Raw genomic sequence first — 56,947 nt, 5'->3', positions numbered from 1 at the left:
TGTGGATTTTTCTAACTTGTGCAAAACTAAAATTTGAATCGAGACCATGGGTCCAGTGAGGCCCATCGAGTGGACCATTTTGAGTAAAATGCGGACGATGGGTGTATGCCAATTTTTATCAAGAAGCATAGTCTATCCACAGCAACCAATGGACTGGATTACCTAACCACGCTCCCCACAGATTCAACAAAATCATCCCATATGTTGTACAATGATGTAGGCCGACCATCTGGCCCTATAAGTATTGTTGGCTCCATATTTCTAAACGTCTATTTCTTTGTGCATGTGATGGGATATGGGAGTTTTTGGAGCTTGACGATGCATTTGTTACCTAACCAAGGATTGGAATGCCGCACTCATACCCAAGTCGTGCTGGACCCGGTGGAGATAAAATGATTTGAGAGAGAGCCCAACCTGGCCTGAAAGTTATCTAGGCCATTCATGCTAGGCGCAAGACCAGTAGATGGGCCCATTTAATAGGGCCAACCCCTCTCCAAAGCTAACCTTTCTCTCATAACAAGTAGAGGAAATATTTTATAGGGCTGTCATGCATCCAACGTGAATTCCTGACATGACCGCTCCAATGTATTCCAACATGATTTGGAATTTTAGCATCAGCACTTACTGTAATGGAAAACCAAACAAAATCTTTATTATTATTATTATTATTACTATTTATTTATTATAGATGGAGTGATCCAATGGGTGTAAGAGATTAGTCCCCAGTAGGCCATCAGTGGCCTAGAAAAACAAATGGGAAGCTCCATCTACATTACATCATTTTTTATATTGCAGTTCAAAAAACCCAACAACTCAAGTTAGATCCATGTCTTGTCAGCTGGGTTGACTCAAAGATCGACTGGGCCTTCACTCACTGGCTCCACTTGAAAACTGGTCAAGTTCACTCAACCAAGTTTCAAATGGAGTCACTGAGTTTCCAGACTTTGGTTCATACACTAGGAACTTCCAAATTTTGAATTTGATACCCGTTTGTATTTCCATACCGGCGTTGAAATCACACAAATCTCTTGCTGACCACCATTCGTTTGATTGTAGTGCAATTTGTGTGGCTGCAAAACCCAATTTCACTACCATCATTGTAACAAGTTCCCATTAAGATCAACAACTGTGGAAAGAGGAACGAGGAAAACAAAGAAGAAGAGATGAAAAGAAGAAAGAGAATAGTTTTTCTTATTAGAAAATCACATCACGCACCCCAATCTTGGTATACTTTACAACTGTCTACTCTATAGTCTTATCTAATACATTTTTCACATTAAAATCCTTGAAGCTATCTGCATATGTACTCATACATATAAGAAGAATCCTATCAAGCTAGCCTATTTAAATAGCAAATCCCACAACAGGAAATTAACAACTAATGACACCTAACAAGAGCATACTATTCACATGTTCCTAAAATAATTAGGGTCCTAAAGTTTTAAATTGTTTATTTTGTATATCGCATTAATGATAAACATTCCTTCTTTAGATATTGAACTACAATTAGAACCCTTTTTTCTTTGTGCTTGTGTTTCTCTAGAAGAAGACACTGAAACAGTAGTCACCGCATTCGTGGCAACCACTTCCACATGCCGGCCCAACCGCTCTGTTATTGTGTTAGAGTCCACGACCCTAGCACTTTGTTTCAATAGGAAATCGTTGCTTGTCATGCCGAGTCGGCCTGTGAACTTATAGTAACTTCAGAAAAAGGTATCCCCAATATCCTCGGTTTGCTATTTCGTGTGTTCATTGGTAGAAATTCACGATCGCATCTTTGTATAAAGTGCAATCCGCTTCAATACGTTTTGTAAATATTGGATTCTCCACCAACTGAATTTCACTTTCATTATCACAGCATGGCCCAATAGAGTAATCACCATGCAAACTGATCTTGCTCATTAGTTGCATAATCCATTAATAATCTATGTGGCCATAATAGCTATCCTATGTTCAGTCTGTAAACCTGATATTGTAGAATTGAAATGGATCGTGCTATGCATTGAGTATGGATATCAAATAACTAAAAATAAAAACATACTTGATTGAGAAGCTATTACAAAAGGTAATGATCCTATCTTCTGCACCTTACACCCTTTGGAGAAGCAATGGGAGGGGAGAAATAGCTTTAGATGTGTGTAGGTTTTGGTACTCAACCTATTTAAGTTGTTGCAGGATGGAGTAATTTAAAACCCATCAGAAACTCCTTGTCAAAGGCTCCACATGTTTCATGGATTCCAAGCCCATAAAAATACCACGCGTGTACCACAGTCCAAGTGCACCGCCCCTTGCAGGATTTTGAGATTGATCATAACTTTATTGAGACCTACTGATATGCTCGATCACAATATCCAACTCTTAGGTAAATCCAGATAAATAATTAATTAGGCCCACCTTATAGAACTCTTACACAATCATCAACAAAGACACAGTCAGTATCTTTCAGCAACAAGAAAGTACACCTTATCCATGATTGAAAATCCATGACTTTCTACAAAGTCATATATATATAGCCAGTAGTTGAACGTGGATTCATTAGATCACCCATGCAATCTGCATCCCAAAATATAATTTCCTCATATGCAACTCCCTTAGTGAGGGCTATCAACAGTTGGGTTTGTTGAGTGGGTTTGGGTGCGCATGGAATAAGGGTCAAGCCCATCTATTTAGATGGATTATATCATAAACATGTATGTCTTTTAACGGATGCATTGTGTAAATGGTTTCTCTTACATGTATGTGGCTTATCAAATCATGTTTCAATCTAGATTACTAAAACAACACACACACACACACAAATTATATGTGCACGCCCCATGTGCATATAGTGGGAAGCGCCCTTCGCCTCACTCGGCAGACTGAGTTGCAGAGCCTCTTCTCTCATTGTGGGTTGTTCACTCACTGCATCATATGCTTGCATCCGCATGCGTGCACACACACATAAGGTCTCAAGTCCAAGCAGTTGGATTATAAGTTATGGTCCACCCAACCAATTACTTCTAATCTTTCATGTATGTGTGACATCCAACACGTTAGCCTTTATAAGGATCATTCTGTAAAAAAATGCACTCATCGAGTGAACCACACTTTATTAATGGCTAGAAATTGTTTTATATGATATGGCCCACCTGATAAGTAGATAAGGGATGATTTTTTGCATCAGATAGTCCTCATGGTGAGCTCAACCTATTAAAAGTTTTGGATGTCACATGCACTTGATAGGTTGGATGTTATAGTACTGTCCTTACTCATGCAGCAGTGGTAGACTTACATGAGTTTCAACATGAGGTCATGGATTCGAGTACTCATTCTAGTGAAAATCCAACCATGTGTGTGTAAATCAACTGGATCTAATGCAGACACAACCCAATCTCATTTCAACTGGCTCCAAGACAGTGGACCCACCCTGAACCTGATTAGGTCTAGTTCTTAACTGGGTCGAAACTAACAAACACAACCTGGCCCAATTTCTAAATGGGCCCAAGAAATTAGATTTGGACCCTTTAAAAATCTGAGTTGAAAGCCCTACCCTTTTGGTAGAGAATCTCAAAAATCTACTATAACTATGAAACGGCCAGCAGTATATGATGGCGTCCTTTAGCTCATTCCCCATGAAACTTGCTACCCATGAAATTTGCATGGTAAGTCTGTCGCTGCTCTAGCACAAAAACACTGCTTTGTCACATCAGTTTACTTCGAATCCTAGGAAGTGTCGAAGCTCCCTAATTCCATCTCAATCTCACACCAAAACTTTCATGGATTAATCTAACTCTCTCTGTGTCGTACGATCAAATTGATTTTTTCCTGAGATAAGCTTATGGTGTCTGTTTCAACTCATATAATGACTTTTGTAACTTGTAAATATATTTTTATTTTTATTTTCATATTTTCAAACCCACGAGACTGCTTCATTGTAAAATTTTCTGTTAAAGAAATTCATTAGTTGGAGCTTCCATTCTTTATTCACTTCTAAAGCAATAGGATATATATGTATAATGGTGATCCCTGGCACAAGAATAAACATTCCATAATAACAAACCTTATATTGTTGTGAGAAACTGTACACTACCGGATCAAGATGCACCTTGCAATGGTTTATTCTACTACATTTTAGAGTATTTACAACTCTTTATAATGAACTTCTCTCCAACTTTGTTGGGTCCCTCCTTATGTGGAGGTGTGACTCACATGTGTGACTTAAGTAGTATATTTTATTGCCACATGTATATATGGGTATTTTGATCTTTTGGCCAATGGCTTTTGTATAGAGAGAGTTCTAGCAACCAAAAAGAGGTTTTTCTTTCTCAGAGAAAATGAGAAGAAAGAGAAGAAAAAATGAATTTTGTACGTGAAAAAGATCAAAAGCCTTTTACCATCAAAATTTTCGCATCCGGGTTCGAGAGAGTCCATTCACAACTCGGTTGTCTTCTCCAAGGTTGTGTTGGGAATTTTCTATAATCCTAAGTTGGTGTGAATTCCTTTCTTTATTGTTGCTTATAATCCACATCTGGGTGATGTAGTTTGGGTATCGAAGAGAGGTCTTTTTTATGATAATAATAGTGAATTTGTACTGAACTAGCTCATGTATATTTCCCTTCGCATCGGAGGGTTTTCTATGTATAAAATCTTGGTGTCTCTTGTATCATACATGTTTGATGATTTGATTGTTTGTATTAGTGATTTTCATCATTTGAATCTTTTATATTATTAATCTCATTGATTTGCACATAAAAGAGAAAGGTGTGTGGTTTCCTAATAAACTTTTCATTGTCATACAAATCTCTATATGTTTCTCATGACAATTCCAAATATTAAAAATGACAATTTTACCCCTTCCAATATACTTCTAACAAATTACAAGAATGCCCTTATAATTCAAAGATACCCCGGATGGGTGGGCCCACAAGATCAGACGGTCTACACATCTCAAACCTTCATATAAAATTGAAGATGAATGATTTACATATAGAGGTTCACCCAATTAATACTGGAGCAAAGAATATCTTATCGCCCCCCTAATTCTATGGTTGAGATAGCATTTGGATTATGATCAATGGCTTAAGTTGTCTGAAAACGGAATAAATGGACAAAATTTATAAAAAATGCTGACAAAATTTGCACGAAAATTTAATAGCATCACAGCTGGATGTGGTGCCAGCACCTTTTTTTATTTTTTTTTGGGAAACATTAGTTACATGAGGGCCTACTAATGAATATGGGTCTTTCTATTTATTATATTTGTGCCCTTGCTCATGGCTTCTGAAGTTTGGGTGGTGGACAGTGCACATCACTACCAAAGATGGACTGTCTGTCAATCTGCAACCAAAGTTCAGCTAATAAGAATATTAGAATGCCATCAAAAGAGGCTTCCTTGGACCTGCATGAACCTTCTCACAGTACCATGTGTGAAGGTAAGAGCAAGATTAAGATAAAATCAAACTCCGAACCAGCCAGCGGTATGTGAGATGCCGTCCTTTAGCTCATTCCCCACATCGTTTTTCAACTTCGCATTCAACTTGCAGTGGCCGAGTCAAAACTTGCGTAGCAAGTCTGTCGATCTAGCACAAAAACACTCCTCTGTCACATCAGTTTACTTCTAATCCTAGTAAGTGTGGAAGCTCCTTAACTTTCTCCATCCCACACCAAAACTTCCTTGGATTAATCTAACTTCCTCTTTGTCATCCTTAGTAAGGATCAAGTCATCAAAGTAATAATGATTTTTTCTAAATCTTCTGTTTCACAACTAAACTAGAATATAAAGGTATCACCATGTACTGTAAAAAACAATAAATTTGTGATATTTTTCTATGAAGCTCGTGGTGCCTGTTGCAGCCCATATAATGACTTTTTGGAACTTGTAAACATACTTTTTTTTTTTCCTTCAAACCCACAAGGCTGCTTCTTGTTAATTTTCTTGTTGTTTCTTTGTTAAAAAAGAAGTGTTTTTGACATTTATTTGCTTGAGCTTCCATTCTTTACTTATATTGAGTGCAATAGCACATGTATGATAGTGGTCTTTGGCACAAGACTGTTGGGAGAAAGATCCCTTCTTGAGCACACACACAAGAATATCAAAATCAAAGGAAAGTAGGAAAAAACTACAAACCATAATATAAATTTACGTGGTTTCCTTTTAATTAGTCTATGGATTCATATTAATCCATTGTGCTCATAGGTATTTAAAAAGAATAAGAAGCAGCTCTCAATACAATGATGAATCTCTCTTTCTATAGAATATATACTACCCCAAATGAACTAGGGTTTATATAAAAATTTTATACAAATTTATGAAATTGTCATCTAGATAGGGGGGGCACACCCCCAAACCCCCAACAAGCTCAATGTAGAACTCAACCCTCAAAAGTGCTTGCTGGATTAGCAGTACACATCTAATGATCAAGCTCTATAGATCCTAACAAAGATTAACCGTCCCATCATAACTAACCTTGTATTATTGTGAGAAACCATACACCGCAAGAATAAGATGCACCTGGTCAATTCCATTGCATGCAATGAGAAAGTTTATATGTATATTTTAAAGCATTTAAAACTCATTACAATAAACTTTTCTAAAACTTTTCATGTTCATACAAATTTCTATATATTTTTTTTCTCATAAGGCAATTCCAAATATTAGAAAATAGCAATTTTACCCTTCCTAAAAACTTTTACCAGATTAGAAAAATGCCCTTATAATTGAAAGATAGTCTAGATGAGTGAGCCTATGAGATCTGATGGTTTACATGATCTTGGACCTTCACACAAAGTTGAAGATGAAGGTCTACATCCAAAGCTTCACCTAACCACTACGAAAGTAGAAAGGATTTTGTCACTCTTTTAATTTTATGGTTGAGATGGCTCTCGAATTATGATGAGTAACTTGGATTGTCCAGAGGTAGGATAAACTGACAAAAGATATTTTCCTCTTTATTTTCTCTTTAGAACTCTCGCATCCGATGCCTTAAATAAGGGATACCTTGGCTCTTTTTATGATAAAGGAAGAGTTTGGGAGATAAGAAAGAGTTTCATCTCATACAATCCTACTCTTTTTTCAATTGTATTTTTGTTAAAATTATAAATCAACTTTGAATTTAAAATCTAATTTCTAGTTCCTAAAAAATAAAGCAGAAAGAATAATCATGGACTTAGGTGGTATCCACTAGTAGTGATTGTCCACAAGTGGGCCCCACAGCCTATATCCAACAATAACAAAATACCCAATAACCAAGGCATAAAGGAGAAATTTTATTTTTATTTTTTATTTTTAAAATAAGAGCTGTACAAAGTTAGCACGAAAATTTAATAGGATCACAGCTGGATGTAATGCCAGCACTTTTTTTTTTTTTTTGGAGAAACATTTAGTTACACGAGGGCCTACTACTGAATTTTGATGTCTCTCTATTTATTATGTTTGTGCCTTTGCTTATGGCTTTTGAAGTTAGGGTGGTGGACACTGCACATCACTACCTAAGATGGCCTGTCTGGCAATCTGCAACCAAATCTCAGCTACTAAAATGCATGTGTAGCAAAGATAGTGGGGTTCACATGCATTTGTAGCTATTTATTTGCCCAATTCCTTCCATGCACCTTCCTGTACCACACGTGTGTAGACCAGGCATTGATGCTGCTCACACCGCTTCAACACGTGTAAGAGTTTATTTTAGAGGAATAGAAATTGTGGGCCCCCACATGAGTAGGTGGTCATTCATCATGACCCTGGCCGTGGACCATTATTAAGTTTGGTGTGGCATCTAAGTGTCCATTTATTGTTTACACCGCAGCCCACAGGATTTTTGGGCCAGGGATTTCTACAGTTTGGGGTCCAGATCAGGGTTGCAATGGGCTAGACAAGCCAGACTAAGTTCGGCCCTAGCTCAACATTTAATTTCCAAGGCACAAATCTGGCATGGGCCTACCGCAGCGGGCCTAAGCAAGTATTAGAAGGCACAAATCTGGCATGGGCCTACCGCAGCGGTCCGGTTCTGAAGTGCACCGGATCCGGTTCCAAAAATCAAGGAACTGATTAGTTCAATTCGGTTCTCAATATGGGGTTATGTAGAACCGAACCGAACCGTGAATCGAATTGTGGAACCGACCATGGAACCAAACTTGGAACCGAACTAGAGCCGGACCATCCCAAGCTATATATATATATATATATATATATATATATATATATATATATATATATATATATATATATATATATATAACCCTAATCTCTTGATTCTCTTCAAGCTACCCATGCTGCTCTCTCTCTCTCTCTCTCTCTCTCTCTCTCTCTCTCTTTGGTTCTCTCTCTCTCTATCTCTTGCCCAAAACTATAAAACCGATTCGAAACTGAACTGGTTTTTACAGTTCTGTTCTAGGGTAAAAATAGTCTGGTTCTGGTTCTGATTTTCCTGGAACCGTTAACAACAGTTCGGTTCTAGTTTCACCCTAGACCTAGACCGAACCGACCCATGTGCACCCCTAGTGTCCTGTACATATGGGTTTGAGCTGGGCCTGTTTGGGCTCGGCCCAAAAATTAATAGGGACATGCATGACAGGCTGAGCCAGGTTGGGCTGATCATTGGGCAAGGTTGGTCCATGGCTACAACTGCCATCTCAACCCGGATATGGGCCAATCTTCTGGTTTGGGTTGGATTTTGTTCATATGCACCCGTCAGTTCCTATTGGATGCCAGTTCTATTATCAGGCCCTGAAACTATTAAAAGGTTGTGGGCATGGTAGAATGGTAGAACATGAACCGCCGGGTCGAACCGATTAGTTGGGATAAGGCTCATATGATAATATTAATTATGAACCATCCATTTCCATGTCCAACATTTCGGTGGTTAGTACCGTAACGTGGGCTGTTCTTGTCCAACATTGCCAGTCCCTTTCAGGATCATCCACCTTATTTCCTTGAAAAGGTGGGCCCATCCCCACAAAAGTGCTAGATTGAAAAATATTTATAGGGATTTTTAACAAAAAAATTCATGGGGAACCCGGATTTTACCAAATAATGCCTCCCCCAGGGGACACATTACCAAATAGCATTGATTATTTATTTATTCTTTAAAAATGTGATGTAGCTGAGAATTGTGGGCCTATCATGTGTACGACATCCAACTCGTCCAATAAATGAATACCAACCGTGATGATCACACGAATCAAAAATGTATGACAGGTCGAATAATCATCAGATGTGTCGCCCGTGAAATCGGAATTTTTTTTTTTTTTGGGTGGTTTATGTTATTTTTAGTGTGGTCCACCTTATGATGGTCTGGTCCACCTATTGGACGACCTGGATTTCATACACACCACGTGGGCCCCCATAATTCTCAATTTAAAACTTCACAGAGAAAAGATAAACAAGGTAGACAAAATACATGTGTCAGTTGGTTCTCTAGAGATATGGACCGCATGATTTTGATCTGCCCCACTTCCTCCACGAATAATGTGATCTGGGTGGTTGGTTTTAAAATAACATGCTCCATAACCTACCACAAAGTTCCTGTAGGTGGAAGCTATGCGGGGCCTGCTGAGATTTCTTTCGGAAATCCACTCCGTCCATCAGTTGTGGAACCTCACAATAGGATAGAAGTCCAAACATGAGTAAAATCCAAGACTCAGGTGGGTCACACGATAAGAAACTGTGAGAATGGAAATGCCTGCCGTTGAAAGCTTCCTGGAGCTCATCATAATGTTTATATGCCATTCAAACCGTCCATAAGGTTATTACCAATGGGATGATTTGTAGGTACGAATATCATCCCGATCCAAAATTTCTGTAGCCCCGCAAAGATTCCAATGGTGGATGTTCAATCACTGCTGTTTCGTCTGGAGTGGCCCACCTGAGTTTCAGATCTGTTTCATTTTTGGACTTCTGTCCTACTGTGAGCTTGCTAAAATGATGGATCGAGTCGATTTCTCACAAGCACCTCTGTAGGCCCCACATAGCTTCCCCCTTAAACTTCATGTTGGCCGGGGCACATGAAATTCGCGTCCTAATATTCCCTGCCGACTTGGGAATATCCAAACTAATGGATTAGAGACAATCGTAGCCCTTGATCCTCACGCTTCTAAATATTTGAGTTATGAAAACGTCCGAGACACCCCCACCTAAGCAGATTAGGTGGTGTTGGGCGCTGTGGGGCCCATCGTGATGTATGTATTTTATCCACGCCGTCCATCTATTTTTATAGATTATTTTAGTGCATGAATCCAAAAATGAAGAAGATCAAAAGCTCAAGTGGACCACACCACAGGACAGAGCGGTGATTGAATGCCTATCATTCAAAACTTCTTAGGACTTACACAAGTTTTGGATCAAACTGATATTTGTGTTTTCCCTTCATCCAGTTCCGTGTGACCTTATCAAGAGGTTGGATGGAAAGTAAACATTAAGGTGGGCCCTTGGAAGGTTTCAAACAGTAGGTGACATTATCCCACTGTTGCTGTGGTGTGGTCCACTTGAGCTTTTGGATCTGCTTCATTTCGGGCTCGTTCCCTAAAATGAGCTAGAAAAACCAATGGACGGTGTGGATATAAAACACATGGTCCCACAGCTCCCAACACCACCTAGCTGGGAGGGGCTGGGGTCAACATCCAATCCGATCCCCTCCCCCACACGCAATTAAGTTCCAAGGTGACACGCGTGCGGAACATCCAAGCCCTCCATCAGTTTTGGGCCCATATTGCTTGTAGATGCCCTTAAACGAAACATGCCAGTAGTCTCATCAGTTGGACCAAAGCAAACCCATTCTCTACGGCACATTTGATGACTATGCAGTGGGCCCCACTCGATGGACGGATCAGATGTTCCACGCATTTGCAAGGTTGGCAGGTATAGATGAAGGAATTGGTGAAGGGTATAGCACGCACGCGTGTATTATTATTGATTGGGTAAGATGGAGGGTAGGCCCATGTCGTACCAAATAAAAGATAAGCATTCCTGAATGGCATTACATGATGGGATGAGGATTTTATTATTATGATTTTTGGTAGACATGGACAAATGTGGGGCCCACCCCCCAAAGCTTTCAATGCATGTCAAGAAAAGTAAGGTGGGGCCCACCATCCCCGGCATAAATCTAGATTTGAAAACGCCCACACATTTGATCTTGTTTGGGAGTGGAGATATGCCTCAAAACGTGATGTGGGGACCATTTTAATCGTGTCAAGCTGCTATTAGATTCGTACGATCGTTTGTGTATTGAAAGTGGAAAGGGACGGCCCCAGTTAATTCACACTGTATCGAAAATGCCATAACTCACTTTTACATCAAACCAATTATCTGATTGGGACCATCATACAGTGATCCAAACCGTTCATCTGATGAAGGTCCTCAGCCTTAATTAAAATAGACGGTCAAGGAAAGAAAGACAACAATGGCCCACCTTCATGTAAAAGAAAGAAGATTGGATGGCTAGGATTTTCTAACCAGGGAGATTTGGGTGCACATGCTATCATCTGTGGGGCCCATCTGATTAACAGTCTGGATCATCCAACCATGGACCCTAGTTGTATAAGTAGGACTATGATTGGATGACCCAGACGTCCTAGTGTATCGAAAAACTACTCACTCAAAATTGAAAGGCCCAAAGATTGGATGGCTAGGATCTTCTGATCTGCATCACCGAACAAACAGGCTTCTCAGGGGTTGTACAAAGTGGGACCCATGGATTGGTGATTTAGACTGCTGAACGAATGGCCCAACCATCAAAAGGTAATAATGCCTAAGAAATCTACTATAGGAAGATCCAAGCCACCTACTATTTGGCCTTTTATAGGAAGATCCAAGCCACCTAATATTTGATGGTTGGCTGTTTCTTTTATAAAGGGAAGTGCCATGGGACGCGGATTGGCTCTGTGGGGCCCACAGTGATTTAAGTGTTTTATCCACGCCGTTCATCGTTTTTCTCATATCATTTGAGTTATGAACCAAAAAATGAGGCAGGTCCAGGGCTTAAGTGGACCATAAAGTGGAGATTGAACATCCACCATTAAAAACTTCTTTGGAGTTGGAGAAGTTTCGGATCAATCTGATATTTGTATTTTCACTTCATCAAAGTCTGCATGACCTTATTATTAGGTTGGATGGTAAAAAAAAATATCCCAGTGGCCCTTAGAAAGGTTTCAATGGTGGGTGTCATTATCGCTGCAGCTTCCTTTTATGCGGTCCACTTAAGCTGTGGATATGCTTCATTTTTTGTAGCATACCTTAAAATGATATGAGAAAAGTGATGAACGGCGTGGATAAAACACTTACATCACGGCGGGCCCCAAAGAGCCCTGCCCGGACGGATTACTGTCCGGACGGGGGTAGGCCGCAATCCGCGTCCAGTGCCATGGTACTATGTAGGCCTCAGACCATACATGACAGGTTCTTCTAAAATGTAGTTAAGACATCCAACCCATCTATTGTGTGTGTTTCATTTCGTTGATGGGCCACACCAAACTTCAGGCCATTTCAAAATTCAAGTGGGCCCCACAACATGCTTTCGGATGTTTTAGGTATCATTTAACATGGATTCATTTCCTTTTTATTTAATTACTCAAATATTAAAAAAATACAGGGGTGAAAATACAACATTGTTGTAGCTAGAGTACATGGGAATGGTTGATTGAAACAAGGTCATTTGGTCATCAATCACCAAAATAGAATCCCCGACAAATAAAATCTATCCTAAAGGAGTCATCATCAGGTTGTTAATATTCTCTGGTGGGGCCCATCAAATTGATAGTTTGGATCACCATGATAGTTTGGATCACCAAACTATGAATCCCTTAGATCTATATGTTAGCATAGATACGTCAGCTTAGGCTATCCATCAATCGCTTGGATTGTTGATCTACTTTACTCAAGTATTCTGCGCCGGTAATGGTGGCGGTAACAGTCATGACCGTTACCGATATAAGTATCTGTCATAATAGGTGATATGAGGGTGTAACGACTAATATGACTTTCATAATGGTTAAATAATTCACGAAAAAATAAAAATAAAATTGAAATAATATGTAGAAAATCTAGAATAATGTAAATATTTTAAATCTATATTCATTTTTTTTTATTTTGAATATATTTATGGTAGCATAATGGTTTACTCTTTGGTGTGAGTGTTGTATTAGGTTGTTTAGTAAATTTATAAACATAGTTATGTGTCTCTAATGTTTATACATCACAATTAAGCATTAGAATTAGAAATTGAATAAATTGCATATATATCTCTTATTCTTTTTTTGAAAAAATGACTTTCAAGGCTTTTATTCACCTAAATCAATTCAATCTACTATTTTAATTTTAAAGACTATAGCACAAGTGTTTGAAATCTATTATAACGTAAGAAAGTTTTTAGAATGATAAAAGTTTTTAAAAAATGCATTTACATAGAAAAAAGGATTAGTTGTTTTTCAACCGTTATGCGGTGATGTTTGTCATGCATCATAACCACCCTTACAATATCTATAATGGTCAATACATTCCTACGAAACCAATTACCCCATTTCACATTCATTCATATTGTATAATGACTTTTATGGATGTATCGTTATGGATACAAGACATTTATTTCACTCATAAGGTAAGCCATGATGTACACAGTAACATTTATGTCACTCATAAGGTAAGCCATAACGTACAGAGTAAAATTGATGGTGTTTTTAATATATTGTGGCCGGCCCGCCAGAGGTTTGAAATGACATGATTTCTAGGCCATAAGATCTAAACAACATACCCCATCTAATGAAAAGCTTAAATTCATCATGCATGCGAGATGGAGAAATTACAACATCAAAGGTGTGTTGGAATTAAAATCCAGGATTTTTATTGGTTACGATAAGGATTTTCAAAAACCTAAATTTAAAAAACCCTATTGGGGGGCTTGGATTGGATTTTAATTCTTAGATTCCTATAATTATTTTGCCGTATATTTATAAGATAATAAATGTAATGAATTAAATGTTTTTAAACAAGAAATGCCTATACAACATGAGATGGTTATTACACTGAGCTAATTGTAAAACAACTTTGGAAACAAATAATAAAATAAAATAAAGTAAATTCCCAACATCTACTAGCCTATAAAAGTGGGCCGGTTAATTTCATAATTTTTTTAAAAAAAAGTTCATTTTTTTCTTGTAATATGGTTAATTTTTTTCTATGATATAATCTATATAATAATTGTATAAAACTTTAGTTTTATATCATTTTATTATCATAATATAAATGCAAGTGAAAACATTCAACGGCATAGATGAATATGAGTACCTTGATAGATGCGGAAATGACTATCATGACTATGGAAGACGATCCAAAAATCAAGTTATGGTAATGGAAAGTGGTGAAAATCCAGGATTTTAGACCACCTAAATTAAAATTCAAGAATTTTAACTTTTAACAGCCCAAATTCAAACAATCTGTTAGCTACCGGTCTAAGTTACAATGCTTGTTTCTGGATGGATATAGTAGGGTGGACTACCAAACTATGTACACATGCGGCTCTACGGTTGGTGAATAAAGTGACCCATCATTCGACTATGCTGGCCATCAATGGATCAGGTCCTATCATAGCGGTACCCATTAATCGGGTTTTCAGTCTTGTCTGGTCCGTGTCTATTTCTTGAAGACTCCAACCCGATAGGATTGGTTTCAAGTACTTCCAGCGGGTCTTTATCTTTATATCTATCTTTTAAGTTGGATTTGGTATAAGGAGGAGTATTTAAATGGTTGGCCCACCCAATGGATGGATTAAATCGGGTTCATGTATTGGACCCTATCTAATTATTAAGCGAGTGGAAGAGTTGAGACCGAGACGAACCTGATTTCTCAACAGGTCTAATAAATGGGGAAAACCTAAGGTGGAGTCGGGTCCATCGGGTAGGCATTGAGAGGGCATGTAGAGGTGTACTTGAGTCGAGCTTTGCCAACTCGGCTCGACTTGGCTAGCAAGATACCCCAGCTTGAACTTGACTCAGCTCGGTCCATGAGCTTGACTAGTCAGCTTGGCTTGGTTCAATCAATAGCTTGGGCCAGTTCCAGTTGAGTTCAAGCCAAGATCAAGCCAAGTTCATCAGTGCAGTATTTTCACAAGCACATGGATTGCACCTTTAAAATCTTACTGTATGCAAAACAGTAGCAGTTGTTTTACAAATATTTCATCAAAGACCTTGTAAGTAATATAATTTTTTTTTAAAGGTACTTGTTTCATATAAATACCTTCCTTACCATCAGCCACACTTGGTTGAATCCTTTCATCAAACACTTGGTGAGTAACATCAATATTAAAGTAATCAAGTCATGGAATTGGTTCGACTCAAGTTCGATTCAAGTTGGGTTTCATCCGAGTTGAGTTAAGCTCGGGTAAGCTCAAACTCATTCGAAATTTTTTCAAGCTGAAAAAATAAGCTCGACACGACTCGAAATCAGTTTTAAACTGGGTCAAATCGAGCTTTTTCGAGTCGTGTCAAGCAAGCTAACCGAGCTAACTCGGTTCGTGTACAGGCCTGATTAGTTACGAGGAGTAACATAGGTTGAGTAGACGTCATGACATAAAATAGCGTACCGGAGAAGCACGTATCCGACACGAAATAGTAAGTGTGTCGGGAATCTTTCCAGGTAAATACAAGACAATATGAGTAATGCGCTGACATGCGATCATGCATCTGCCAGTATCCGCAAATATATGCTCCCGCTTTCTTACAGCCGTTCACTGTTTTCGTAATCAGTAGCTTCTGGTGGACCCTATACATACTTTCATTGGCTTGCCTGCTCAACATCACGTGGGCCCCACCATATGATACTGTAATTGCACGCAAAACCTGACCATTCTCAGTACACTTATTAAAAGCGGCTAGGATCATTTTTCTCACATGGCTTTCCTCTTCAGCGGTTCTGATCATCCATCACATCACTATAGAGGTCCGCATAACACAATATCAGGACACGGTTTGGCTACTAGTCGGTGCTCTATTGGCCCACCATGGTGTATGTGTTTTATCCACGCCATCCATCTATATTTAGGTATCATTTTAGAGCTTAACCCAAAAAAATGAGCCAGATCTAAATCTAAACCACAGGAAAATAGTACTGACTAAATGTCTATTATTAAAAATCTCTTAATGCCGGCTGTGATATTTATTTTACTTGATTATGTTACACGGACCTCAATGAAGAAGAAAACAAACAAACAAAACGAAAAACTATAGTGCCTTGGACAAGTTTTTAATAGAGGGCGTTTAATTAATTGTGTGGTACTTTAGAGATTTGGATCTACCTTTTTAGGCTCATATCTGAAAAAAAGAAAGAAAAAAATGAACCGCATGGATGAAACACATATATAATGGTGGGCCCAAAGAGCACCGATTATGATGCTAAATTTCTATCCTAACCTGTTCATAAGGTCAGACAGACCATGATTAAGATGAAGGGAAAAAATAAATATTTTTTATGTTAAGGCACTGGGCCAAAAAAAAAAATAAAAATAAAAAAAATGTCAATGCTCACCAATAAAAACCTCTCGAGGGCATAAATTTTATATGGAAATTATATTCGTGATTTGTCTTTATCATGATTTTATGTGATTTTTTTCTTATATATTTTTTTAGACACCCAAGCACCCAGGCTACAATGGGTACTCAAACCCATACCTTTGTGTTAAAATGTTTGTGAGTCTATCACTTAGGTATGGTCCGTGTTACCTTATCAACAAGTTGGATGACAAATAAACATAAAGGTGAAGCTCTAGAAGCTTTTTAATGGTGGGTGTTCAATCACTAATGTTTCCTATAATGTGGTCTATCTGAGATTTGGATCTGCTCATTTTTTGGCCTATGCTCTAAAATGTGCTATCAAAATGGATGGATAGCTTGACTGTAACGTCTCGTCCAACTAGAACAATGTCCTGGGGCATCCATGTAGGATTTGCCACAAGACCATTCGCTTGAACCACTCGTGGTGGGGTACCACAAGTTAATTAACTGAGGATTAGCCCATTAGAGCAGACCAGTCTAGTCATGATCGGACCAAGTGCGGGCCGTCAAGCCAGATGACCCGTTCATACTTAACAACAGCCCGTGCGGGCCATACAACGACCGAGGAAGGTCGGAAAAATCTAAAAATTTAGGGAACCAAAGATCTCACTGGGCTTGTGGTCCATTGCGGACAACGGACTCAGTGGACACCCAGGAATAATTATTCATGCCATTCCAGCAACACTTGTCAAATGCAATCAACCCAAGGCCAGAATTGAAATCTGGCACTCTTAAATGAAACTGAAATGTGAGACATTTCAGCCATCGAATTTCTTTTAAATTTATGGTGAATGTCTAATGTATTTTCCTACGCCCGTCTACAAAATCTAGGACCCGATCGCGGAACGGTAATCGTTGATCGCAAATCAGACCCGTACGATCAAACCCCATATCCGACCGTTCCCAAAATTTGCATGACCCTTCATTAGGACATGGAGCACCTATCCTATAAGTTTCATGGCCAGAGAGCCACCAGAACCACCCCAATCACTGAAATGGATCCCACAGGGTCATTTAAAGATCAGAACCGTACGATAAAACCCATATTCGTTCATCCATTTGTTCTCAAACTTTGCATGACCCCTCATCGGGCCATGAGACACTTACACACCAAATTTGGTGGCCAAGGGAGTGTTAGGGTAGCCCCAACACCAATAGGGAGTCTTAGAGGGCTATTTTGGAAAGTTGTTGGAACTTGAGGCCAAAGGGCCCAAGTCTAGAAAATAAACCCTAGTTCTCTCATAACTCTCTCATTTACTACAACCACCAAGGAGTAAAGAGAGGGCAAAAGAGTAAAGAGAGAAGAAAGAGAGATTGAAAAAGAGCAAGGTGGACCTTAGATCGAGGTGGGGCCAATGAAACCCAATCTTACAACTCCCTATCCCTCCTCCAAAGGAAAACCCTACACCACAACCACAAGAATCATTCCGTTGATCGTCTAGGTAAGATCCCTCATCCCTTTTTCTTGGAACCCTTGTGTTGAGAAGGGATTTGCATAAGATTCTGTCATGCCCCAAACTCGGAAACTGGGCTCACAAAATTTTCGATTACCGAATCCGGTGTCGATAGTAGTTAGTATCAGAGTATAACTTGGAAATACCTTAGGATCACATCACGTATCTACTATGAATTTAAAATGAATAGGTTCCAAGTCCTAATGACTTAGCGATTTTCTGACATAAATCCTTAACATGTATGCCTTCGAGAATTCTCAAGGCTGATAGGCCCTTGATCCTTCTTGTAGGACGTGATGCTTAGAAGAGCGACCCGAACGAATCTTGCTCTACCACCTGCGACTCCCGCTCCACCACCTGCGACTCCCGCTCTACCACCTACGACTCCCGCTCCACCACCGGATATTCTTGATTTTCAGCGTGAGGTTGCCACTCCTCTACCTGATACCGGTGCAGATCCGACCGTGCCTGTGAGTGCCACTCAGCTACAGTAGATGCTATAGGCGATGACCGTTATTCTTCAGGGGCAGAGCAGGTGTCCCACTGTGACACCGGCCGAGGCTGAGCAGGAGAGTGCGAGCGCCCTTCTCAAGGACTTCCGACAGCATAAACCTCCATATTTTCGGGGTGAGCTAGACTCTACTATAGCAGAGATATGGTGCTCCGAGGTGGAGAAGATATTTGACATCATGAGATGTACGACCCAGCAGCGAGTTCCATTAGTTGTATTCCTTCTCCAGGGTGAGGCTCAACATTGGTGGGCATCTGTCGCCCCGATCGGTAGCAGCTGATTTTGTGTGGACCTGGGAGGAATTTGTAGACTGGTTTGACCGGAAGTTCTTTTTCGAGCACGTGGGCCAGCAACGCGCATTAGAGTTTGAGTCTCTGGTCCAGGAAGACATGACTGTGTCCAAGTATGAGGCACTTTCGTCTTACTATCGAGATTCACGACGTATCTTGTTGATGATGAGGGGCGGAAGGCCCACCGTTTTGAGAACGATTTGCGACCTGCCCTCAGGATCCGTGTGATCGGACACATGCTTCCGACTTTTGAGCAGATTGTGGAGAGGGCCCAGATATACAAGTCAGATTGGGCCAATTTGCAGATAGCCCGTGACTAGAGGAGAGATCAGAAGAGGAAGGCGCCCTTTGATAGTTCCCACCAGTAGCGTCGTTCACAGCGGTGGCGCACGACCCGCCCAGCATTCCGAGCACCAGTGGCACCCCCAGCACCACCTTCAGGACCGTTCATAGGTACCTGCTTTGGATGCGGTAGGACATGACATCGTGTGCACGAGTGTCCCCATCCGCAGCAGCATCAGCCGAGGGTACCGCATCCATCTCCGCGACAGCCACCACATCAGCAATAACGACCACAACACCAGCCTCCAGGACCTCCCCCACAGTAGCAGAGGTAGCAGATCAGGCCGCCACAGCGGCAGTAGTATTAGCAGAGACCTTAGAGGGGACCTTCACCTCCTCAGCAGGCCCAAGGCAGATTTTATGCCGCCCAGCAGGACCCTCAGTCATCAGGAGGAGTCGTCGAGGGTACTCTCCCTTTTTCTACATGCAGTGCATGAGTATTGTTTGATTCTGGTGCATCACATTCCTTTGTGGCCGATGATTTCTGCCGATCGACCGATTTTTCGATGGAGTCTGCCCGTGAGGGTTTGTCAATATCTACGCCCTTGGGGAAGACTACAGTATTAGATCGATTTTGCTCATCTTGTCCCGTTCTGATTGGGGATATCTTTTTGCCTGCCGACCTGTTCGTATTACCGATGTCCGAGTTTGATGTTGTCTTAGGCATGGATTGGCTTGCCGAGTACCATGCCATATTGGACTGCTTCACGAGGACAGTCACGTTCTGTATACCCGGCGTGCCAGAGTTTCAGTTTGTTGCCGAGCCCAGAGGAGAGCAGCTTTCTTGCCTGTTATCGTGTGCCGTTGAGGAGCTAGCTGCTTTGAGTATCGACCAGCTGCCGATCGTTTGTGATTTTCTCGATGTGTTCCAGGAGATTCCGGGGTTACGACCTCGTCGGCACACCGAGTTCTAGATTGATCTCGTGCCCGGTACTGCGCCTATTTCGAAGGCCCCGTATCGTATGGCACCGTTAGAGTTACGGGAACTACAGAACAGTTGGACGAGTTGCGCGAGTTAGGCTTTTTCCGTCCGAGCAGTTCGCTGTGGGGAGCGCTGGTACTCTTTGTGAAGAAGAAGGATGACTTGTTGAGGCTTTGCATAGGTTATCACGAGCTCAACAAGGTCACGATCAAGAACGAGTACCTGCTCCCGAGGATCAATGATTTGTTTAATCAGCTGTAGGAGGCACAGTTCTTTTCAAAGATAGACTTGCGGTGTGGTTATCATCAGGTTCAAGTTCGAGATGAGGATATCCCGAAGACAGCTTTCAGAACGCGCTACGATCATTTTGAGTTCCAGGTCATGTCCTTCGGACTGACCAATGTGCCCGCGGTATTCATGCAGTTGATGAACAACGTCTTTCGTCTGTATCTCGACCAGTTTGTTGTGGTGTTCATTGACGACATTCTGATATATTCGAGGACCCATGAGGAGCATGAGCGGCATCTAGAGATTACATTGCAGACCCTCCGTGCACACCAGCTTTACACAAAGTTGAAGAAATGCGAGTTCTGACAGGAGGAGGTGAAGTTCCTCGGTCATGTGGTGATGAGGCAGGGTGTCGCAGTGGACCCCTCGAAGATTGATGTCGTGCGTCAGTGGGGCCAGCCCATGAATGATCCGAGATCTGTAGTTTTCTTGGTTTGGCGGGCTGCTATCGACGTTTTATTGAGGGATTCTCTCGCATTGCAACCCCGTTGACTAGGTTGACCCGGAAGGGTGACGAGTTTATGTGGAGCAACGCTTGTGAGCAGGCATTTATGGAGCTGAAGGACCGCCTCAAGTCCGCTCCTGTCCTCACTCTTCCCTTTAGGAGTGATGGATTTGTTGTATTTACCGATGCCTCGTGAGTTGGCTTGGGTGCTATCCTGATGCAGCACGGGAAGCGGGTGGCTTATGCATCTCGCCAGCTCAAGGTCCATGAGCTGAACTACCCCACGCATGATTTGGAGCTGACAGCAGTTGTCTTCGCACTAAAGGTGTGGAAGCACTATCTTTATGGGGTGAGGTTTGAGCTCTTCTTTGACCACAAGAGTTTGAAGTATCTATTTTTTCAGTCCGAGCTGAACATGAGACAGAGGCGTTGGATGGAGTTCCTGAAGGACTATGATTTTAATCTCCAATACCACCCGGGCAAGGCAAACGTGGTAGCGGATGCCCTCAGCCGTCAGCCACGAGGCTTAGTGGCACACATGATGATTCAGGAGTGGACGATGCTCTAGGATACAGCAGAGTATGACTTCGAGTTTGGTCTGCAGTCTTTTATCGTTCAGCTATCGAGTCTATCGATTCAACCTTCTCTTGTCACAAGGGTGATCGAGGCTCAATAGATAGACAAGTCGTTACAGGATTACCGAGCAGAGGCAGCATCTGACAGTCAGACAGATTGACAGATTGATTCTGATGGTGGACTTCGCTTTAGAGGCCGATTATGTATCCTGGATATTCCTGAGTTGCGCCGAGATCTTATGACCAAGGCACATCGATCGCGGTTCTCTATCCACCCTGGCTCGATGAAGATGTATCGCGATATAAGGCGTCAGCATTTTTGGGCGGGGATGAAGCGCCAGATAGCCAGTTTTGTGATCGAGTGTGACACATGCCAGTGTGTCAAGACCGATCATCAGAGACCCCCTGGCCTATTGCAGCCGCTGAGCATCTTGATGTGGAAGTGGGAGCACATATCTATCGATTTTATCATAGGTTTGTCGAGGACTCAGCACGGTCATGACACCATTTGGGTTGTTGTGGACCGTCTGACGAAGTCGGCACATTTTCTTACGTTTCGTGAGACTTGGCATGACTGGCTCGCCAAGATGTTTGTTGATGAGATCGTGAGACTGCACGGTGTTCCTGTTTAGATCGTTTCAAACCGAGACCCGAGGTTCACGTCTCAGTTTTGGAGGAGCTTCCAGATAACGACGAGTATTGATTTACGGCTCAGCACCGCGTATCATTCGCAGACCAATGGCCAGATCGAGAGGGTCAACCAGATCCTTGAGGATATGCTTCGGTCCTCCGCGATTGATTTCTCGGGTAGTTGAGACAAGTACCTCCGATTGGCTGAGTTTGTGTATAACAATAGCTATCAGGTGATCATTAGTATGGCTCCTTTTGAGGCATTATATGGCAGACCATGCAGATCTTCGAGTTGTTAGATCGAGGTTGGAGAGCGGCGTCTCTTAGGTCCTGAGCTTGTGCAGCAGATGTCAGAGGTTATCGACATCATCAGGCAGAGGATGCGCACAGCTCAGAGCCGGTATAAGAGTTTTGCTGATCATCGGCGTCGCTCCTTAGAATTTGCCGTTGGGGACCATGTGTATCTCAAGGTCTCACCCATGAAGGGTGTGGTTCGTTTTGGAGCGAAGGGCAAGCTTGCCTCGAGATTTATAGGACCTTTCGAGATCATAGGGCACGTTGGCGCCATGGCCTATCGGCTCGCCTTGCCATCTTAGTTGTCTGGTATCCACAACATTTTTCATATCTCTATGTGAAGGAAGTGTGGGTTAGACATCGTGCCTGTTATTGATTGACAGCCGTTGGAGGTTCGTGAGGATGCTTCTTACGTTGAGTAACTAGTTCGTATCCTCGATCGGAAGGAGTAGGTCCTGCGAACTAAGGTCATCCCCTTGGTGAAGGTGCAGTGGGGCCATCATAGTGTGGATGAGGTATCTTGGGAACGCGAGGTGGAGATTCGAGAGTGTTATCCCCATCTTTTTGATGTTTGATCGTATGATGCATTGTGTTTTGATTATATATGATGTTATGTTTGCTATTCCCTCATGAGTTATGGTTAGTTACGATGGTAGTATAAATTTTGAGGACTAAATTTTTATTAGGTGGGGAGAGCTGTAAGACCCGTATCCTAGTTCGTACTATTCTTTCGACTCCCGCGATGCTTCCTATCGAAGTCCGGCAATCTGTGACCTATAATCGATGTTTGCGCACGACCCTAAGTCGTATCCTGTAGATTTGAGTCGGCTTAATCCGAGACTTGTACCATTGTGACCGCACCGTCACCGTTGTTCCAACATCGCGTCTTGTATACCGATCCGATACCCTGGCAGAGAGATGTGGGCCGGTGTTTATTTCGAAGAAAACACCGTGCGTTCGCAATCCCAAGAAAATCTCTACAACATGTCCCATCAATCAATTAATCAATCAATCACCTCATGTCAAGTACATACAACCCATGCTTTATTTCTCCCCAAGTCAAACAACCACCAAGTCAACTCTCTCTCACCCTTTCTCTTACACACCCATACATGTCAAGTACACCATCACCTCACCCATCACTCATATCCATCACACATCTCTCATCTTTCTCATCTCTCTTTCATTTCTCATCTCTCTTATTCTCAAGCAACAAGCATCACACGTCCAAGCTCTTCCATGAGAGAAAAAGTGTGATTTGTGTGGCCCACTTCCCATCCCAAAAACCTTCATCCTAGTCTTTCATTTCTCATCTTCCACCATTAAAGTGAAACATAAGGAGATCGGCTTTCCATCGGACCAAGATGATCGAACGGTGGGTGCTTCTATAGGCTAGTTTCATGTTTTTATAATGGGCCAAGTGAGGCCTACCGATCGATGGTATGGATCTCACTTTGGACCCTAAGATGTGGCCGATGGCCCACCTTGATCCTCATGATCATTCCATGATAGGGCCATTCTCCATGGAACCCATCATGATATTTATTTTCCTTGTATGGATAGGGTCATCTAGACCTTACATTTGGTGGAGAAAGGATCTCCACTGTTATTTCGGTTTGATGGGCCCACATGTATTGGGACCCACTTGATGTATGATTGAATGCAAGGGAGGGCTCATAGTGGCGGAGCCCTCCATCACATGTGTCCCACTCTCTTTCTCTCTCTCTTTCCCTCCCTCTCCTTTTCATTTCTTTTCATGTGATGATGTGGCCATGTGGCCCACCCGGATGGACCCCACCATGAAGCATGTATTTTAGCCAAGCCATTTGAAGGTGGGGCCCTCGTCATATATGTGTTGTATCCACACCATCCGTGCATTTGGTGACCTACCTGAGTAAGGCCCACCTTAAATGCATGTGTTATGGCCAAGTCGTCCAACGTCCAGAGACGCTGGACGTGAAATGAAACCAAATGTAAGCTTGATTCAACAAGCTTTTGAGTGGACCACTTGTATAGGCCCCGCCTTGATGTATGCACCCAATCCACACCGTCCATCCCTTTCCCCATACCATTTTAGGCGTTGAGCCGAAAAATGAGGCCAATCTGACTTTCTGTTGGGCCATAGCATAGAAAACAGTGTCTGTCACCGTTAAAAATCCACATGATATTTCCACACCCCAAAATATATTGAATATTAGGCTTGTTTAGCTTGTCTTGGGCTATAGGAAGTAGTGCATGGGGTGGATTCTTCCGATGCAGGCTCCACACACGAAAAACCTCAAAAAAATGAGATTTCAGAAAATAAAAAAAAATAAAAATTAGGTGCAGCGCCTGCTGCTGCTGTGTAGCAGGACGCTGCTGGCGTCACCGTGATGTTTGTTCGTCATCCAACCCATTGATTAGGTGGGCCCCTTCCTGAAGTAGGCCCCACCCAAATATCAGCCCCATCTAAAGCTCAGGTGGCCCACATCATAAGAAACAATGGGGTTGAACCGTCTGCCATTGAAACCCATTTGGGTCTTCACAGCAGTTTTGGGCCAATATGAAATTTGTTTTTCCTTCCATCCAGGTCAGCGTAACCTTGTTAGCAGGTTGGACGGCATATAACATTATGGTGGGCCCCACGTGGGACCCCAAGATGCATGTATTCTATCCACACCGTCTACAGCAGTGGACGGTGGAACCCACTATGATGTATGTGTTCTAGTCACACCGTCCACAGCAGTGGACGGTGGAAACCACCCTGATTTATGTATTTTATCCACACCGTCCACACCTGGACGGTGGGACCCACCATGATGCATGTGCTGCATAAAAACTGTCCAGCCACTTGAAAGCTCATATTTTGGCATGGGCTAAAGAATGAGTCATATCCATAGTTCATTGGACCCCACCCTTGATGCATGTGTTGCATCCAAACCATCCAACCACTTGGCTAGCTTGTCTTAACAGGCTTGAGACTAAAAATAAGTCAGATCTAAAGTTCAAGTGGACCCCAACATTTAATGTAGTGGGCAATGACGTCTACCATTCAAAATTCTAAGGGCCATAGTAGTTCCCTATTAAGCTGATATTTGTTTCTACTTCATCTATCACTATGATAACCTATGAACAGGTTGGATGGGAAACATATGTTATGATGGGCTTTAGGAACTTTAAATGGTAGAAATCATTATCACCACTCTTATTTGGTTGTGGCCCATTTGATGTACATATAGGGTCCGTTGGTGAGGCCCATCTGATATACATAAGGCCCATGTGATTAAGCCCGTCTTGATGTATTTGTGGCCCGTCGTTGAGGCCTACTTTAATATATTTGAGGCCCATGTTACGAGGCCCATTGTGATGTATTCAAAGGCCTATGGGATATGATCCATTGTAATGTACATAAGGTCCATTGATGTGGCCCACTTGATTTATATAAGGCACATATGAGGCGGCCCATTTGATGTATCTGAGGCCCATGGGTCAAGGCCCAACGGGATGTCCTTAGGGTCCATTGCAATGTGTGATTCCTCCATGATTTGTGTAATGATGTTTTATAGCTGGCCATGCCTTGGGAGCAATGTTGGTTTGACGTCCACATTGTAAGAATAATGTTGGTTTAATGTCCGCATTATAAATCTCCCTAGGGCCCATTGATAGGCCCATACTTGTTGTGCGTAGGCTATTTAGGCCCACCTTCGTTATGAGGATAGTTCATCACCTTATAACATGCTTAGTGTAACTCCACGACTCATGCCCATATGCATCATTTGTATGCTTGATATGAGGAATGTTTAATCATAGCATAAGCCAGTTAAGCCGAGACATTTACGGGACTCCTTATGAGACGGAGTGCCCCACATGATCGCCCGGTATGCGCTGGATTACTGCATGATGTGACGTGTGATTCATACATCTAGCATTTGTGTATTATGATCATTGTATGCCCTAGCGACATCAGGGCCGTGACTTCACAGGCACATCGTGGATGGCCGTATCGGATACCGAAAATACTTGGTTCTAGCACTGTGGGCACTTAGGATGTCCTTGAGTGAAAGTTCCAGAACCTTTTTGGTACCAGGAGTTGCTCCAACGTCTAGACCAAGTGGATACACGAGCGCTCGAGTGCCGAATACCAGTAGGCTGCGTCTCCCACTGTGTCATGGTCGGTTGGAAGGGGGTGTGGCCTTATTCGCCCGAGCGAGGGGGCTATAAGCTAGACTAAGTTTGACCAGCTCGCAAATAAGTTCGCTATCGACGAGCCAGGTAGGTATTGACAGACTATTGGCCAGGCGGATAGTGAGGTCTATTCTACTTGCTTGGTTGTGCAGCTAGGGAGGAGGCAGTCAGTGTGAAGTGTATTAAACCCCAGTGATATCCCAGAGAGGAACTGTACTGATATGTGTAATGGATAAGTACTGACATGCTTGCTTTGCATCTTGTATATGACATTTGGCTACATAGGCCTCGCATCGCATAGCCTTTGTATGGTCAATAGCATTCATGCCTTGCATCACATAGCCTTGGTATGGCTGATTGTATTCATGGACTTGCCGCATATTTCTGCATTACTCTGATATTGTACACTTGGCATTTGCCTTGCGCACATACTCACACTACCCTTTAAGTTTTTGTAAGCTTATGCACGACTGTTGCGTGCAGGTGGCAATGGATCACATCAGCGTTAAGGCAGGAGTGCACATTAGATCGTTTTGGAGTTTTTGATCACCCTGTATTTTTCTTTCTGCATTGTACTTAAAGTTTTAATATAGTGGATATGTGGTGATGTTTTTTTGTGACTTGGTTATGCTTGCGGTTATGCTCATTTATAAAAAAAATTCATACTGAAAATCCTCATTGTATGATCCCAGGATCGGAATCTGGCATGTGAGTGCCGGGATCCGAGAATGGAGCACTACGGAGGCTGTCGGCACCGGATTCAGCAATAAAAAATTTTATGAGACCGGTTTTCGAGTTTGGGGCGTGACAGATTCTAACATACAAATGTTTGCTTTAGGGATTCCGGCCGTTCGACCCTAAAAATCCACATTCCTAGGTCGTCTTCCAAGCTTTCAATGATCCGAAGGTGCGAACTATTATCCTTAGGTGGCCTAGCACCAATTACACTATGAGTCTAATGATTTTGATTGCTTGGATGATATATTTGGAGAATCTAGAGAAACCCTAGGATTTGGATGTTTGTTTGGAGATTGTATGGGATTGTTTGTTTTGTTTAGTTCTCATATGATGTTGTTCGTGTTTCTCACATGATTAGGTTACCATGGATGATCACATGTTTATGTCTTGCTTGATTTCTCATATGATGTGCCCTATGTCATGTATGATTCATTGATTCTTGTGTATTTTGGTTCTAGGGGATGTGGGAAGTGCTTAACTTCCCCCACCAACCCACACAACACACACACACCGTGTTCATGATATTGTTAGCTTTGCTTGCTAAGAGAATCTGAATTGTATGTTGAGAAGTATGAGGACATGATGTTATTTATGCTAGTTGATACATTGATAGTTGACATGTTATGGATCACTATCACAACCCTTGGATTGGTCAAGAGCATGAGGAGAGCGAAGGTGGTCCCGTTGGTAGGACAACCCTGAGGCTAAACCCATGAATTTGGGTTGTGCGTGTAGGTGACAGTAGTTAGACTACATGAGTCGCTTGTACCCGATGTCATCTGTCACGTTCTTGCCTAGAGTCGTGTGGTCTAGTCTACTGGCTAACCAATCTTGTTTGTTAACCATATTTGCTCGCCTATGTATGGAACCTGAAACACCCTTTAACCATTGTAGCTCATTACTAACCATTTGAAGCTGATCCACCGATTGTGAGCCGGGCATGGTGGAATGGGACAATGTGTCCGAGCTGTCGGCCTACGCTGGGGTGACGAACCTCCCCGTAGTGACCGCGAGCGATTCCTTTCTTAGCACTCCCCATGTGCTTGGGGTCGGGGATGGGGAACTCGATGGGATTAAGGATCGCGGTGGCCTGGCCTCGCGCATTGAGGGGCCTTGGCATCGCAACTAGTTGAGGCATTGATATGTGGGGTGCATTAGATTCCCCAACCTACTGGATGAATGGACTTAACTAAGAACTTGGCTAACATTATCATCGCATTGCACTAGCTAGGTTGGCGACTTGGCAGTCGAGGTCGTTCTAAGGGAGTGTTGGTCATATGTGATCGTTAGATAGAGTCATTCGAGGGAATGTTGTGGCGAGGGCATGCATCATATCATCTATCATGCATATGCATTAATAAAATTAGTTAGGTATTTATGAATAATTGCTTTTCATTAAGTTCATAACGTAATTGATGCCTGTTACAACTTAAGATTAATAGCCCCACTGATTTGATCACTCACTCCCACTCTGGGACGGTGTTTTAAAACACCAACCAGACTCGCCCGTAGATGCAGGTGATGCTGAGTATGAGGAGCCCGGCGACGTGAGCCTCGAGGAGGAGGACGAGTTCTCCTACTTCCAGATGATGAGCGGGTCTTCGTCGGCTCGGTAGATGGGACATTGGATTGCTGAGTAGCAGACTCAACTTTATTCTTTTGGACATACTATTCTTTTGTGATTTTGTTGGGCAACACCTGGTGCAACCCGTGTATATTTTTGGACCTGTATATATATGCTTGATCTCTTTCATTTCAGTAAACATGTGTGGTTGTGCTTCATGTTCCAGGAAATTTCAGGCTGCGCATTTAAACCTAATTAAACGCATATTAATGAAAATCAGTTATAAGTGATACTCGGGAACTCGGGAGTCGAGTGTATGCATGACCCCCGATTTCCAGGGTGTTACATTGACATTTATAGTAGGATCGTATGAATTGGACAGAGAATGGCCTGTGATAAGTTTTGGAGACAGCCATCATATCCGATTAGCCGTTGCTGGAGTAAGCAAGCGGCAGGGTGAAAGGAGGAGAATTGTTCTCTAAATTATCGGTAGAGAACCATATGGGGGTTATAATTTAAGAAGTCTAAAAAGAGCTTTTCTAAAAAAAGGCCATTCATGGACCATTTTTAGGTAATAACGACTCGTGAAGGGGCATTTTTAGGTGAAATCGCAATTATGGCGCCTCCTAGCTCCTTGTTGCATTTACATTACGGCTTGTAGGTTATAGAGAAAAGGTGGAGGGCCTGAAAATCGCCCATGAAAAGCAATTATTAGGGTTTTCTAAGCTTATTTAGGGAACTCATTGTAGATCGAGTCAAAAGGAGAAATGAATTGAGTATAGAGAGTGTAAAGAGAAGGTAAAGGTTGTACGAAGGTCTGATCGTCGCGGAATAGCTTATCAGAAGCCCATTCTAGAGTGTAAATCTATCCACGACATGCAGTCACTTACTCGAAACTATACATGTTTAAATCTTCCGATCCCCTATCATCTTAGAAAACATTTCCCAGCAAGGCTACTTTGTCCAATTAAGGCACGAATCATTTGAAACCAAAGATACTACTGAAGTCAAAAGAATAAGGTTAGAATTAGGAACATCTGACCATCCCTTTTACGAAAAAGGGTGTTGGGTTTTCCATTTTCCTTCTCATATCCTAAATCAATTTGCATTTCGATCCACACATTCCAAACACATCAATAGTACACATACATATCTTTTTATTTTACTTTTGCAATCTTCTTTCGTGTCTAGTTTTTTTTTTTTTTTTTTTTGTTAAATTATGTTTGCTACCCAGGGGTCTTAAACCCTGTGCAATAAGCCTAGGCGTAGATTCTTTTCTCTTTTTGCCAACCCAAAGTATTAAACTCCACAAAACACTGCTAAATATTGTAACTCCGAAATTCCATTAAATCACCATAAAATCCTGTAAAGTAGAGGCCATGCATTGTGTGAGCAGAAAATAGTCCCTAACCTATTCATTTCCGTAACTGGAGCACTTTGAATTTACGGTCGTAGGCCAATCACAAGAGTTGCTTGAGTTGGAAGAATCTTACGATTCTCTGACCTTTAAGTGATTCTACAATTTCTAGTCAATTATAAATTCCAAACTTCATTTTGATAGTGGTGACTCCAAGTCAATGCATTTTTATCTTTAAGTCAATCTCACATATAAATCAAAATCAAAACCAAAATGAAAGAAGAGAAAAAAGTTGAGAAAGTAGGGACATTTCCGCGCTTGCATGCAGACAACATTCACAAGCATGGATATAAAACACATATATCATGGTGGTCCCCACAATCACAAATTCACCAACTTTGATCTACTAATCCGCATCCCAAAAAGAACAGTGGCCGATTATCCAAGTTAGGTTGCTAATGTAATTGATCAGTGTGCCTTTTTGGCCATGCTGCATCTACCCCTAGGTCCATCATGCCTACTGTCAAGATTGATGTCTGAAATGTGAGGTTGTCCATGGTATATGGTATGATTCCTTGAGATAAAGAAAGAAAATTTTACCAAAATAAATTATATTTTATCCCACTTGAAATTTGAATATTTTTCATTTTTAACTGTCTAATAAATGCTTATCAATGCGATAGTCAGAAAATTCAAAAAGCATAATTTATAGCTCATGATACACCTAAACTAGGACCATATTTTGGACAGTTTAATTTGAATTACACATCACGTATTGTATGCAATTTTTATTTTTTATTTTTCCAAATGCCTGCATATTTTCCTGATTTGAAAAATAGGATAGATCATTGTGGAGTTGGAACAACCAAACATGCTAGGTATAGCCACCGAAACCATGTAACATGCATGAGAGTCCTTTGGCAGCCTTGATTTGGGTGTATTTGAGTGCATTCGAATTCCAAAAACCATTTTAGTAACATGATTCGGGAGTAAATGAAAACACAAGTAAACAAAATATAAAGAATTAGTATGTTTTGAAATCTTACTTTTTTTTTTTTTCTAAAGATTCTGATATGAAATGCCTTCGTTAACTTCAAAGGAGAGTTGAACATGTAACAAAGATGTCACTAGTTTATTATTCTATTATACACTAGGCATGCTAATGATATTTCAAAACAATCTAATTATTAGCAACATCATTAAAATCACATTGATAAAATGATTAGAAATGTCCAAACATTAATCATGTAATTCAAGGGTTGAAAAATGTATGTGAATCACTCATTTGTAAATCTTATGCTTCTGGCTCACGGGACACTCAAAATTTTGTCATTTTTTGCTAAAGAATAATCATTCTCTCAAACATAACATATGTACTATATTACGATATATTAGAATTGATTTAGAAATTAAATTCAAATTCATAAAAATATACTACAAAATTCAGTGCATTCATATATTTGAATTCATATACATTACAATTACAAACCCCAAACATAGCAAAAGATTGAGAATCACTTCGATTTGTAATTTGGATTCCAATTTATTCCAAATACAAGTCCCACAACTAGCCCTTTTATCTAATGCCTAAAATTTTTATTTGAATTCTAATTCATCCCAAATACAATCCCCAGGACTAGCCCTTGTATCTATTGCCTAAGAATTTAGAGCTTTTCATTCTTCAGGTGGGCCATGATGTGTAAAGTAAGCTGTAGGTTAGAAGAAAAGTTTCTAAACATTACTATTGTTTTTGGTGCTATGGCCAATGTGATCTTCGTGATAAGGCCCATCTTTTCTATGGCATGGATGTGTTATGCATAGGATATGTCTGAAAGATTCAAGGCTTGGATTAGTACAAATAAAATGTGACACCAACACCACCTACTTAGGTCGTCTTAAGACTCTTTGAGGCCTACCCTCCATTCATTTTTCTGGTTCATTTTAGAACATGAACGTAAAAACAAAGCATATACAAGGCTCAAGTGGACCACACCACAGGAAATAATGGAGATAATAACGTCTACTCTTAAACCATAAATATCAGCTTCATATAAAACTTCTATAGCCCTAAAGAAGTTTTCAGAAGTAAGCGTTTAGTCTTCAACATTTTCTTTAGTATGGTCCACTTGAGCTTTGGATGTATTTCAATTTTATGACCATGCCTTAAAATAACCCGGCAAAATGGATCGATGACATGAATAAAATACACACATCACGGTGGGGCCCACAGAGTCCTGACACCACATAGCTAGGTGGTGTTGGGTCACCAGGCAATCCACTTCGGACCCCACTAGATAAAATCTCAGCCTTCATATTTACAGGCCAGCGATGGATGGATACCGCCATCGGTAACATCATTGGTGCTGGGGCCCACAAATGGATGGTCCAGATCGACAATCACGTGGTTGTGTGTGCATTAGATATGCACAAGAGTGGAGAAGATTGTGCCTCATTAGGTCAGAATAGGAATTGGTTATAATAAGCCATTAAAAAAATCACAACAAATCACAGAAACGATTCGTATGGTGCAAAAATTAAAAATTAAAAATAAAAAACCACAATTTCCAAGGTTTAAAATATGAGAGCTGATAACATACAGGCACAGTATCACAACTTGTGATATCCTAGTATATTTCCCACCAACATGGCACTTGCGTAAGACATCAGTACCATGAAAGTAGTGTGGCCCACCATGAATACACCTGAGACAAAAATCAGGTCATTCTATTCATCTGTGGGCCATATTGCTGCAAAATGGACAACCAACGGTCTGAATCATCCAACTGGTGTGTCTAATCTAATAAGTGAGTGGACCTGATTTTGGACATTGTTGATCTTCATGGTAGGTCCTAGCCGTTTAATGGTTCTGATGTCTTACATAAGCGACACATTGGCGAGAAAGATGGTACAGCCACAATCTTCCATGCGTTGCCTGTACATAATCAGTTCTCTTAAAATATAATCCAGTACATTGTATGTAGGCAAATCTGCATTTTTAAATCTAATAGAAAAATATTAAACCTTAAGTAATTCCTTTGAGAAATACCATGCGCATCAAATGGTACACTCAAGCTCGGTATATAAAACATCTCTAATGAACAGTTGGTGCACATGATCAGACAGGTCATATGTTCCATTCCCTGCATCATTAGCCAATTTTAATAGTCGGAAGTCAACAAAGTGGTCCATTGATTGGACGGTCAGGATCATTACATTGGTGTGATTTATGAGATATGGTTCGCTTAAAGGTGGGCCGTCGGTTTGGGTAGCCAGATCATGGGCATGTGATAAGATTGACTTTAGAGAAAATAAGTTTTGGTGTAGAGCTCATATATTGTATATTGATTGGATTGTAGAGCTTATATATTGGATTATGTAGGATTAGCATATGAAACGTTGATTCCGTACATGTGGGGCCCAATTTTCAGTGATCGAGATCATTTATGATTTAGACAACTGTTTTGGGGTGCCCCAAAAATCTTCCATATCCAAATATCTTAGGAATTTGATATTTGGTTGATTTTCTATTGAATGTGGACCGTTGAATAAAAAATGGGAAATTTCAGTTACACGCTTGCATTTGTGAATTAATCACACTGAAACTTCATTTTGTTTTTCTAATTAAAGGCATACTGCAAATCTTTTAATCTAGTTACTTTTATGTATAAAAAATTAATCAACTAAAATAAGTAGGGAATTTCATAACAAAATTCCTCATAAATTCATTTAGTTTTTTTATTTTTTTCTTTAAAAATGATGGATTGAGAATTGTGGGCCCATGAGTTATATGTCCCCAATCCAGGCCATCCAACAGATGCATTACATGCAGACTGAAAATATGGCAAATCCAATGATAAGATGGGCCACACCATAAAAACTAACATATACCACTCAAAACCATCCAACTTGATCCTGATCCCATCGGAATTTAATCGGCCAAAATTTTTGTTGGTGTCAACACCATGTTGGGGTTAATGTGTTAGATGGATTTAATGTTATAAAAATGCCATGCAGGCCCCACAATTCTTGACTTCATTGCCTTTTAAGGTAATTTATTTATTATTATTATTTATTTTTTCACACACGCGCTTACACCCCACAAACACCCATGCACCCAAATTGTTGTACCCTCATTCTAGCCAAGCTGATTAGGAGAGGACACATGTCATTGCATGGGAGGACATGGCCTGCGAAAAGATTTTTAAAGATATTGGGAGCACGTTTCATAGAATCACAACTGGTGCTAACCGAGATGCGACCAAGAAGCTAGAAGCAGATGTGGCCAAGAAGCTGGAAGCAAGGCAGCCAAGACAGAAGTGAAATGCGGCCGAGAAGGCAGAAGCAAAACATGGTAGGAGAATGAGAACAATCAGGGAAGGATTTGAAAGACCTACGTGGATTTTGATTATGCGGGCAATGTGGATAATAAAATGTCGATTTCCAATTAGTTGCTTGTGCTAACAGGTGAATCAGTTAGATGTCAAAGCTTCATTCTGTGGTAGTTTTTTCCACGAACGAAACTGAGTATATAACGGTGACGAAAACATTCAAGGAAGGTATTTGGTTGAGGAGGATGATAAATCAATTAGGGCCTTAACCAAAGTCATGCTAATCAATTATGACAGTTAAAGTACGATCAATTTGACTAAGAATTCTATTTATCACTCATATACTAAATATATTGATGTGCATCATTATTTTGTTCGACATGTGCTTGAGGAAAGAGACGTGACTCTAGAAAAGATTTACACATGGAAAACGGAGTGTGCATGAGAAGCGATCGTGGAGTGATAGAAGGCGAAATTAGCGATGATGATAAAGAGCTATGATGAATGAAGATTGAAGACATAGTGGAAAGATTGTTGTTGATATCTTAAATTGGTCAATGACATGGTCTGTTGATACCATCAACAGACTACTTAACGCCATTAGGGAGGTCGATTCCATTGACAAAATCCAAAAAATCTCATGTTGATTGCTGAAACATTTTGGTGTTGCTACTCGATGTCATCGAAGGTGTTCGATGCCATCAAGGTCTTCGATGGGATGTCGATGCCATCGAAGGTCTCATCGATCGAGCGAGCAGAGTTGCGTAAGTGCGAAATTTGTTTCTTATTCTGATTGTGATACTTTATATATCGAGTGTAATTGAGATTTAGAAGATATAGATGATTAGAGAGGGCTTTCTAATTCGTTTATAAGGATTTCAAGGGCATAATTAGGGTTTATGAAGTGGATTTAAGATTTGTTCGAATCGGTATCTCTTGTAATTTTCTACTTTCATAATGCATACTCGTTGTTTTGTGCCATGATTTTTTTTTTGTAATAGTTTTTCCACATAAAATTCGGATTGTTCTTGTTTTAACTTGGTTGTGTGATTGCAAATACTTTGCTTGATTCATCTTTGTGCGTTTCCGTGGTTCCTAATACTTTGATAATTTCTCTTCTCAAAAAGCAATACCAAGGCATTTGAAATTATATTATTGCCCTCTAATTTTTCTTTACAACAAAGTGGAGAATCGATAATTGTGGGGCTTCTCACATCCAACTTGTACAAATAGATGCACACTAACATTATCTTAAACAAACCAAAAATATGACAGATCCAATCATGAGGTGGGCTATTCCATAAAAAATAATATCCGTTCGAAATACCCTAATTCAACTGTAACCTATTTGACACCCAGATCCATAGCTCAATTGGCAGACTGAGTGGAGATGCCTCGTTTCAACACTTGAGGTCTTGGTATGGATCCCTTGTGGGGGTGGCTAACATGGAGTGTGTGTACTGACATGGGTGTGTACTAACAAGCTAACCCATAAAAAAAAAGAGTGTAACCTATTTGATGATCTTATAAACTTGATGTTTTTTGGTGTTATCATCATTGTGCGTTGCATATGTTATACAGGATAGATGTTACACACATACCACATAGGCCTCACAAGTCTCTAACTTTCACTACTTTTTAGATAAAAAAAAAAATAAATGAGAGTGTTTTGGCGATTTCAGCCCTATAAAGCAGCTCCGTGTAATTTTTAAACGTGAAGCATTATTTGGTACAATTCCCTTTTAGTTACATTTATAAAAACTCCTATTTCTAAGTATTGGTAGAAAATTTTATCTCTTTTATTGTATGTGTTCAAACCAAGTTTTGAAGTTATGAATGTGGATTAGATACAACCGCAACCCCTGCTGGCAGGGGTTTTTAGGGCCCACCATGATGTATGGGTTTTATCCACACCCTCCATCCACTTTTTTAATTTAATTTTTTTTTTCATATCATTTTAGGGTACAATCCAAAAATTAGGAAGACATATGGCTCAAGTAGAGTACACAAGTGAGAATTAAACAGCTACCATTGAAAACTTCTTAGGGCCACAAAAGTTTTGGATCAAGTTGATATTTGTGTTTTCCCTTCATCCATGTCTTTATGATCATATCAGCAGGTTGGATGGCAATTAACCATCACAATGGGCCCTACAAGGGTTTCAACTATGGGTGTTATTAACACCCCTGCTTCCAGTGGTGTGGTTCACTCGGGTCTTGGATCTTTTTAATTTTTGGACCTGTACCATGAAATGATATGGAAAAAGGGATGCATGGTGTGGATAAAACTCATACACCATGGTGGCCCCTCAGAGGCCCTGCCCGTTTCTAGCCTGGGACAGACAAGGTAGTACTCAATCTGCTTTATGAAGGTTTTTTATTTTTTCAACTAAAAAAAGAAAGAAAGACCATTAACCAACTTTTGAAAAGTAGATTTTACCTTTGTGTCATTTTCCATTTTGATAAAGGACCGTTGAGAATTTTTGTCCACGTTAAAAGCACCTGTACTGTGTGATTATTATTATTATTATTTTGAAAATTGTAGATTATTATTTTCTCTTCTTAACTAAATAAAAAAGGACAGCCAAATACAATGGTTGTATCATGTGTTACGATACATCTGTGGAAAAAGTGAGTCACACTGGATGATCTTATACGAAAATGAGACGGATGCAATTATTGACGGAGACAAAATGTCAAAAGACTAGTGGATGACCAATGATATTAATCAACATGATGATGATAATCACGTTTAAGATCTTGTTATGGATGTGATTAGGTAAGCAGACTCATATATACGGCATTGGGTTTGCTTTCATTTAGATAGGGCACTCTCGGCTTTTAATGCGGTGGAATTTGATTGAACGGTAAAATACTGTTAGAGATGGGGTAAATACCGAACTCCCTCCATCCCAACTTAAATCGCCTACTCAAATGGTGCTACGTGGGCCCCACCATGATGTATGTGCTTTATTCATTCTATCCATCCATCTTGCTAACCCTAAAACAAGGCAAATTCAAATCTCAAGTAGATCACTCTACATAAATGGGGGGATTAAATGGCCCGCCATTATAAACTTCTTAAGGCCACGAAAATTTGGGATCAAGCTGATATTTATGTTTTCCCATCATTTGGGTATACATGACTTTATCAATAAGTAGAATGGCAAATAAATATTATAAAAGTTTCTAATAGTGGACATTCAATCACCACCATTTTCTCGTGGTGCATCCAGTTCGCTCAAGATCTGATTCCACCTCATTTTTTTGGCTCATCCGGAGAAATGAGCTGGCAAAACGAGTGGACAGTGTGAATAAAATGCATATATCATTTAGGGGGTTATTATCAATTAGCGACATCACTATCAGCCATTTCAGTAGGCAATGGGCGTCCCTTCTGGTGAGATTTGATTCGCCATAGCTAGTAATAGTATGCCGTCCAATCAAACCTTCTAATCTTAAAGATAGATTGAGATTAGTCTAATTGGGGGCAATACCCAACCCAGGTCTTCATATATGCAAGGGTGGAAGACTAATTAGAAATTTAGCTTATGGCACACGTGTTAGATCTGGGTCATTTGCCGTACAGGGCACTTCTCAAACAAGTGAAAATAACTTTATTAGGTTGGTCGAACTTGCACAAGAAATATCGGCAGTTAGGATAAAATTCCAACCGTCTAAATTCAACGCCCACTTATTGGGTATATTACCCGGATTATTATTATTATTATTTATTTTTGGCATATAGCATGTTCGCTAAATGTATGATCACATGAATGGTTCAGATTTCTTACACGTGTTCCAAACACCTGGCCGTATACGACGGGGTGCTCAGAGAAACACAGCCTCTTCTGTATCAAGCAATAATCATGGTGGGGTCCCTCTTTTGCATGGATTGGATATTCTACACATGTGACATGTTGGGAAAAAAGATAGGCTGTATCTTTACATATGGTACAGCCGCGATATCTGATAATTTCTCATGGACTACCTGGAAAGAGGAATATCTACGTAATAGATTCGGGTCCTCAGTTTGTACAAGTGGGACTTATGATCTGGTGATCTCGACCGTTGATCTGATAGGTCACAAAGTTGGACGATTCTGATGCAAACCTGCCTAAGCGGTCACCTGAAAACAGACGGCTAAGCAAAGAAGACAATAAAGGTTCATTGAAATGTAGATAACGAATTATTTGACGGTGAGCATTGTTCAATCTTTGAGATTACTAATAAAAATTAAACGTGTGGTGGATGTGTACAAACCGTTGTAGGGCCATGTTATAATCCAAACCGAAACCGTTGATTTAGTGGTCTTTTCTGTAATAATCCCAAGGGAACGATCTAACCTCGCATTGGTAATCCAGACGGTGGAGAAAAACAACAAAGAAAGTCCCATTTTTAATTGAAAAGGGAAATAGAATTGTCCACGTGATAGGGAATATTGGTCCATCAGATCAATGGTCTACATCAACGGATGTGCCTGACTCGCACCGATTCAAGGACCTACGGTGGGATTTACCTGCAACAGGTGGGGCACACCATGATGATCTTTTGTAACAAGAATCAAGCCGATCCAATGGTAGATTGAAACATGGTTCAAAAAAATTAAAATACTTGACTGGACTCGATATCCCAGCTGTGCATCAGGTGGGCCTGATCAAGAAGATGACCACAGGTCAGGCAGACTGCATATGCGCGTTGAATGTGTGGGAAATGGTTCTATGCGGTCGAGCTCATGGGAACTTCCCATGAGGTCGAGCTGTGTGGGCCCCACCGTGATGCGTGTTGAACATCAACACCGTGCATTTGATGGGTCCACTTTTAATTATGGGATATCCCAAAATCCGCCGTATACGGAAATCAGGTGAGCCATACCATCTAAAATCATGTGAACACATGCCTAAAACATATAAAAGCACTTTATGGGGCCCACATGAAATTTGGATGCGTCTGAAACTTGGTCTGACCCCTCATCCAAGTGGGAAACACATAATGGATGAGCCAGATTTGTTAACCACATCTCTGTGGGCCCAAAAAATGATTATGAATGTTTTAAAGGAGGATAACCCCTCTCAACTTTTGTATGTGGTGTGGCCCACAAAAGTCAGCGGTTGACTTGATTTTTAAGACCTAGGCCCACTATGAAACGGTGCATCTTACTGATGGGGGGCCCACACAGCTTGACCTCATGGGAAGTTCCCATGAGCTCAACCGCATAGAACCTTTTCCATATATATATATATATATATATATATATATATATATATAGCTGGCCCACCCGATGAGTGGACTAGGTTAATCTTTTGCACCGATCAGATGTCCCACGAACTTGCCAGGGCACCTGTGCTCGTGTAGAGGGGGAATTGTGGGCCCCACAAACCTCTAATAAAATTGACTGGCTGTCTTAAAAGTGAAAGTTGGGTCGACCTCATTCAGATATGATAATCATCCATGAAACACGTGTATAAAAAATATTGAAAAGAGAAATTATTCAATGGTTCAACTCCTATGTGTACGTATAGCTCATCTGATGAGCTCGTATCATCCTGATGCTTGAGACATGTCTCTCCATAGTGGGAATTTCATGATGAGTGGCTCTGATCAGACACAGGTGTGCCTCAGCTCCACGTGTGAGTCGAGGACCATGAAGTTTAGATGCATCGCGGAGTTTACTTTGGTTTTTAGCCATCGTTCTTTTTTTCTATCCAAGTATCCAAGAATGCGGTGGTTAGGATTCTCTTAAACAGATCCTTTACATGATAGGCTGAGTTTACTTTGTTTTTAACCATCTATTTTCCTATCCATGTATGGGATGGTTAGGATTCTCTTGAAATAGATTCTTTACATGATAGGCCCCTACAAATGGGCGGTGGTAGTACTGGATTATTATTATTTTTTTAAATAAAATAAATGGTCCTGTCCATCCATTTATAGGTTATTGATCAGATGGCTAGAATTATTTAATCAGTGTGATTTTTTTTTTTAATTGATAATCTATAAAATGTGCAATGAACCCGACTGACCGTCCAAATTAGCCTATTGAACTGTATAAATGCTCCAATGCAATTAAGATCATTATAACCAATAGTGCTTGAACAGGAAGTGGATCGCGTCCCATGATATATGGGATTTATCTATACCGTTCATCCAGTTCTGCAGATTATTTTATAATATGAGAAAAAAAAGTAGAGGCAAATCCAAAACTGGGATAGACCACACAACTTGATACAGCGGTGATAATGATGCCCATTGTTGAATCATTTCCATCCAACCTTTTCATGAGGTCACAGAAACCTAGATGAAAGGAATACACAAATGCTATATCTATCCAAAACTTATGTAGCTCTTAAGAAGGCTTTTAATGATGGCCATTCAATCCTAATTTTATGAACCACTTGAGCGTTGGATCTGCTTCATTCTTGGCTTATACCTTAAAATAATATGAAAAAGTGGATGAACGGTGATGATAACACCCATACATCGCAGGGTCCCATAGAGCCCTGCCTTCACCTATTCTCTTCCACTCAAACAACCCTCTTCACAACATTGCCTCTGGCTGGTTATTAGAGCTGTTAGAGACAGCATTTTTTTTATATTTTTTTTTGCAGTTAGCTGGTTAGTACACACATGTCAGTACACGCACTCCATGTTAGCCACCCCCACTGGGGATCAATACCAAGACCTCAAGTGTTGAAATGAGGTATCTCCACTCAGTCTGCCAGTTAGAGAGAGCATTTGCTAAGCCTTCTTTCAATTGGAGTCATCTACGTGAATCCTATTTTTAAATTCTACTCTATTAATATCAGACTTTTAATTAGCTACAGGTCATCAGTTCTTTTCGTTTTCCATATAGTCACGTCCTTTTGAGCTTTTTTTTTTTTTTTTTTTTTCTTTTATATATATATATGTAGCTTTCAACTAATAAAAATTGACTTGTTCTAACCAATTTGGTGCTTGGTATCTATTGCATGTAACAAAATCATTTATGGGATTTGGAATTTTATAATCAATGATACTAGATGTGAATCTACAGCCTACAGGCATTTGGAAGAAAATCCAATTCACATAAAAACTGCCAAAGCCATTAGCAAAAGGCATGTAATTATTCAATTTTAAGTGGATTTCAATTGCATGTAATCACCACCGATTTACAAGTTATAGTTCTCCCTCTCAGCACTAATATGTTCCGAATGTAGCTTGAAAGTATGTTCATGTCGATTCCAATTACAAGTTATCAAACATTATTAAAGATTCTAATTCATTTATATTTCATAATAATTGCCAATACATACGAAATATATGCTCCCAAACATCTTCTAATTAAGGGATCGTTTGGCACCATGAATTGGAGTGGATTAGAGGGGGTTTCAAATCTCCTGATTGTTTGGCAGCATAAAGTAACTGGGGGTTTCAAATACAGGGGGTTTCCAATCCCTCTTTGAGGGGGTTTGTAATCCACAATAAGAGCTTGGATTACACCTAAAATCATTTCAATAGTTGCAGGTGTAACATGTGTGTCAGTATACACTATCATTCTATTGGCCACTTGGCCCACTAATGATAATCAGCACCGTCCAAACTTGTCCATGTAAATCAGCATCGTCCAAACATTGTCAAGCACCATCCAAACATTGTCCATGTAAATCAACGATTAAAAATCGTTGGTTAGTCACTCAGACATGATCTTGTGCTTGTGGCCCATCCGAGACTTGGAATTTTATTAGCAAAGCATATATTTCAACGGGCTTATCACAACTATTGTGTCAAAAATTACATATCTCACTAATTAGAGATATTAAAGTTAATTTAGTAATTAAATTCAAAACCCTGTAAATATACCATGGATAGGTACTTTTGGATTAAAGTTGATTCACACTCCAGGGTGCCAAACACACAGGGACGATTGAGGATTCTAACCCCGGGGGTTCCAAATCTAGGGGGTTCCAAATCCACGCTCCCAAAAAGGCCCTAAGGCTTGTTGGATTGCGGGTTACCCCAGTAACATACTGTAAAAGCATCACAACTGTGATTTTATTTTGATTGTTTAATCACGTAATTCAACAATTAAAATGTAAGTATAATAGGAGCATATTGTAATTCATAATCATTACACTTTTGAAATGGATGAATTGAAAATCTCCTATCCAAACACTCTAGTCTGCATACTTTTCTACATGAAATGTATCATTATTGCATTTTATGACGGTAAACTAAAAACAGTAATTGTCAGTCAAAATATCTCATTCCAAGAGATAATTACTATATTTTGTAATTATTATACTTTTATAATACATTAATTATGTAACTGCAGTACAAACAAGCCATAAATTTACTTTCCTCCATCTCATTACCTATTGATACAACTCTTTAAGCTACCTCATTCACTTTAATGCATTTATTTCAACTGTTCCATTTCTTTTTTCCTTTCTTTCTTTCTTTTTACTCAGTTATCTCAAACAGCATTATCCTATAAATAGGTTGTTTATATTGCTTCACAGCAAGCCCTAGCTATTGTGCTACATGCGTCTCAGCATAAACTCCTGGGTTTCAAGACTTAGATCATGGGTTCAAGTTCTCATACTGTGTAGTTGTGAATTCTAGATCAGGACATGTACAGGTTTGTTTCGCCATCTTGATGAATGGCGTGGATCATGCACATGTACAGTGACCATATATAGTGCATGTATTTGGAGTTATCAATGTGATTTTATGAAGTGGGCCACTGATTGGACCATCATCCCATTGATACTCATGTGCGCAATTGGAAGCTAATAATATCTTATACTGGCGGAGTTTGGTGTATTGTATGCATGCACCCATTGTTCACACACTTAGCACACAATCGGATCCATCCAGGCCGTCCAAATTGTGGGACCCGCCGTAGATGTAGTATGGCCCAACGAATCAGCTCTAAGAAGTTAACTTGTAGCTGAGGTCTGGAGGAAGGAGGAAAATAAAGGAAGAGAAGGGGAAGAAAAAGGAGAAGCAATGGATGTTGGGCATTATACCACACCTACCTGTCGTACACGTGGCATATTCGGAATCCATTCCCATCTGGGAAGCCGACTGGGTGGTGAACCCAACACCACCAGGCGCTGTGGGGCCCACCGTGATGTATATCCATGCCGTCGGTCCATTTTGCCAGCTCATTTTATGCATGAGCATTAAGCGGATTAAAATCTCAAGTGGACCACGCCATAGGAAATAGTGATGATTCAACGCCTACCGTTAAAAACTTCTTGGTGTATGTGACCTTATCAACGGGTTGGATGGCAAATAATCGTTACGGTACCATAAGAAGATTTCAACGGTGGGTTTCATTATCCCTACTATTTCCTGTGGTGTGGTCCACTTGAGCTTCAGATGTACTTTATTTTTGGCTTCATGCCTTAAAATGAGCTGGCGAAATGGACGGATGGCGTGGATATAAAAAAAATACATCACAGTGGGCCCCACAGCTCTCAACACCACCTAGGTGGGTGATGTTGGGGTCACCACCACCCAATCCGCTTCCATCCAAAAGGTCGAAATGGTAGGACATCCCAATAAAATTAAAATGAAATGGATGAGGGGACTAGTGGACCATTTACTATTATTATTCATCTCCACCGTCCATCAGTTTCATTGGCGGAATAATGAGAAGTGGGTCCCATTATTTGGATGGTCTGAATGAAATGAGAAGTGGTCAGGAATGATGATGATGATGAGGTGGGGCAGGAGGGGATGGATGCATGGGGGAGGGCATGGGGACATGAACATAAAAGGAGCATGGGAAGCAAATCTTTAGGGAATCAAATAAAAATGGCTGGCTTTGCAACCCCACAACTGCTCAAGATATGGTAAGAGCACATGATTTCACGCCAAGGCCTAAAGGACCAGCAATGACGTCACAGGATCTCCTTCACGGATTTTGGTGGGCCCCACCTTGCTTTTTGTCCAAAACACCGGGGGTAGATTTGTAATAAAAACCACCCAGCTTGCCTTCTCTCTCTTAAAACTTCACCCACCTTGGTGTGTGAAGGTTAACAAATTACAACAGTTGAAAGGAATAAAACCCACCAACAAAATTTAAAAAAGCAAGGAAAAAAAAAAAAAAGGTCCCTTGCTTCCTCTCCAATTCAAAAATCACATTGGAAAATTCGGTAGATTCGGATGAAATCCGGTCGGATCTTGCTTTCTACGATTTGGGTCTTTGGTGGGTGTATTTCAACATCCATTGTTTCTTCTCCTTCTTGCTAGAAATCACAGCCTCTCTCTCTCTCTCTCTCTCTCTCTCTGTGTTTTCTCTTCGTCTTGGAGAAATGGGTTTAGCTGCAGAAGCCCAATTCCATGTTCTAGCTGTTGATGACAGCCTCATAGACAGAAAGCTGATTGAGAGGCTCCTCAAAACCTCATCCTATCAAGGTATGTTTCTGATAAAGAGAGAGAGAGAGAGAAGAAGGAAAAAAAGAAGAAGAAGAGAATTCTCTGTTTCAAAACATAGGACTCTTCTTTATTTGTTTGGTTTTGAGTTTTTCAATACTCTGTATTGTAACTAAAAATCAGAGTAGTGAACAAAGTCCTCTGCTTTTTTGGTTTTTGATTTTGATTTTGATTTTGATTTTTTTTTTCTCCCTTCAAAGTATGATTTGAGTTTCTCAATTTCCTTTCTGGGTTTTCTGTGTTTCAGTTACTACAGTGGATTCTGGAAGCAAGGCTCTGGAATTCTTGGGTTTGCAGGAAGAACCGACAAACCCGCCTTCGGTTTCTTCAAACCACCATCAGGTGATTGTTCTTTCCAAGTGGAAAAAATCCTCTCTGGGTGGTGATTTTTTCTCAAAAATGATCCGTTCTAAATTTTGATTTGATGGGAATTCTATTGGGAAATTCAGGAAATAGAGGTGAATCTGATAATTACAGACTACTGCATGCCTGGAATGACTGGCTATGATCTGCTCAAGAAAATCAAGGTACCTGTTTATCTTTTTAGTTTCTCTTCTTCTTCTTTTTTCCCATATTATCCTTGAATGAACCTTATGCTCATATTATTATTTTAAAATTTAAATCAGGAATCATCATCTTTGAAAGACATACCTGTTGTGATCATGTCTTCTGAGAATGTGCCTTCCCGAATTAACAGGTAAGAAACAGAGTTATTTATTTATTTATTTATTTGATACTTGTCTTTTCTCCATTTCCTTACAAAATAGATTCATAGAAAAGAAAGAAAGAAAGAAAACCGCCTGTTTGATCTAAATAGTAAACAGCCAAAATTGGAATTTGAATTTAAACTCTTTAAGTGCTTTGATTTGTTTTTATTGCCATCCATTGGAGAAATACATTTTGCAATTTGATACAAATGCTTTGATTTCAATTGGTTATACACACCAATAGAAGAATTGCTTCTTGTAATTTGGTTCTCGAGGGGGTGATCGGGAAATGGAATCCTTTTCCAGGGTCATTTCTTGGGTTTGGGACCTGGTCCCTCCAAGCGGCCATCATGGTTCACTGATCCAGACCATTGTCCTGATTGTTTCCCACTGTAGATTTGTAATGCTCCCAAAAGTGTCCCAGGTTGGAAGATCTTAACCCTTGGATCATATCTGCAATGGCAATGATTGGATGGACAGGATCTTCCTATCTGGAGGATTTTTCAGGGATCCTTCATCCAAGGTGGGGCCTATCAAATAAACAATCAGTAGGCATCAGGAAAATATTCTTCTCAGGTCCTGATGAATCAGCTAACTATAATTTCTCTTGATGCAAGGAGAAGGAAAAAGGATTTCAATGATGAAATTCTTCACTCTTCTTTGACATCAAAGCAAGAAGAATATAGGATGCATTGATTGGATCACACACGCGTTCTAATGCTGGAAACATGTGGGATATGGTCCACTAATTAGGTGGGAGGAACCCATATGAGAATCTATATTTGTGGTCCTTCAACTATTTCTGCTTGGGCATTTTTATGGTGGCCCAAAACTGATGACTGGCCAGTCTGTATCCTACATGTTTGCCTGCGAATAACCTTTTCAATGTCAACCTAGAAGAATTGCAATAAACTAATTTATGTGTGCAAACAAGGGAATAGAATCCAAAGAAAAAATGATATTGGATTCTAATGTGAAATGCTTTCATGTGTATGTATGGAACAGATGCTTGGAAGAAGGGGCGGAGGAATTTTTTCTCAAACCAGTACAATTATCAGACATGAAAAGGCTTCAATCTCATCTATTAAAGGGAAAATCCAGGGACCAAGAACAACAACAACAACAGCCACCACAACCACAACCACAACCACAACCACATCAACAACAATCACAACCACAACCAAACAACAGCAGTAGCAACAACAACAACAAAAGAAAGGCTATGGATGAAGGCCTTTCAACTGAGAGCAGGAGACCAAGATACAGTGGCTTGACAGTGGTCTGATATATTATTACTAGTATTCTTATTTTCTTAAGAAAGGAAAGCCCTGTGAGATTTCATTTTCCACCATTTTTTTTTTCCTCCGAGGATTGCCATTTGCCGCCATGCATCTGCATGTGCCAGAAGCAAGCGCTCCCACACTCGTCCTAAATCTTGGCTGTTCATCACCCAACTCTGCAGTAAACATTCTGTAGTGAAAATGATACCATTAGCTGGGCCTCGCTCGAGAGAAAAGAAATGGATAAGCGATGATGTGCCGCATTGGATCTACATGGGTTGTTCATGAGAAAAGAAATGGATAAGTGATGACGTGCCGCATTCGATCATCAGGGGTTGTTCATGAGAAAAGAAATGGATAAGTGATGATGTGGTGCATTCGATCTACATGTGTAACAACCAACGTGATGAATGGCTTGGATGATCTCAGACATGTCGATGCAAGTAACCTTCCTTTGGGTTTTTTTTTTTGTTCCTCATGCACGGAGGGAAGGGGCTCAAGAAAATGAAAGATTTGAGAGAGGAAGAGCATGTGTAACATCTGTGAACACATGTAGCCATTCAAATTTTGTTTTTGTTTATAAGATAGGCATTTTATAAATGTAATTATAGAGAGAAGTTGTTGAAATTTATTGGTTAAATCAGGATTTTAGTTTTTATTTTATTTTATTTTGTAGGGAATTCTAAGGTCGAATTAATGAACTTTGCATCTTCAAATGGTAATTGCTAGCTCTTTTGATCTAACCATTGTTCTTCTGGCCATGGAGTTTTTCAACTGATCATCTTTTTGCATCAAGAAAGGAGGCCATGATTGGGGGATTTCAGAGCATGATTATGCTCTTTGGAAGTCCTTTTTCCATTTATTCTTGAGAGAGAGGGGAAGATTTGTAGCAGCTAGAGGGAGATGCATGCCTGCATGGATCTGCTGCGGTCAGAATTTAGGTGGAACCCGCCGCGATGTTTGTGAGAAATCCATCCTGTTCATCCATTTTTCCCGCTTATGTTAGGAAGTGAGCCCAAAATTGAGGCAGGTCCAAAACTCAATCTGCGCTTGGGATTAACTGAAAATACAAAAATATTAGTTCAATCCAAAAAATTCTGTGGCCCCACGAATGTTTCAAAGGTTGGCAAGGCATGAGCAGAAAAGAAAGCAGAGACAGAGGGGGAGCAGCACAAAGACACCCCGCCCATATGTAATACCTGATTGAGAAAACAGTTTTCCACCTCCTTCTAAGTAATGCTTAGATCTTCTGCCTCAAAAATAAGGTAGTTTCACTCCAAAAGGTGAGACACAAATTGGTTGTAACAATTTATTCAGCTGTCGATTTGTTTTGTATGATGTGGCTCACCTTTGGGTGATTTTTAAGCCAGATGATCAAAGCTCAAATCCCGGACAGATGTGTAAAATGTGGAATTAGCAAACTTTTGGGGGTCTTTGCTATTTTTCTTTATTGCACTTGCTTCTCTCTACTTTGCTCCATCTCTTTTTTCCTTGCTTAGTTTCACAGCCCAGACAATAGGGACTAAGATAATGATTTAGGTAACTGTTGTAGCCAATGCCTTGAAAAATCAATGTAAGCTCTAATCAACTAAATGTATGAATGTGATAGGGTGATTTCAGCCGCAGATCATAATGACCACGAGTCATTTGTGGATATCCTATTGATCATCGGGGTATAATGTTGGTTTAAATATTTATTATGGATTTGTTGAGGAGTGATTCCTCTGGTAATATTTGGGAACTTGAGATTAGACATGATGGTTATTGACCCGGGAGAGTCGTGGTCTATGAATCTCAGTACCCTGTCAAACTATGACTGTCATAGGTGCATGGGACACACCTATTGATATCATTTCATAAGATGTATGGTCATCTTGTGGAGGGGACTAGCTTAGGTCAGAATGGACAGTCTCTACGATTGGAAACGGACTTGGTGTCGGTTTATGCCTTACCCTTACCTTATAGGGGAGCGTGAGTGTGCCATGAACAAATGACGCATGTTTCGATTTTTAGTCACTTACACTGGTATATATTGGTAGATCGAGATCAAGTCGACAGTCTGTGGGCCCATTAGCCTAAATTGTGATCGTGAGATCATAACTTGATGATGCATGAAAGATGATTATCCCTTAAACCTGATGATGTATAAGGGTCATGATCTTAATTGGTCGGTTAGCTTTGGTTATTCCTACAAGTTTTATGCAAGGGTCAATAAAGTGAATGTAGGTGGGTACTTTCATCAAGAGCTATTGTGTAACGACCTTGGAAATTTTGTGCTAATCTTTCCTTAAGTAGTTGCTTTTGGGGTAATTAGCGTTATACTCGATTGCTTGTGAAATCTGCATCAATCACTTTAAATTGTATCTGCATGGCTCAAAACTTGTAGATTAGTTAGCGCTATGTTACTCTGAAATCTGGGATCCATCGCTAAATCCAGTTGCTCTGGGGAATTTTTGAAAAATCTGGATCGGACCTGGACCGCGCGTCGAAAGTCCGATAGCGATGATCTTAGGTTGTTGCGGTCACCATGTTGGGCTTGACCATCACCTCGAAAATCAAGTCCATGTGATGTTCTGGGTCGATTTGATTGAGTTCAGAGTGGAGAGTGTGAGAACGGTTGGATATTTATTAAGCTTTTATGAAATCTGAGTCATGTCGATTGCGCGATGATTTTAAGCTATCTGACCGTTGGATTTTGACCCAATTTCACCCTCTGATCAGGGAAGGTGGCCCAGGCATGTCCTTATGCTTGTGGACCTGATCGAGATTCTGTGACCGTTGAATTGAGTGTGGTCCGCCACGGCTGATCTGAAGAGCCGGTCGGTACGAAAACTCAGCTTGACCTAGATCCATGGTCAGTGAGCTTAAGTCCGACCTTTCGTGGTATTTGGCCCACCAGAAGTGATTCGTTGGATCGTGAGAGGCAGGTTTTGGTTATATCCTAAGTATACCTTGGCCCTGGGGTTATTTTCATCAATTTGAGGCCTATTTATAGTCCTTAAACCCTAGCTCTCTTTTCCATACGAATTTTCTCTAACCCTAGCTTGGAAAGAGAGTGGAAAAGAGAGAGAAAGTGAGAGAGAAGTTGGTGAATCATCTTGGATTCTTTCCTATTCTTCTTCATCCTTGAACCTTCACTTTGAATCGTTATTCTGACGATTCTGAGTTCATCTTGGGGTAAGTTAACCTAACCCTAACCTGTGTTAGAGCTTAGAATAGTCTTGGTGTTGTTGTATCTCATTTTTATTCTTCCTTTAGGGTATTCTATCGCCGTTGACGAAGACAACTCGTCTAAATCAGTTCGGTGTTTCTTTTCTGGCTTAAGGTGCGGACTTTAAGTGTATAGGTTATGGTTTTCAAGGCTTTCAATGCCAGTTAATGATTTATTCTTGTTATGGATGAGATTTCACATGCCAAATGTTATGTTTGCTTTGCGTTCCTGATATGCATGTGTTATATTGAGATTTGTGTATTCTACGTGTATGTATAAAGTACCGTATACGTATAAAATATGCACTTGTGTTTGCCATGATTATTTGTCATGTATGCATGTTAGATGTGTGTATGACAACTCCTTGATAAAAGGAATTGTTCAAATGTGTGTATTTCAACATACGTCATATATGTTGTTTTATGTATTCTAAGTGTTTGTAGAAATGTCCGAATGATTTAAATTGTGATGTTTCAACCTAGTATGGGCGTTGAGAAGCGATTCTCAACTCTCCCACTAGTGTGTATGATTTCCTTCTTGCAAGTTACATTCCTTGTTGTTTAAGTTCAAGCATTACTTATGCTTACATTTATGTTAAGTTGATATTCTTCAAATGCTTGAGTACCACATGATTTGAGTTGTTGCTCCATTACTGTTCTAAATTTAATATGATTATCTGTTATAGTGTAATGTGTTTGGGACTATGAATAGTCTAGGAAATCGGTAATCTGCCTTAAGGTTGTGGTTGAGATTGCTTTCGCCACAACGGACGTAATTAGACGAACCCGAGCCGTATTAGAGTTGACGGCAGTGGTTTGGCCACGCGGAGTGTTTGCGCACTCTATGTCGTTCAATCCAACGTGCGCTCGTGCTAGTCGAGTTCGTCAAGTAACCCGATTGTCCGATGTATGTTCACCATGTATGGACGCTACTGTTTGAATCTAGGGTACTGAACTTACCAGTGAAATCCTATTAACCATAGTACCTTGATCCGCTAAGACTCATGAGCCGGACATGGTAGTATGGGACACCGTGGTCGAGCTGTCGGCCTACGCTGGGGTGACGAGCCTCTCCGTAGTGACCAGTGAGCAACTAAACTCGTGAGCCGATTATGGTGGTATGAGACACTATATTCGTGCTGTCGGCCTACATTGATTGGTAACGAGCCCTTTGTAGTGACCTCGAGCATGCCTGGATACCGCATTGAGGTGACGAGCCTTGGTGTAGTAAGAAGGTGTGATAGGTGTGCATTGATTGGTGACGAGCCCTTTGCTACGACCTGAAACCATATGATCGTATGAGATGTCTAGGACTGACGACCCTAGAATGGATCACTGTTTGGATGTTGACATGAGGAAGGTATCTTAGCTTCCCAATCCTGCTGTATGAAAAGGACTAATAACAACTTGGTAATCATATCCATGCACCGCATTTGCATGTGCTTTGTAGATGTGGCGCACTTTGAGGTGGTGTCATGCGTAACGTAAGATGAAGACGCTGAGGGTGTACGCGTGAGGGCACGCATCATTCTGCATACATCCTTGCATTAACAAGAGTACTTAGGATTTATTTAATTTTCTGCTTTATCATTACTGCTTGATTGAACTGATAACATGTTAACCAGTGCCTTATTGTTCCACTGAGTTGATCACTCACTCCCATGTTCTGGGGCGGTGTTAAACACCCACCAAACTCTGTCTTAGGTTCTGATGTTGCAGATGTGGATGCGACTTCTGAGGCAGAGCGGGAGATGGATGATGATGAGGCTGCTTTCTCTTATATGCAGTTTTCAGACGGGTTCTAGCGAGCCTTGTTCTGATGCGCGGGATGCTGGGATTATTTTTGGGATTTAAATGATGTAACTTGATACTTGTAATTTTGATAAGTAACACTTTCATACGACCTAGTTTGTATATGTACTTCAGGGATTTACACTTGTTCACATATAATTTTCTATAAGTCTTCCGCTTGCTTTATTCACATATCCCTGAATTATATCTATGTTTTGGCTTAATCTATTCCATGTTTTATGCACTAATACAGTCAACATACATCCATCATTAAATATGTTGCATAAGTGATGTTTTGGAACTCAGGAGCTGAGTTATGCTCGACCTCCGAATTTCAGGGCGTTACAAGTTGGTATCAGAGCATGATCTGGATTAAACCGGACCTGGGTTATAGTCACACACCACACGTTGTCGCCACTTTAGTGTATTTAGGTGCGGGTCTATCGTAGATTTTGTGTTTGTGCTCCGTAGCTTCTATCGGCGAAAGTTTACTGAAAACCTTCACCGAGATCGAGTCTGTACTCTCTCCTGATCACACACAGCGACTCGAAACCTTTTCTAGATCATCTATTAATGAGTTTAGATGGTTTATCATCTTGTTTTAACCCTTAAACCTTTAAGAAATCTTTATTTTAATCATATTTCTGCCAGAATGGCCTGATAGGTGTCAAATCATGTAAGGGGCCGATCGGGGTATTTCCTATGGGGCTCAGGGGGGGAACCACACTTTTCTGACCATGGGGGACCAGGAGGACCTCGCCCAAATGGTGAGGCATCGCCAGTCAGTCCAGAGATTGGCGATGCCATCGCCGGTTCGGCGAGGGCTCGCCGATCAGCGGGCCAGGTGGGCCGGGCCGGCGCGGGTCGATCTATTTTAGGCCTAAGGTGGCCCACCCCTCCACGGTTTTCTGTTTAAAACCTCTCCTTTAACCTATTTCCTTCACAAACTCTCCTCCCAAGCTCTTCCTTTCTTGACAACCCTCTCCAATCTTCTCCAAATCTCTTCCAAATTTTCTTCTTCTTCCATTTTCGTGCAAACCCCATTACCATATTTCAAAACCCTCACTCCCATTGCTGATTTCCCTTTATTTCCTTCACATTTGAGCTCTTTTATTCCCTTTTTGGCTCTTAAGTGTGTGGAAGCTTCACCATCTTCCTATTTCTCTCTTTCTCTCATTTCTCATGGCCCTCTTTGAGTTCATTACGGCCATCTTTTCCATTTCTACTCTTTTTTCTTTGATGGGGAAGAAGAGAGTGCCCGTGGATGAAGCCGGGCCTAGCTGTCCAACCCGTGCACGGAGGCCGAGAGTTGCCGCCGCGAGCACGTCCGCCACTCGTGAATTCCAGACCAAGCTGGACCTCGATCCTCGAGCTCCCATTGGTAGAACCCTGTTGGCGGAGTTGTCGCATGGAGTCTATAAAGGCCTTAGAGTCCTTTTTGAGGCTCATGTTGATCCGCGGCTGTATGGTGAGTTTTTGTTGTTGGAGCACCTAGAAGGGGCTGGTTGATGTCCCTTTTTTGAAGGCGAGTATCGCGTGAATGCTAGTACTATTCGAGCCTTTTATGCCAACATTCGTGATCCTTCGCTAGAGCCTCTACAGTTCAAGATTCCTTGTGGTAACAGTCGAGTGGGTATTGTCAATGTTGCTTTGATATCCCGACTCCTGAATGTGCCACTCAGTGAAGTGCATGCCAACGAGAAGAATGTGAACAGTGTGCGCAAGAGGGATCGTCGCACCCGATCCTTGTGTGGTCATCTGGTCGAATGGCAGCCCAATAGGAGTCTTCTGGCTACCTACATGACGGACGACTTCCGTTTGCTTCATCACATGTGTACGTTCAATGTATACCCAAGGTGGAGCAACCGCAGCGAGTGTACGCGCCTGATGGTAGATTTCCTGTATCAGGTGGGGCAAGAAGCGAAGTTGTGTGTGCCGACGTACATCCTGCGCCAGATTATTCTCATCGCTCGTTCGTCAAGGAGGACCGAGTCGCTTCCATTTGGCCGCCTCATTTGCAAGCTTGCACATGAGTTTGGCTATAGGCTTGGAGCAGAGAAGTCGGTTGCTGTTCGTCATATCAATCTGAGGACTTTTAAGCAGATGGAGATCGGTTCTGGTCGACATGCCTCAGAGAGTGAGGCTGAGTCTGAGAGCGGGGATGAAAAGAGTTATGCTGAAGGTGGTGCTGAGATTGAGAAAGAAATAGAGCAGGACGAAGAAGAGGATGAGGCACAGGATACGAGTGATAGCTCTCCTCCTGTGGCACAGCGAGGCGCGAGCGACCGAGAGATGCCCGTCTTACGGCTTGAAGAAGGGCGGTTTTTACGCCAGGATATTGTTGATCTTCGAGGCCTTATTAAACATAAGTTTAAGAAGGTGACTCGAACTCTGAAGTCTATCCTGTTTTGCTTGCAGGATAAGGGTGCCCCGCCTCCATCTCCTGATTCCGACGAGTAGCTGTCGTCGTGGCCGTCATTTGCTTTGTTTGTTATTTTCTTTCTGTGTGTAGCCGTTGTTGGCTTGGTAGTTGGAGTTGTTGTAGTTGTTTGTGGTTGTTTGTAGTTTCTGTGGTTGTTTGAAGTGTTAGATGTTGTTGTTTACATGCTTTCCTAGTCGTGATTCATGTATTACTGCACTACTTGTATTGCGACAATTTTGATTAATGGAATGCATGTTGTTTGTCTTTAGAGTTGTGCTGTGTTGCTGTGTGGATGGATTATATGACGTAGAATCTGACAGGTTGCATCCTCTGTTGAATGTAGGGATGCCTCCTAAGGGTTCGAAGTCTTCAGCCCGTCTCTCCTTGATTGAGTCGCTTGCTGGGGTTCCTCCCTTGAGCGATAGCCAGTCAGATTCACAGGCAGGCTCGTCTCATGCCGGTGTTGGGTCGACACCTATGGATCCTCCAGTCACGCCCTCGATTCCTGAGCCGAGCCGTGCACCTTCATCTACTCCGCCTACTGATAGGTTTGAGCAGATGATATTGTTGATGCAGCAGCAGCAGATTTAGCAGCAGCAGCAGCAGCAGGAGTTCCTCTCTTCCATGGCTGGCATCTTTGCTCAGCCAGTGGGGGCGACTCCACCTGCTTCACCTATGCCTCCATCTAGGAGCGCCAGTGCCAGCGGCACTTTCGAGCGATTCCAGCGCTTGCGACCTCCTACGTTTGCGGGTTCTCATAGACCCGAGGAGGCCGAGTATTGGATCGACTGCATCTCTAAGATGCTGAGACCGCTGCACTGTTCAGAGGTCGAGCAGGTTGAGCTTGCCTCCTTCATGTTTGAGAAGGAGGCCAGTCTGTGGTGGGACAGTGTTCTTCGCACTGTCGAGGAGGATTTTGTGTGGTCGTGGCAGGCGTTTGAGGCGCGCTTCCACGAGAAGTATTTCCCGATTACGTACCGACATGAGAAGGACAGTGAGTTCCTTCGCCTCCGCCAGGGAGGGTTGTCGGTGACGGAGTATGAGAACCGATTTACTGAGTTGGGGCGGTATGTTCCTTTGATCCTGGGTGATCAGCCGATGAGGATGCGGCGTTTCTCTGAGGGATTGAGACCTGAGATCCGATCGAAGATTTGCTGTGCTAGCATTTCTTCTTATGCGGAGCTGGTGAGCATGTCCTTGCGAGCAGAGCAGGACGGGGATAGGTCGTCCCGCATGCGAGCACCGATGGTTCCTAGGCCGCGACCGGATTTCCAGGGTGCACCTTTCCTCGGCAAGAGGCCGCGAGCAGATTCTCCTCCTCGGCGTTCAGCGCCGCCCGCTCAACAGATGAGAGCTGATCTTCGTTGTTCATATTGTGGGATATCAGGGCATTTGGACCGTTTTTACTTCTCCCATATGCGAGCTAGTGGATTTACTCCACCGCAGAGGATTAGCCGTCCGATGCCTCAGGTTATTTCTCCTCCACCTCTTCGATCAGTGCCAGCTCATCCATCCTTCAGACTTGCAGTTCCAAGCTTCAGGCCACCTCAGCGGCCCATGGTTCCTCCGCCGAATGCAGCAAGCTCGAGTTCATGCGCTTTCAACTATGTCTGACTTGGTGCCGAGGTCGTTCGAGGTGACAACGCACATTGAAGGTATTCCCGTTTCTATGTTGGTGGATACAGGGTCCACTACTTCTCTTATATCTTATGCGGCAGTTAGGCGTTTGGGTTTGAGATCTGTTCCTATGCAAGGAGTGACGCTTACTACCGCTACGGGGATTTCCTCTGCTTTGGGCAAGCGTTGTTTGGATTATTCGATCGATCTTGGAAGTGGATCGATCCAGGTTGATTTCTTAGTCGCACCGCTCTATCATTACGATGTTATTATGGGTATGGATTGGCTCACGAGGATGCGAGCTGAGATTGATTGTGAAGCTAGATTAGTGACGATCCATGGACCTGAGGGCGAGACTGTTACTTTCCCAGTTCAGGTCAGTTACCCTCTTCGTATTGATTATTATTCTTCTCTGTTGGAGAGTATGGCTGAATCAGCGTTGGTTAGTACGCCGGTAGTTCAGGAGTTTGAAGATGTGTTTGAGTCGATTCCTAGATTACCTCCTCAGCGTGAGATTGATTTTGCTATCGATCTTATGCCTGGTGCGGTGCCCATTTCTTTACCCACCTATCGTATGCCTCCGAGTGAAATGGAGGAGTTGAGGAAGCAGATAGATGGTTTGCTGGACTTGGGTTTTATTCGGCCTAGTGTGTCTCCTTGGGGAGCACCTGTTTTGTTTGTGAAGAAGAAGGATGGTTCCTTGCGATTGTGTATTGATTATCGCAGGTTGAATTTGGTAACTGTGAAGAATAAGTACCCTTTGCCTAGGATTGATGATCTGTTTGATCAGTTGAAGGGGGCACGGTACTTTTTGAAGGTTGATCTGCGATCGGGTATCATCGATTGCGCGTCGAGGATGGGGGCGTGCGAAGACCGCTTCGGGACTAGCTTCGGTCATTATGAGTTCCTTGTGATGTCGTTCGGTCTTACGAACGCACCGGCTGTGTTCATGGATCTGATGAACAGGGTGTTTCGGCCATTCTTGTTCCGATTCATCATTTTCTTTATCGATGACATCTTGATTTATTCGGTGAGTTGGGCAGAGCACGAGGAACACTTAAGAGCGGTTTTGGATACTCTTA

At 41.3% G+C, this 56,947-nt stretch overlaps 1 protein-coding gene across 2 annotated transcripts; it reads left to right on the top strand.

The window, feature by feature from the left end:
• The first annotated feature begins 44,420 nt into the window (after window positions 1-44,420).
• LOC131250736 (two-component response regulator ORR9) lies at window positions 44,421-47,547 on the top strand. 2 transcript variants are annotated; one of them, XM_058251013.1, is made up of 5 exons: window positions 44,421-44,611; window positions 45,086-45,180; window positions 45,288-45,365; window positions 45,465-45,535; window positions 46,551-47,547. In XM_058251013.1, exons 1-5 carry the CDS (start codon window positions 44,569-44,571, stop codon window positions 46,828-46,830), a joined length of 567 nt encoding a protein of 188 aa, XP_058106996.1. In that variant the 5' UTR covers window positions 44,421-44,568; the 3' UTR covers window positions 46,831-47,547. The 2 variants fall into 2 exon arrangements, with proteins under 2 accessions (XP_058106996.1, XP_058106995.1); XM_058251012.1 differs by having other exon boundaries at window positions 44,438-44,820.
• The last annotated feature ends 9,400 nt before the right edge of the window (window positions 47,548-56,947 follow it).

Source organism: Magnolia sinica, chromosome 7 (genome assembly GCF_029962835.1).
Source record: "Magnolia sinica isolate HGM2019 chromosome 7, MsV1, whole genome shotgun sequence".
Classification (NCBI taxonomy): Eukaryota; Viridiplantae; Streptophyta; class Magnoliopsida; order Magnoliales; family Magnoliaceae; genus Magnolia; species Magnolia sinica.
This window is presented reverse-complemented; position numbering and strand designations above follow the sequence as displayed.

Excerpts from the sequence above, each read along its gene's own strand:
- LOC131250736 (XM_058251012.1), top strand. The coding sequence starts at position 44,718 with ATGGGTTTAGCTGCAGAAGCCCAATTCCATGTTCTAGCTGTTGATGAC. Across the intron at positions 45,181-45,287 it reads TTTCTTCAAACCACCATCAG|GAAATAGAGGTGAATCTGAT; the intron begins GTGATTGTTCTT and ends TGGGAAATTCAG. Across the intron at positions 45,366-45,464 it reads ATCTGCTCAAGAAAATCAAG|GAATCATCATCTTTGAAAGA; the intron begins GTACCTGTTTAT and ends AATTTAAATCAG.